This window comes from Papaver somniferum, chromosome 2 (genome assembly GCF_003573695.1).
Source record: "Papaver somniferum cultivar HN1 chromosome 2, ASM357369v1, whole genome shotgun sequence".
Lineage (NCBI taxonomy): Eukaryota > Viridiplantae > Streptophyta > Magnoliopsida > Ranunculales > Papaveraceae > Papaver > Papaver somniferum.
Window position 1 is genome coordinate 195,130,310 of NC_039359.1, and position 72,089 is coordinate 195,202,398.

Consider the following 72,089-nt stretch of genomic DNA (forward strand, 5'->3'; position numbering starts at 1 on the left):
GGTCCGTGCCTCTCCCATTATTTTCCTTATTTCTTGTTATTTCGTGAATTCACGAAAACTCCTTGGTTTTAGCAACTTTCCTTGTTTTTTCAAAACTCGTGAATTCTCTATAACTTGGTGGATTCACGAAATAATATTATAAAATAAGGAGAGGTGTGCGGGACTGGGCGACCTAGCCGGACGGCAATGCCTAAGCCATGGCCGGTCTCACACCTCACAATCCTTAACTTTTTATAATTATTATTATTCCCTAATCTCACGAAACTCTTCCGTTTCAACAAAATCTCATGGATTCTCCATAACTTCAAGGATTCATGAAAAATAAATATTATAAATTAGGGAAAGGTGTGCGGGACCGGGCAACCTAGCCGGCAGGCCATGGCCGGTAACACACCTTGCAATCCCTAATTTTTCATAATTATTATTTTCCTCAATTCATGAAACTCCCGGGTTTGAGCAAAATTCATAATTTCTCCATATTTTCTCAAATATTGCTCAAATCACGAAAAACGAAAAGCCAACATAGACACACGACTGGCTAGCCTCTCACGGAAATTTCAAATATTAAAACACTTTTATTTTAATATTTTCAAAATATTGATGAATTGAGCATACATACTCATTCCAACAAAAATCAAGAATTCTCAGTCGAGATGAAACTCTTCTGAAAATTCACTATGTTGCTTGAATGCGCATCAGAAAATACTGAAACTCTCAGTATGGAAACACGGACTCCATGGAAACACGTGCATGCCTCCATGACCGACCAGAATCATTCCTAGGGCTTGCACAAGGACGGTCCCACACGTTCTCATAATTCTAACCTAATTTGCTCGATTGCTCATATTGGGCCCGAACTCTCTCCAACCAACTGGAGGATTCTCCAAATGACCAACAACCAGTCCCGTGACCACCAAGAGACGGTCCCATGCCCTCTTGGTTGGTCCTCAACTCTCACACCTAGGTTTAATCACCTAATGTTGAACCCGGCAATATTTCAAAAAATGGTGAAACCGACATTGAATCATCGTTCTTTCACCAACTCTCAAACTGAGAACCCTGGTGCATGCTCACTCGAGCACCGAGAATCACATGGACGCTCATCATCCCATGTGGTCGGTCCCTCTTCACTCATGACCAATTTTCAGCAATTCACCAATTGTTGAAGGATGGATCAAAAATTAGGGTTTCGAACAAATGCTTCACGAATCACCATTATGAGCAAGTTCAAACACAAAATTATGTTGATTCAGTAATCAACATCCAAATTAATAATATTCGGTAATTCACTAATATTTTTGATTAATATTTTATTGGGTCACGGCACCACCAGTAAATAATTCGTTGAATTGATCAATACTTGCTCAGTTGCTCGAATATTGATCCAACCATCAATATTCGGTAACTCGTCAGTAGTTTGTCGAATTGAGCAACACTTGATCAATTGCACGTCAAATTATCAATATTCAGTGTTTTGGTGAATCGAGCAACACTTGCTCAGTTGCACACCAAAATTATCAAATTCGTCGAATTGAGCAATACTTGCTCAGTTGCTCGACAAACTCTCAATATTCGGCAATTCGTCGAGTTGAGCAATACTTGCTCAGTCTCTAGTCAGTAATTCATTGACATCTCAGAAAACTACATGTTCAAATACATGAATCGTCGAGCATTCACCACTTATGATCGATTCAACAAAATTAGACTCACAGTTTAAATCAGTCAACAACTGACCAACTAATACACGTCTGCCTTGCAGACTCCACGATTCGTGAAATCTCAATCACGTCACAAATGGGGGATATCACTTAGGGTTTTGCTCTGGCGGTCTACGACACGTGGATTCATCCACAATGAGAAATGTGCGTAAGTCGTGTAAACGGTTGAAGGAGTTAGCAAAGTAGTGGGTACACAATCAGTCAAGTCTCCGCACGACATGGAACTGACTTTACCACGATCTCCCACTTTCCCACTCTTTCACTCAAGAAACCGTCACACTTACAGGGATCAGTAGTACATCATTCTTGCAATAAAAATAAGTCTAAATTGAAGACATCAGGATATCATCAATCATCGATTATCATCATTATCCGTCAACAACTCGATATAAACTTATTCACAGAACTCAACTTCAGCAGTTCAACAATATTGCAGAAACCTTCAACACACCCACAATCCTTGATCATCACTGATCCCACACAACTCTCAGCTTCCCTCCTACAGATCAACCCATCTCCCTTTTTGCGACCGAATTGACTCTGGAACGACCATTGTCTTGGTTTAGGCTGGAGTCATACAGATTGATTTCCCGAATCTATGCACCCCCTTTGCAGCGGTGCATCTGTGTGAGGTTCAACAGTTCGCTCGGTTGAGGAGTCTCGACAGCACGCTCGACTCTCCACTTTCCTAGAAAACCAGCAAACCATTTTTTCCCATCTACAAATAGTTTAGCAAACCAAAAATTAACTAAGCACTTTAGTTCCTTTGCTAAACCGATTGTACAAATATAATCGCTTGTTCGATAAGACCAAAATATAGAATTAACTCTATTTTTCTCATCAGGTTATTCAAATAATAACTTAGACCTTTCACTTTTAAACAAGACAAATACTAGGTTAGTTAACTACCGTTTCTTGTTAAGGCATTCGATTAGAATTGAATAACTAAAACCTCCACTTTGATAAGTCTAACTAAGATCAGAATTAACTTAGTTTTTCTTATCCGGAATTGAATTGGACTAAACAATCCATCCCGAAAACTCTTTTGTTAAGCCATAAACAATTCATACAAACCAAATAAATCAACTTTCATAATTATTTACCTCAATTAGAAGCAATTCAAACAAACATAGATATTATATGTAGTACCGCAAATGCACCAAAATTTCGTAAGCCTAAACAATTGATACCAAACACTAAAGCAAGATAACAATAGTTTTTCTTAACCGGAAACAATTGAATCACACACATATCCATACACAAATAATGGAATAAACATCAATTGTACGGAAAATTTGTTAAGCAAAAGCAATAAATATATGTAATAAAATCAGGCTTTTCTTAAACAGGAAAACGATTAACTAAAAAATTCGTTACCTCAAGCTCCACATCCTCTTCTCCCCTTAAGATGTGTCATGAAGCGCAAGTTCACATAGAAATCTTCCCCATTGTGTTGTCATCCTCTCGCAAAACAAAAGAACAACAACAAGGACCAACCTTTACCAGTTAAAGGTTGAAAACCGGTTTTAACTAATGCGATGCAAAAGTTGAAACCCCGAAACACATATGCTTTTATGCTAAACCAAATGATTCAACATATTGTGACTTTTTCACATATTTGTTTCAATCGGAACCCCTTATGATCCTTTGGTAAAGCCTACCAACATGGGCTAGAACTTAATCTTGCTAAACCAGAAAGTCACCCAAACCATAAGGGTTCACACAATATGAGATCGAATATTAAGGTCATGAAAACCGAAATAAAACATTTCATAAACATACATAGTAATAAAATTAAGCATTCAAGCACAGGCTATGTAATCGAAAACTATCACAAAAAAATTATAAACTAGTAATTTTATTCATAAAAAGATAGTTTTATTCATATTAGACTTTATTGAAATAATCAAAAACTAATGTCTATTTTTTTCTTTTTCTTTTGAAGACAAATATTAATCTTCATTTGTTTTCTCTTCGGATTCTTCTTTAGAGTCTTGATCTTTTTCACCTCTCAGAAACTCATTATTGATCTCTAGAATTCCTTTTTTAAGAGTTTCCGGATCATTACGAGAGGAAAATGCTAATTGTTTCTGAATACAGTCTAACTGTCTTCCAAGACGTAAAATATGAAACAAGAGATCTCCATTGCTATAGATTTCATCATTTGAGATACGGGTTCCCTTTCCTGTTTTAGTCTTGCTCATTTGATTGATAATTTTTTGAGAAAAAGTTTTGGTGACTTTCTCATCTTTGAAATTATTCCTCATTGTCTGTTTACACAAGCTGGTGATGAGACAAGGATATCCAAGATTTCTATGGAATGATGTGGTATTGATAGATTCGATGATCTTAATCATTTGATTGATGATTATTCCACATATGTCAATTTGCTTTTTCCCTTCTAGAATAAAGTATACAAGCTCGGCAAATTCCTTATACCATAGTGATGAATCTTTTATAACAAAAAGAGTTGCTATAGCGAGCTTACCAAAAATCCTGAAGAAGAAGGGTACTTCTTTGGTTATCATCTTTCCCTTTCTCCAGTCAACAGTTTTTCCAGTGATAAGTTTTGAAATGTTATCGTGCTCAATTTCAGAACCGGTAATCATATGATTTCCCTTCACTTTGTAATTGATGATCTTTGATATCATATTTCTGTCGACATGATGAAAAATGCTTCCAACCAAAGTGCTAAAAGTAAGTTTTTCATGTCAATATTATGAATATTAGCATTAAAAATTCTTACTATTTCTGGTGAATATTCTTCAAATCGGAACATATTTCCCCAAATTCGGTCTTGAACAAACTTCACATACTTGGTTTCTGAAACATCTGGATCGAATCTCGTTTCTTCAGTGAAGCTTACTCCCTTTAAGGCTTGATATATTTCAAACCATGTGTTATCTACAAAATTTGTAAGATCATGTTTTCCTTTGATCAAGTGAGGATACTTGATTTTTTTGATATTTCCATGAGGAATGAATGGATTTAAATCCAGTTTATTTGTTTCAGAGTTTTCTTCTCTTTATTTCCTCTTTCTCATATTTGAAAAAATATGAAAAACCCTAGTTACGGTTTCGATCAATCTTCCCCAATATGTTTGTAAACATAGCAAGAGGTTATATTTTATAGGAAGAATATATATCAAAAACCGGAAATAACTAGTTTTAGGAAACACTATCAAAATAGGAAACCGAGACTTGTGGGGAGATAATTCCGATTTAATATCTAGGTCTTTCTTTTGGAAAACCGGTTTTCATGGTGTGGATCTTTATCTCGGATTGATTCCATGTTTTTGTCCAAAAATCTGTTTACTCTTTTATTATCAGAATTTGATAACATCATTTGAAATTCACTCAAGAATTTTCCGTTAGAGTATGCAGAGATAAATTTGAACAAATTATGATATTTTTTAAAAATATCATTAGAATCATAAACCCTGTAATATTTCAAAAGATCACTTTCTTCATTAAAACAGTTGTGAGGTGTATGAAGCAATCCATTGTTAATAGAATTATTAACTGAAAATTCGTTCCTTGTAAGGTTACACGATTTCCAAAGTCGCATCCTAGGTAGCAATACATTGACAGTCTTCGATCTGAAAATGTACATATATATAATTTGATAGGTCATCTAAAATATATTTAAGATTCCATATTTTTCAAGAACATAGTATCCATGGTTCATATAATAATGAATTTTTTTTGAGAGGAATCTTATGCATTTTCAAGATATATCCTGTCTCATAGAGAATTGTATCATTGTAGCAGTTAGTATCAAACACAATGATATACAATCCTATTGGATCCAAAGGATCATGTACGTTATCTAAGACATACATATATATAATTCCAATTCCTATAACATTTAGGAATAAGAGTATTACATACTTCATTAGTGTGTTCCACCACGAGTTTTTGAAGTAGTCAAATCCTGTCGTTACGTTAACTGAATCAAACATTAGATTCAATTTCTTATAGGTTGGATCGCACCAAACACAAATTGTTAGATCTTTTCGTGTTTTCCTGCTCTGATACCAATTCAAAAGACGAGGGTACCCAAATATACCTCAATCTAAAACTTTTCCACCTATAAGTCCTTTATCCGAAAGTGATTGTCTATGGACTGAGTCGAGACAATATAACTAATCGGTTCACACTTCGTGTGATCGTCTATGGGTACGAGATCGAGACAATACGACAACAAGATAACTTGTGTGACTGACTATGGATACAAGATCGAGACAATACAACAACAAAGTATGTTTACTTGATAATAAGTTCGGACTTAACCAAACACAATAGGATTGCTATCAAGTAAATAGGAATTAATGTTTGTGTATTTTACTTCTAATTATAAAAAAAACAATTATAATTGCGGAAATAGAAAAGTAAAAGACACAACAAGATTTTGTTAACGAGGAAACTGCAAATGCATAAAAACCCCGGGACCTTGTCCATAATTGAATACTCTCAGGATTAAGCCGCTATACAAAATCTAAACCAACTTCGTATAGTTGAGACCAAGCAACTAAACCTATAGTTCACCTAGTCCCGTCTGTATCCCTGCGCCTCCAACTTGTAATAAGTCACAAACTTGGAACAATTCCTTTGGTTTGTATTCCAAACCGTAAAGGAACAACAAATCTGTTCGGTAACAACTCTTTTCAAACAAGTGATATGAGTTTGACAAAATGCTCTTCAGTTTATCCCAATAAACTCCTTTGTCAGGTTCTTAGATCTATCCAATAACAATTACCAAAGTAATTGTCAAGATTTTGCAATCAATATTTCTTAGTCACAAAGCCGATCTACTTAACTAATCAATCAAGGTTATCACAAAGATAAACAGATTATAGTTGGATCCCCAGCCGATCGAGTTTTGTGCACACCAAAGATTATGAACCCAAATCAGAAATCTTCTTTATCTTCAAATCTTCTTAGATCTTCAATAAACACCTGCAGACAATCAACATGAATCTCTTGTGATCAATCACAGACAAAATGGAGTCTGTTAACAATGGAACGTCTTTATATCTACAAACAGTCTAAAGATCCCCGTTGAAACTTCGATCTAGTTTGGGTGAATCTTATATCAAAAGAGAAGATTCTCAAGCATAAACAAACTAGGTGCAATCAATGTTCAACAACCATTAGTCAATCAAATCAATCTAAAACTAATAATAAACTGCAATTATCTAGTTTCCCACCAACGATACTCGTAGAGCTTCCCAATCCAAAAATAAGTCTTTAAAACGAGCGGTCGTAAGAGATTTCGCCTAATTAAGGAACTTTCCTCTCCGACGGCTCCACCAGTAACAACACAACTAGGTAGTTTTGATGCTCCGAGTATTAGTTTGCTAGAAATTAAAACTTCAAAATTTATAGCCGAAGAAAGTTTGGACACCAAAGAATTTGCAAAACCGAATATTCTCAAAGATATGCAATAAAGCCAAAATCGGTTTTCATAATTCCTGGAAATGCACTGTCCAAATAATGACCAAAATCTTAGTAGAAAATCTCCAACTAGTAAATGCACATTACTAATTTTTATTTTCTAAAGATATGCATTTTAATTGCTGGAAATTAAGAGCATATAAAACTAAAACCCTTAACTAAAAGATTCTCAATTTATTTCGATCCGGGATTCTTTCCTTTATCTATTAAGGAATATTTTTGAACAATAAAAGGTAAGAGTTGCCGCACATGTTCAAAGTATGTCGACATATTTACTTTGTAAATCCTTTTTATATTTGCAATCTTGGAACCGATTCGCCACACTTCCAAACGAGTTTAGAATTGGTTCATCTGATTTCCAAGAACTATGTGATTGATCAAAAAACATTCAATCACCATTCATGGGTTTAACGGTTCTACCAAAACAAGTTTCGGATCTACCTCCATGTGGGTACTAGGATCGGTCACACTAGTTACCAAAAGTTAGTTGACTAGGTACTAGGATCGGTTACCACATATATATGGTATAAACTTGTATTCGGTTGCACAAGTTATAGGATCGGTCACACCAATTAGTAAAACTTGTTAACCTACTACAAGGATCGATTACACATCTTGTGATTAGTCCCAACCAAGTTCTAGGATCGGTTACCCAATGACTAGGAATGGTCACACCAATTACAAATATCGATCATACCATCTCAGGTGATTACTTAAGATCGGTTTCACTAATAAAAGTCATACCAATATAAAAGTCAGTCCTTGTGAATAGTTTTACCAAGATACATAAACAAGTTATGAGCGGTTATAATAAACACACATATTGGTAATCCAAAGATTTGCAATGAATAACAATACCAATAAGCCTAAAAATTTCCCTTTCGATTCATAAAACAAGTTTATGAATTGTACTTTCTTTAAACGAATGTAAAACATTGTTTCCTAGGACGAAATCTTCACCCATACCCATACATAATCACAATAGCATTCATATGATTATGTCGATGTCTTATATACGAAGTTCAAAAGATAGACGTTATACTTCATATTGTAATTCCTTAATACTATGTATAACTAGAGTATAATCATTCACAGCTTCGCAGTTATGTTTTCAATATGCACAACTTAAAAGGCTCGGGATGGATTTAGGAGTCTTTGTTCGAGACGTATGCACGTTAGGAATGAAACAGTTCAAGTCAAATATTACTAACTTCAAGTGGAAGGATGATGTCGTCGTTATAGCTCTTTACTTCTTCATATTCTTCAAGTCTTCACGTAATACTTCTAAGTATTGTTAGAGCACTGCTCGGTCGAACTCGCATGCGTTGCTATCTCAAGCATGTTTGTCAATGTTAGTGATCAAAACTATAAGTCTTGATTTCTTTCCTATTTATAGATGTCTCGGACTAGGACATAGTTTGTGTAGTTGAGCTTAAACTTCATGGCGTTTATCACTTGAAGACGAAAAACTACTAAGGAGAGCTTGTGGAACTTCATCGACAAAAGGTATGTGGAGACTTAAACTCATCTATCACTTGGAAAGTCTATTTCTACTCAATATCCTATATTGAGACATAATAGTTTTCTCTATACACATTTGAGATTTCGAGGTGAGCATATCTCGCTTACTTATTTCTCGAAATATGTGTTGGTAAGATTTCGCTTCGACCAAGTTCATCTTATATCATGAGAAAATTGCCGAGTAACATCTTACATGGTTTGTGTGATACACCATTTGGTGTAAGACTTGGAACGTTTCGATAATGATTATTTCAATATCTTGAAAATTGCTATGATGCTAATAATGTGTGAAAACGGCTATTGTCATTATAGAAGAATGTTTCAATGATTGAAATAAAGAGTTTAGAATCTTGTAACCATCTTTGGATATAAGCATAGTGTGTTCGCACATTAGTGTATAAGTCCAAAACCGGGAGCCTAAAGTATGCATACTTGTGTGTATACAAAAAGGTTGTAGGAGACTGGGTAAGTAGGCGTACCCATACGCATACTGGCGGAAGTTCACGTCCGTGAATTTCTGCTAAGTTTGAAAACCAAAAACCAAACTCATTCGGTTACCTAAAGTACGCGTACTCATACGCATACTGGCGGAAAGTTCACGTCCGTGAATTTCTGTTGAGTTTGAAAACTAAAACAAACTCAAATTTGGTTACTTAAGTACGCATACCCGTACACATACTTAAGTAGGTTACTTTCTAAAATCAGTTTTACATGAACCTAAAACATTTATCAATAAGGAATGCAATCTTTGCAAACCGTGACTATAATGTTCATGTATTGATTCGAGTGAATCAAACCGATTTTGCTTCAATTGTGTTCTTGTATAAATCCATAAGAATATAGCAATTGAACAACTCTTTAACTAGTTTCATTTGAGTCATTTGAACTAGTTATGGTTAAGATGAATAAGGTTGATATGAGAGTAATCATATGGCTAACCTCGGTTAACTGTTTGTGAACCAACATGGTGTACACGTTTAGGTACGGTTACATAAACCTAAATGAGGGTACATTTCATTTGTGTATAACAAGCTAAGTTCGATCTAACGGTTGAAAGATATTATCTTGGTTGAATCAGGTTTTTCATCTAACGGTGAATATTGAATGCTTTGTTACCAAGGTAACTTGGATTTCAAACCCTGATTTGAAAACTATATAAAGGAGAACTCTAGCAACTGGGAAAACTAATCCCCACACCTTCTGTGTGTTACTAGTTGCATAACTAGAGTCGATTCTATTTTAACCTTAGGTTTCTTCTCGATACCCTGTAGGTTAACGAATTGAAGACTTCATTGGAATTGTGAAGCCAGACCCAACTATTTTCTTTGTAGTTCCGTGATCTGATCTTGCTGTTTCTATAGTGATTGAGTGCAATTGTAAAATTGTCTTGAGATTTATATCTCCTATAGGCAAGATATAAAAGTAGTCACAAACACCTTTGTCTCATCGTTTGTGATTCCGCAATAACTTGTTTCGCTAGTCGATTAAGTTTATTGTGAGGTGATTGATAATACTAGGCTGTTCTTTAGGAATATAAGTTCGGTTTATCAATTAGTTCCTGTTCACCTTGATTTATCAAAAGACGGAACAAAAACTGTTGGGTATTTCTGTGGGAGACAGATTTATTCAATCCTATAGACTTTTCTGTGTGACACAGATTTGTTTATCAAGTCTTCGACTTTGGGTGGGTGAGATCAGCTAAGGGAATCAAGTGCGTAGTATCCTGCTGGGATCAGGGACGTAAGGAGCACAACTATACCTTGAATCAGTGTGAGATTGATTAGGGTTCAACTACAGTCTAGTCCGAGGTTAATTGGTAGTAGGCTAGTGTCTGTAGCGGCTTAATACATTGTGGTGTTCAATTTGAACTAGGTCTCGGGGTTTTTATGCATTTGGGGTTCCTCGTTAACAAAATTCTGGCGTCTGTGTTATTTCTTTTCCGCATTATATTTTGTTATATAATTGAAATATCACAGGTTGTGCGTTAAGATCAAACAATTAGAATATCCAACCTTTGGTTGTTGATTTACATTGATTGACACTTGAACGTTGGTCTTTGGTACAGTTCAAGTAATTTTCTTATATTCAATCGGTCTCACAGATTTTTATTTGCTAATTGCGGATTGAATTAAGAGTTAGAGATATTAAACTCTTTGATATACTTTATTCTAGATTGAGTCTGACTTTCTAGTTGATTCTCTAGAAAGTGTATTGGAGTAATTCCTCTAAGATTGCCAAACGAATTGTTGGGTGTGGTTGTTAGACCCCCCCATTTTCAAGTCTCATATCCTAGTAACTTTCTAGCTAACCTATACGAAGTTGACTCTAGTAAATAATCAAACTACTCTTTAAATGAGTTTTGATTCACTAAAATATGACAACCAAACTTGACATACCAACGCTTGGTGGGTTCAACCGAGCTATGCTCTAACATCCTTGACTCCTAGTGCACATCCTCGACGAGATACTACTGGTCACGTAGGTTTTGTGGAGCGTAAAACGTCCCCAGTAGACTTATGAACTAGAACAACCACAATTCCAGCATGTCTTCGCGAGATGGATTTGATTGTGATGCCATGATTCCTAGTATACATCCTCGACGAGATACTGCTGGTCATGTAGGATCTGTAGATGAGTAAAAATGTCCCTGGCGGACTTATGACCCAGAGCGGAGATATGCGTGTCTTCTGTAAGAACGAATCACCCTATTTGAGATCAATGACTGATTTCTAGTACATCATCGCGAGATACACTGGTCATGTCTGCTCTAGGATCTGACTCGACTTACTGAGGTTTCTAAATAATTCCTAGGACATCCTCGCGAGATACGCTAGTTATTCTGCCTCTAGGACCTTTCGACATACTCCTAAAATATCCTTTCGAGATACACTGATCTTGTTGGCCCCATCATATGGACAGATAGTTGATTCATAGAACATCTTTGCAAGATAAATTGGTCAAAGACAAGTGAGCCAAAGTCTTGCAAGGCATTAATCGGGCACGCAAAGCTTTTTCTCTCTATACAGGACGATTCCCAGCTGACCACATAGAGATTCGGATCCGTTAATAAAATCTTTGTAGAGATTTTGATCCGTCCAAAAAATCTCCGAGAGATTCAAATCTCTCTGCAAATCTCGGAGAGATTCAAATCTCTCTGCAAAATCTCGGAGAGATTCAAATCTCTCGGGAAATCTCAGTCAAAGCTGAATATTCCTCATGGTAGGTACGAGCCTCATGAAGGAACCGAGTCTCCTTTTCAGACTCTCCACACGAATTCTGAGGCATCCCATGCCTTTTCACGTGACTCATCCTAGTCATTCTTACAAATCGGAGAATATCTCTCTATCTTGGCCAAATCGGCTAAAGAGAATATTTCTTTTTCAACACATCATCACAAAGGCTGACTCATCTTCACACAAATGGGGGGATAAAAATTAGGGTTTTGGTTTGGTGGTCTACATCACGTGTAGAAATACCCGTCTTATTTCTCACCGCAGAAGAGAGTAAAGGCGGTGGAATAATGAGATAAACTCAACCTAGTTTATCTCTATTCCTGAAGAGACGGGAGAATTGCTCCGCACGGCACGGAAAGCATCCTTATCTTCACCGACCTGAGATTCGAGAATTCAGCTATAAATAGGTCATGTATTTCTCCAACCTACGATCATCTTTCTCATAACCTCTCAGAGAATTTCTTCTTCAAACCATAGAATTCTCTGATCTCTCTCTTCATCTGCTTCCTTCCCTAACCTCTCATATGACTGAAGCAGCCCTTGAACGGCCACTGTGCATGGTTTAGGCAAAGACTGTTGGTTTTTAACCTCCTGTAACTCACTTTCAGAAACCCTAGAATCCCACTTCTAACCTCTCTCAGATTTTAGGTAACTACAGTCTCAGACTCTTGTGATTCCGCAGTAACTTCTTTTGTTAATTAGTTAGGTTATTATGAGGTGGGCTAATATTTCTAGGCTGCTCTTCGGGAGTATAAGACCGGGTTATTAGTTGATTTTCATGTTCACCTTGATTTATCTAAAGACGGAAACAAAACCAGAATAGACTTATCTGTGGGAGATATATTTGTTTATAAGTCTTCGACTTTGGGTCGTAGAAACTCTTAGTTGTGGGTGAGATCATCTAAGGGAACCAAGTGCGCATAGTCCTGCTGAAATTCAAGAGGCGTAAGGAATGCGACTACACCTTAATCGGTGTGATACTTGGTTAGGTCTCAACTACATTCCAATCCGAAGTTAACTTGTAGTAGGCTAGAGTTTGTAACGGCTTAATACAGTGTGGTGTTCAAATCTGGACTAGGTCTTGGGATTTTTCTGCATTTGCGATTTCCTCGTTAACAAAAGTTATGGTGTCTGTGTTATTTCTTTTCCATTATATTTGTTTATATAATTGAAATATCACAGGTTGTGCATAGTTCAATCACATTTGATAAATCCAACCTTGTTTGTTCGATAGAACTTGATTGACACTCGGACATTGGTCTTTGGTACCATCCGAGTTATTTTCATATCAATCAGTCTCACGGATTTCTATCTAGTTGATTTACTGATTGTATTGAGAAAGAGATAAATCTCTTTGAGATCTTTCTTGATTGGGTCTCACTTTTAAGTTGGTGCTCTCGGAATTATATTGGAGTTTAGTCCATAGAGATTTCCGAACGAAATATTGGGTGTGGTTGTTATACCCCCGCGTTTTCACATGTTTTCAATTGTTTTGACGTCTTTTGACATATTTCTTCGCCATTTTGGGCGAATTTTCTTCGCCATTTGGGACGATTGTTTCTTCTCTTTGCGAGCGATTTCTTCAAATATTCATGGTTGAATCGTGACTTTCTATTCTCAATTCAAAAACATCAAACATTCAACACAGTATCGCTTTGAATCTATTCTTAATCTAAGAGATTTAGGGCATTCGGGTTCGTCTGGGTATACAAGATTACGGGAAAAGTAATCCTTTCTTTTAGGAGCATCTCTTATCCAAATCATATCAAATGGTCGGAATTGATTCCGGATAATACCATCATTCTTCCCTACTACATAAACAAAAATTGGGTATCTTTACAGTTTATGGCTCTTTTTCTTTGCGATATACTTGTAATTGATATCTTGAATTATATTAGGGTTTAATTATCTTGTATTTTGATGTTTTTGTTATTCTGGTAAGCGATCATGTAATCAGTATTTTGATTTGAATAAAATAGAAATATGATGATTGAAAAAAAAAGGACAAAACTAAAAATGAAAAGGTCATCTATTTAGGGACGAAGAGAGTATAAGTTTAATGTTTGGTATTGTTATGTTTTTTATTAAAATAAAAAAAAAATCTTTTTTCTGTTGTATGTTAATGTATTGTGTTTTGTAAAAAGAGAGTTGAAATTTTGGTAAAATATAAACAACAATAAAGGATAAGAAAAGAACGCGCAATTGGGGGATATCAAAACTAATTGGGGGATAGAGGAAAAAGACAAAAGCTGGATCCAAATATCAAATCAGGGTCACCCCTTATCTAATTATTTATATAATTCCTAATATACTCCTCACTAATTAGGTTTAATGGTTAATTAAAATTAGTAAAAATCTTAAGTATTTGGGGGATAGATTAGTGTGTATTTTTTGTGTTTGGGTGAGTGAGGTGAGAGTAGGAGGGAAAAAAATATTTGAGAGGGAATTTTTTTTGTGAAAATGGAAGATGATTGTGAAGAGAGAATTGCTGCTAAGAGGTAAAAAATTTGGTTTTTTTTCTTTGAATCCACCATTTTTGCAGCTGAAAAAGCTCGGTGTCGGCATAGTATTCAACCTTGAACCGGTCAGGTCGTGGGGGTCTAGGGGGCAACGCCCCCTAGCAGAATCTGAGACAGCGTCTCGTAGCATTTTTTCTGGTTTTGAAATTCAAAACCTATTCCTTTTTGAATTTTTTTTCTGGTTTTCAGTTCACTGCCGGCACAGTTTCATAATTATCGAGCATGCCAGTACTGCTACCGGCATGGTATGATGCTTAAATTTCTATGCTGGCACATGATGTTAAGTATCCAGAAACTTGTTTTTTTTTTCACTTGAATACCGACATTGATAGATTTCTATCGAGCATGTCGGCATTAAGTTACGGCGCCGAATGTTAGTTACCAAGCATGCCGACAACATTTTCCGGCATGATCTTCATCACTTCCGGCAATGTAAAAATTTTTATTTCCGGCATGGTATTCATCATTACCGGCATGATCTTCTTCACTTCTGACATGATATTCATCACTTCCGGCATGGTCTTCATTACTTCCGGCATGGTCTTCATCACTTCCGAATGTTAAAAAAATAAAATCGTTTTCAAAGTTAGGAGCTGGCAGAGAAGGAGAAGAGAATTTGAAAGGGAGTGGGGGAATATTTAGGTTTCAAATCCCTAACCCTAAAAGAGATTAATAAGAGGTGAAGATGGAAATGGAGGATATGTTTTTGTTTTTTGATTTTAACTTTTTTAATTTTTATTTTGAGGGAAGGATGTTTTAGTATTTTTGCCCCAAAAAACACCCCTTGGAAGACATCTTTGGTTGGGGGAAATAATTCATATCCCCCAATTAATTTCGATATCCCCCAATTGTGGGTCCTAAGAAAACTAATCAAATTGTATTTGTTAAAACATCAGGTAACTATTGTTATTGTAGCAAATGACAAAAACAGACATTTGTGAAGATAGTTTTATTATAGTTTATAAAGTTTAAACAAAATTATATATATAGTTCGTAAAATTATATTAACTATTTTAAACATATAAAATTAACTAAAAATAATACTCCCTCCGTTTTTGAAAAAATGTTACTTTTACTTTTTCAATTTGGCCTATTTTTAGACTAAAATGAAAAAGTGAAAGCATCTGTTTTTCAAAAATGGAGGTAGTAATTATTATTGTCGTTAAAAAGTATTATTTTGAATAACCATTTGTATCATACACATAATTTCAAGATAAATACTCAAACTAAAATTAAACAAAAAAGAACTTTTCGTGAACTGATGTGAGTGATTCGAAAAGAGGAGGCTGACTGACTGCACACTACTGCAAGATCTAACAAAATCCATCGGGCTAGGTATCATTTTGACAAAATAAAACAAAATCGGTCCTAAAATTAGGATTCGAGTAAGAAATTTCATAATTTTAGTAAACTTAAAATAGATTCCAGAGATCATAAGGATATAATTCTATAAAGTACTTAAAAATAATCCCTTCTCTTTTTTGCTTTAAGAATTATGAACTTAAACTAGGTTATCTATTTAGGGAAGGAAATATTACTATTTTTTTTACAAAAATAAAAATAAAAAATACTATCACTTCTCAATTTGGTCTAAAATTTCTTTTTGCAAAAATAGAAAGAAAAAAGGAGCATGTACTTTGTGTTTTGTTCCATCTATGTGCACCCTTGTTAACCAGGGGTGCATGTTCCTCCCTTTGTTATATGAGTATCTATTTAACCGAGGATTTTCATTTATTTAGTTATTGATTTTTGGAACTCGTCCATAATAATAAAGGAATAAAATGGGCACAAAAGTCAAAACCTCATCTTACCACTTTTCCCGGTGGTTTCTTCTTCTCTTCAAAATACTTTCTTCTCATCAAATAAAACAGTCTCTTTTAGTAATTTGGAATTTTCATTGAATCCAAATTATTTGATATCCTTAATTTTATTATGAAATCAAACGAATTTCTCTCTTTTTATGTGAAAAACCGATCATGGTAGGATAATTAAATTAACATAATACTTATATGGGATAGGCATATTATGATTGATCGATTCACGTTTTGTAGCTATAGCTGGAAGAAGGTATATATGACCTTTCTGATCTTATAACATCAAATTTGATTTCTATTCTGGTATAGCAATAAGGATAGTTTTAATCAAAAAAATTCTGCTTCCTTGATATGAATTTTTAGATTTGATTCAATTTATAATTTACTGATACAAAAAGTATGAAGGATTTGGACCATTAAAACCGAGGTAGTACTAGCCTGATGGAAATTGCAACTAAGTAGAATTTTGTGATGGCTTAAAAGGTATGAAAATTTCGGAAAGTGTCTCTTTTTTTTCTTTTCTATTTTGTTGTTGATAGATCAGGTTGAGAAAATAAATGCAGTGAAGAGAAAAAAATAAATACTCCAATAATTTTAGGGGTTGGAGCCCAGATTGTTGTTAGGATTGCAACGAGTTTCATTATTTATTTTTTTGGTAAACAACAGACTTTAAACAGCAAACTAAACAGCTCTGACAAGCCGGGCCAGAGCCATCCCCGTAGCATCTTTATACAGATTCTGCAAAATACAAGGAGGAGGGAAAACAGTCCACTCCTGAAAGACTTTTGGATCCAAAGCTTCCTTAGAAAGATTGTCAGCTACCATATTACATTCACGGAAGTTATGAACAAACTGGATTACTTGAAAAGACTTTGAGAGATGCCAGATTTCATGAAGTAGTCCCTTCAAGTACCAGGGAGGAGAGACTGCTTGAGAACATAAAGAAATAGTGGAAGAAGAGTCATTATCCACAATGAGATGAGTGATATTCATCTTGATAGCAAGTCGAAGTCCGTCACGAATAGCCCAAATCTCAGCAGTTTTAGACGAATTGGAACATAAGTGATGAGCAAAAGAAGCAACAAAAAGTACGTAACAATCTCGAATTACACCACCTGCACATGCCAAGGAGAATTGGAAAGATGAAGCCCCATCACAATTGAGTTTATAAAAAGGAGAAGGAGCAGGCTTCCAGTTTAAATAAACAAGTTGTTTAGAAATCAAATTCCTATACTTAGGTAGTTCAACAAAGAACCAATGCTCATATGCCTGTTAATAATCCAAGTGAAGGACCTTGTCAACATCAAAAGGAATATTATTGAAAACAACATTATTCCTGGCAAGCCAAATACTCCACAAAATGAAAGGGTAAAAGACAAACCAAGGAATATGAACATCTAACCCAGAGAAAGACAGAGTTTGTATAAGACCAGTTAAAGATATATGCATACAGGGCAAAATCAAATTCCAGGAATCCTGAAGTTTCATCCAAACTTGAGCTGTCAAAGGACACTCAACAAACAGATGTTCTAAAGTTTCATCATGTAAAAGACAAAGGGGACAAACTGGGATTATATCTAAGCCAATTTTTGATAGATGATCTCTAACTAAGAGCTTCTGATGTGATAAAATCCATAAGAAAAGTTCCAACTTCTGAGAACAATGAGAATGCCAAAGTTTCTGCCATTTAGGGTCTAACAAGGAGTCATCAGCTACTAGGGTTGTGTAAACAGATTTTACATTAGGTAAACCAGTCTTAGAAGTATGATAAACCATTGTATCAGGAAAGGAAGAACAATGCAACACATGAACTGACTTAATAAGTGATAGTATGTAAGAAGGGAGAATACCATCCACACAAGAGAGGTTCCACTGACCAATATTATGATTAATAAGATCACTTACCTTTAAAGTCGAATCAAAAGAAGCATCGTGACTCAAAAAATAGCAAGGGGAAGGTCTTGAATCCAAATGTCATGCCAAAAATTCAAAGACAAACTATTACCAATTTGCCATCTAAGACCGTCTCTAACTAAATCTCTACCTTTAAGAATACTAGACCAGAAATACGATCGTCTATCTTTTGCAGTACAATACCAAAAGGAAGTAGAACGAAAATACTTTTCTTGAACTAACTTACCTAAGGAGCTATCCAGATTAGAGTAAATGCGCCATTCCAATTTAGCAAGAAAAGATAAGTTATTGGAAGATAAATTTCTAATACCAAGACCCCCCATACAATAAGGATGACAAATAGTATTCCAAGCTACGGAATGTAGTTTCTGATGACCATTATTATCTTCCCAAAGGAAATCTCTACACAACTGTTAAGTTTTTAGCTTAGTGTTAAAATCGTAAAACCGCACAACTGACATGACGTCACTATGACCATTAGCACATTTATTGAATTGATCAGCATGCCTACATAAGAATTACCAAGGTACCTTTTTTCATGTGTCATGTTCCACGGAAGAACCCTGAACATTGGACGACATCATCTATGCCAAACCCTAATTCTCATGCTACCGCGCCAAGGCATGCCAACCATGCCCGCCGCACCACTGTGCCAATGGCAAACCATGCCAGCCACATCTCCGCGCCAAGGCATGCCAACCATGCCAGCTGTACCACTGTGCCAATGGAAAACCATGGAAGCCACGTCTACCGCGCCAAGGCATGCAAACCATGCTAGCCGCACCATACGCCAATGGCATGCCAAACTCTTGGCCCCACCATGCCAAGCCAACCGCACCTTGCCTTGGACCCAACCATGCTAGCCGCACCATGCGCCAATGGAATGCCAAATCCTTGGCCCCACCATGCCAAGCCAACCACACCTTGCCTTGGACCCACCATGCCAAGCCGTCCGTACCAAACCAAACCATTGGCCCCACTATGCCAAGCCATCCGCGCCATTGGCCTTGGCCCCACCATGCCGGCCTTCCCCATGCGGCTACCAAAACGAAGGCTTGCGACGATCAACGGCCACCCTTCCATCCTAGGTGCAAATCCTAGCCATCCAAGGTCGCCAAACAACGCATGGTCACCTTTGGCCCAAAACCCTAGTTTTGGCCACGCCAAACCGCGCCAAAGAATGCCATGCCACATGTTCCAATGGCATGCCAACCACCTTGCCACGCCATACCATGCCGGCCTTCCCCATGCGGCTACCAAAACGAAGGCGTGCGACGATCAACGGCCACCCTTCCATCCTAGATGCAAATCCTAGCCGTCCAAGATCGCAAAACAGCGCATGGTAACCTTTAGCCTGAAACCCTAGTTTTTGCCACGCCAAACCGCGCCAAGGCATGTTATGCCACATGTTCCAATGGCATGCCAACCACCTTGCCGCGCCATACCATGCCGGCCTTCTCCATGCGACTACCAAAACAAAGGCGTGCGACAATTGACGGCCACCCTTCCATCCTAGATGCAAATCCTAGCCGTCCAAGGTCGCCAAACAAAGCATGGTAACCTTTTTCAAAAAACCCTAGTTTTGGCCACGCCAAACTGCGCCAAGGCATGGCATGCCAACCACCTTGCCGCGCCATATCATGCCGGCCTTCCCTATGCGGCTACCAAAACGAAGACGTGCGACAATCAATGGCCACCCTTCCATCCTATATGACAATCCTAGCCGTCCAAGGTCTCCAAACAACGCATGGTAACCTTTGTCCCAAAACCCTAGTTTTGGCCACGCAAAACCGCGCCAAGGCATGGCATGCCATGCCACATGTGCCAATAGCATGCCAACCACCTTGCCGCGCCATACCATACCGACCTTCCCCATGTGGCTACCAAAACGAAGGCGTGCGACGATCAACGGCCACCCTTTCATCCTGGATGCAAATGTTATCCGTCCAAGGTCGCCAAACAACGCATGGTAACCTTTGGCCCAAAACCCTAGTTCTGGCCACGCCAAACGGCGCCAAGGCATTCTATGCCACATGTGCCAATGGCATGCCAACCACCTTACCACGCCATACCATGCCGGCCTTCTCCATGCGGCTACCAAAACGAAGGCGTGCGACGATCAACGACCACCCTTCCATACTAGATGCAAATCCTAACCGTCCAAGGTCGCCAAACAACGCATGGTAACCTTTGGCCCCAAACCCTAGGTTTGGCCACGCCAAACCGTGCCCAGGTATGCCTTGCCACATGTGCCAATGGCATGCCAACCACCTTGCCGTGCCATACCATGCCGGCCTTCCTTATGCGGCTACCAAAACGAAGGCCTGCAACAATCAACGACCACTTTTTCATCTAAGATGCAAATCTTAGCCGTCCAAGGTTACCAGCTAACACATGGAAACCTTTGGCATTAGTTTGGTCGCGCCTAAACAAAGCCAAAACCCTAACTTTGGCCGCGCCTAAACTGGGCCATATTAAAGCCATACTGATCATACTTTCATGCCACTGGCTATGAAACGAAAGGTTGTAATAATCAACGGCTACCTTCCTCTTAAGACGCAAAATCTCGATCGTTGAAGGTCACCACCAAGCCGACAATTCTCCCAAGATCAACTTGCCAGACAACAAAATGATACATGTTTTCCACGAAAACACTCGAGACATCAACACATGTAACAAACTGGGGATGCTCATTGGGTATTGGTTTGGCGGTTTACAGCGTGCGGCGTACACTACGCTCGTTATAAGAAAGTGTCATAAGGATGAGGCGGTTAGTAAATACAGGGAGTAATGATGAAACACTTTCTTTTATGGAACATCAATTCCAAGCGTTACCGGTTACCACCTCCTCCCATTTACTCACCCGTTTTCCATTTCTTAATGAGACCAGAGTACGTTTCACTCAGACTTGTATAAATAGGCATTACCTATTTCCACCAAACAACAAGTTCAGGTCAGGAGGATACAACACTCAAAAAACATTTGCTAGCTTTCCATCTGTTAGCTTCCCACTTTCTGATACAAGTCGTGAAACAACTACTCTTCCAGAATCAACTATTCTGGTCTCAACACTTTCTTTACTTCCCTCCTCAAAACCAACCCTTCTCCTTCACTTTGTGACGGAAACAAGTCTGGAATTGCCATTTCTTGATTTAGGCCGGATTTGTACAGATTGATCTCTCGAATCTAAAGTACTCCCTTGCAGTACATTGTTTAGGGTTTAAATTCGTTTCTCACTCACACACCCGAAACTACCAAAATCAACAGAAACCGTTTTCACCCTCAAACAACAACTTATCAATAGCTTTAAGAACACCTAAAGGAATCCTAATGGTAGTCATTAGGTGGTTATCAATAGGGTCAATAAAGGCTTTAAATAGCGTATTACGACCTGCAAAATTTAAAGACCTCTTTTTCCATCCCGAAAACGTTGAGCAATCTTGTAAAGGACATCCTTGAAAGTCTGAATACCAATTCTATTCCAAAGACTGGGAGTACCTAAATACTTACCTGGGTTTGAAGAAACCTTTGACATTTAAAATTGGAGCTAAAGATTTAGCAACATGAGTGGAAACATTAGAAGAGAGAATGATATTGGATTTTTGGAAATTTATTTTTTGACCAGACCAATCACGAAAAAGAGAGACAAGAGAAGAAAGATGAGTAAAATTAGTATGAGTGGCTTTCAAACAGATGATGTTATCATCTGTATAGAAACTGTGAGTAATCAAAGGAGCACCCCTACAAGATTTAAAACCAATTAAAGATTTAGTAGAAATTGCAGTATCAAGAAGTAAGGAAAGAAATTCCAAACAAATAATAAATAAAGGAGAAAGGGGATCACCTTGTCGGAGACCCCTAGTGGAAGAAAAAGAAACATAAGGAGAACCATTCACAAGAATTTGGAAAGAAACAGAAGTCACACAAGACATGACCCAAGAAATCCAGATAGGACTAAAATTTAAAGCATGAAGAGCAAGGCGCAAAAAATCCTATCTAATCCTATCATAAGCTTTTTTAAAATCAAGTTTTAAAGAAAACCAACCCGATTTTCCTTTCTTATGTTTGAAAGAGTGAAACAACTCATTAGTAATCAAAACATAATCAAAAATAGACCTGTTCTTTATAAACGCAGACTGAGAATGAGAAATAAGAGAGTCCAAGAAAGGAGACAATCAAGAAAGGAGACAATCAAGACGTCAAAATCTTGGTAATCATTTTGTAACAGAAGTTACATAAACTAGTAGGGCGAAAATGATTAGCTGAAGTTGGATTTTCTAACTTAGGAATTAAATCCAAATAAGTCTTATTAAGGTCAGGAAAGACTTAATAAGGTTAGAAACATCCAAACCTACAATATGCCAATATTGAGCAAAAAACTTTCCCTGAAGGCCATCAGGGCCGGGCGCTTTCAAAGGTCCCATACTATGAAGGTCAGTAGTAATTTCTAGGTCAGTCACCGGAGCAATAAGAACTTCATTTGTCTTATCAGAAATTGAATGAGTAACTAAGGATTTAAGAGAGGATAAAGTACAAGTAGAAGGCACAGAAGATCGAAAAAGGGAGGAAAAGAAATCAAAAAGAACAGAAGAAACATCCTCTTGACCAATGGCCCAAGAATTATCCGGTCTTTTAAGCCTAACAATCTGATTCCTATGCCTATGAACCAAGGTAGAAATATGGAAAAAATGAGTATCCAAATTTCCAGATTTTAACCACTTAACACGAGATTTTTGATGCCAAAAAACTTCTTCAAGATGCAAAGCAGACATATAAGATTCAAGGCAAGCATCAACATCAACTTTATTACAAATAGAAGGAACTGAGTTAAAAAATTATTGAGCAAGACACAGTTCAGTTTTTGCATTTGCAATATTTTTCTTTAGTTGACCAAATACAGTCTTATTCCAAATTATAGCATATTTTTTGAGAGACGAAAATTTATCAGATGGAAGGACTTGTAAGAGAAGTATATAACTCATTCCAACATTGAGAAACAACATGCTCAAACCTAGGATCCTCAAGCCACATTGCCTCCAAACGAAAAGGTCTAGGAACATACTTATTCTTTGAGGGACAAAAATCAACCAAAATGGCACGATGGTCAGAGTTATAGTAAAAAAGATTAGTTACCTGAACATTAGGGAATTGCACCTGAAAAGAAGCATTGACAACAACACGATCTAGAATTTCTCTAATATTGTGACACCCAGTTTGATGATTGTTCCAAGTGAAACGATGACCAGACGACGCCAAATCAATGAGTCCAGAACGATTGAAAACATTTGAAAGCTCTTGAGACTGAGAAAGAGTAACAGGGTTCCCTCCAACTTTGTCTGTATGGTGCAAAAACGAGTTAAAATCACCCAAGGCCAACCAAATACAACCAGAAAGTGATGAAACAAATTCTAACTCAGCTCACAGGCGTTGTCGAATAACTGAATTAGGACTCCCATAAATTGTTGAAAGTAACCAGGGTTGAGAAAGTGGAGAGTTAACTAAAGAAACTATGGCATAAAAAGACCAACGAGAGGTAGAAGTACAAGAAATATCAATAATAGAAGGATTCCACAACAACCACACACCACCAGAAAAACCAACAGGGTCAACTACAAAAGCCTTACTAAACCCTAACTTATTTACAATTTGAGCAGCTCTATCCTCAAAAGCCCTAGTCTCAACAACAGCAAAAATGATAGGTTTATGTTCTCTAATAATATCTCGAGCTACTCTAACAAAATATGGCCTACAAGTACCCCTATTATTCCAAAAAACGATCATCATATGGAGATTTGGGACATGGAATAAACTAGGATAACATGGGTTAGACAAGTGATCCAACAACTTGTGTTGAATCAGTATTTGCTTCTGTTCCTGAACCAACGGAGGATCCTGAAAGAGGGGAAGTAAATGGCAGCGGAAAAACCGATGGTCGAACATGTCCATGTCCCAACGAGCTATGATTTCCAACTGAAACAGTAGCATCGAAGGTGGAATATCAATCAGAGTCGGTGTCCCCACAAGAGGAGGAATGAACGTCTCGATTATCTTGTTGTCTTGCCAGTTCCTTGAGTCGCATTTTGGTGCGGGATTCTTCTCCAAAAGGATTAGAGTAAGGAGTTCTTGGAGGGAGAGAGACTGAGAGATTGGTTGAAACACGAGAAAAGGGTCTTCTGGAAGTTGAACTATTTGTTCTAGCACTAATGGAGGTACAAGATAGAGTGCGTTTCTGCAAAGAAGACGATGATGAAGAAAGAAAATCTCCTCTCTGAGTTGACGAAGCATTTCCAGTTGATTGCGAGCCACAAGAAGATGCTGCTCCATTACATCCTCCCCCATAAATAAATCTCGTCTTTGATTGTTGAATGAGTGATTGAGTTCCTTCACCATCCATGAATCTAGATAAGGTAGATTCGAGTCTCCTGAAAAGAGGTTGGGTAGAGGATGAAGATTGGCCATTGAAAGTTTCAAGAGGAAAAAGAGGGGGGGAAAGAAAAAGAGGGAGACGTGGAAGAAGAAGTAAAAGAAATTAAAGAAGATAGAGATGAAGAAGTGGAGACAGGAGGAAAAAGACAAGGAAGAAGAATTAGAGGGAATATTAGATTGAGTTGCAGGAACAGAAGACGAAGAGAAAGAAGAGAGCCTCGTAGGAGGCAACATGCAACTCTGCATGGAAGAATGAGTGCCACCTGTACCTAAGAGAGAGGGGAGTTTCGAAGAGACAAGATGACCAGGCTGAGAAGAATAAGACACACGTCCAGAAGAAGATGAGGTGGAAGACCTAGTTGGCATAAAACCTGAATTACCCTTAGGAGGATAAGGATTACAAGTTAAAATATTTTTACCTAAAGAGTCAAAATGGGGAAAACGAGTCAGGGCTGAGTTTGTAGAGGAAAAAGGAACCGATTTTTTCAAACCAGATTGAGAACGTGAAGAACTATGGCTAGAAGAGTTAGAAACAAATTTTTTCTTTGGCTGAACAAGAGTCCAACGACCAAGCCCAGAACCTAAACTAGCAACATAAATAGTGGAATTAACCACAGAAGAAGTAGAAGGTAAAAGATTAGAAGAAGAATAATTATGAAGAAGCGGACAAGCAGCTTGAGTATGAGAAAGAAGGCCACAATGAAAGCAGAGAGAATCAATACCTTCGTATTCAACGGATTGAACAAGACGACCAACGTGTATAAGAGGGAGGAGAGGTTTATGGAGATCAAGTTCAAGACAAATTCTAGCATACTTGCCACGAACAATTTGTTCAGTGGTAAGATCAATTTTCAACGTTTTCCCAATCAAATTACCAATGCCAAACAGGGTTTCATGATCAAAATATTCAATAGGAAGATCAGGAAGTCGAGCCCAGATGACAGCATGATTTATTTTGTCTGCAGAAGGTTTAAAATCCGGCCTCCAACGCTGATTAGAGAGAAAATGTCCAAGGATAAACCAAGGACCTTCAAAGAGAACTTTCTTAAAATCAGGAAGGAGAGAAAAACGAAAAAGGAAATAATCAAAACCTAAGTCAAGCATTTGGACAGAGCCAGATAATTTCCATAGTTGGTTAACTTTCTCCTGAAGGAAAGTAAAACCAATTCTTTTCTCAAAAATTTTTCCAATTAGCGCACGTTTGTAGGGTTCAGCAAGCCTGCGACGAAGAGCAGAGGAGATGGGAAAAGAAGGAATAGAATAAAAAGAGGGATCGACAGAGACATCAAGAGAAGCAAGGTTAGCATCCAACTGATTAAGAAAATCATCATCATCCAAGAGAGACCAGTCACGGGTACCACCAGTGAGTGAATCTTTAAAAGAACGAGAAGGAACAGAAGATTCAGTCATAATCGAATCAAAAACAAGAAGAGGGATTTGGTTAGCATCAAGAAGGCGAGAGTCAGAATCAAGAAGAACAGGGGGATCAGCAGCTAAAACGCCAGAGCTAGACATAGGAAAGAGAAACTCGGAATTGCGGTACATATCAGTCGACAGCCCTAACTCTAACTACATATGTCAGCAGATATACATGGCAATGATTACTGTTTGAGAACGAGTTTCATTCGGTCGTCTCTTGTTGTCGATGATTTTGAATAGTGATTTAGTTTCTTCATTTTAGATAATAAAAAAAATTACAATAAATATTTTTTTGGTTTAGATTTTGGTTTCTCCAATTCCCAATGTACTAGATTTATTACAGCTATTAAATCAAAAAAATTATGATAACCAGGGTTAGCTGCTTGGCCAATAATCAAGGGATGAACGTGCACCCCTAATAGGGTGCACATAGATGGACTCCTTCGTTCGAAATAAAGACTCCCATTATGTGACACCTGGTACATGCACCAGTATGAGTCATATTCCACGAGGCGCTCTGGTCTGGTGTTCAACCATACAACCAAACAGTTTACGAGTTTATTGTAGTCTTAGTTTAGAGCTTCTCCGATAGGATGTGTGTGAGAAAAAAAGTCTTAATACACGTAGCATACACATCCAAAAATCCAAAAATCTTTCTCCAACTGTAACCTCTATGATCAATATCTAGCTGACATGGCATAGTTATGGGAAGACATCCTCTTGCTCAACCTCTTGTTTTAGAGGTTCACATAGACATAGAGGATGTCCACCAATCCTAGTCAGCTATTTTTCAATAAATAACAATTTTAATTAAATTAGAATTACAACATTTTTGTTCTTTCGTTTCTTCCAGAAATATTTATCGTCACCTTCCACGAGCCACCGAGGGTTACAAAATCGAAATCATACAAGCATACAACTAATTTGAATCAATCAAATTTGATCTATATATAATTTTCGGGACTAATTTTAGTCGCGTCTTTGGTTGTTCGATCCTATACTAACATTTTTATTGATGATATTTCATCAAGTGCTGCATAATGAAAACAGTGCAAAAGAGATGATGATATTTCATCACGTGCTGCATAATGAATACAGTACAGAAGAGATTAGAGGAGCTTTATGAATTTTTGGGTTGCAGCAAGAGTAAGCTAGGGAAATATGTTTCTCCATGATAATTCCTAGAAGTACAACCTAGAAATAAAACTAGAGACATAATTACTGTATAAATTAAAATCTTATTTTGTTGAATTAGTTTGAACAATTGTAGTTTCTAGGTAGATTCAGAATCATACATGACAAGATTTACGGAAGGAATTAGATGGTAATTATAACTATAATCAAAAGAAACTTAATGAATAACTGTAATCATAACTACACAGCTTGCTTATCGTCATCCGTTCACGCCCTTGAATCAATTGAATGGTGATGCAATAGTTCTCCAACTCCAACGTTTTTCAATCATTTGCTTATATTTTTTTTTATCGTTTTCCTTTTATGCTCTTTTGATCAATTTTATCGTGGAGAAAACCCAATAAAATCTTAATATTAAGTTAATTTCGTTTTTTTACAAGTTAACAACCAGGCAACCACGACGTCAAAGAATAGTAGAGTTGGAAATGGATATTCTTTTTCCCTAACTTTTCGGAGAATTAAGTGCCAAACAGGAAGGAGGATGTCTTGTTTGTAATGCCATGTAAAAAAGACACGCAACTTCAATGGGAGAAGCTCTTAGTTGTAATTCAGCAGAACATATCTTCTTCGTATTATCTATCGCTACACATTAAACTGAAAGTGAAAAAAAAAAACTGAAAGTTAAAATTGCTTATAAAGTAGGTCCCACATTTAGAAAATAATTCCCTCCCAACTCCCAAGGACCCCGAGGTCCCAAACGGCCAAACCCAAACAAATGCGAGACAAAAGTCAATAATTAATAGCCGTTATATTCTTTTTAGTAGTTTAGAGATATGACCGTTGAGAAATAAAATCCATACGTTACTATCTTTCTAGTTCTTTTGAAAAGTTTGGAAACAACTCTTCCGTTTTGACCTTTAATTCCTCTCGAAATTGATTGTGATTAAGTGGGAAGAGAAGAAAATCAAATCCTTGAAAACCCATTTTATTTCTCACAAAATGGTTGCCAAATCTCCACTAAAACTGAAGAAAATGGCAAATCCACCACTCAATTCTAATCTATTGAGAGAAACAGTCAAGAAGGTGGATCGATGTATGGCTCGATTACAAGAGCTTCAGTATACAGTTGCAGGTGGAAATAAGGTTATTTCTGGTGTTAGTCTTAGTCCACGGAGTACAAGAGCTTATTTGAAAACTAGTATTCGCTGCAAACAAGAATCTCTGAGGTAAAAAATCCATTTCATGTAGATTAGTAAGTATACTCCTCTGTTTAATTTTCAGTCTTTGATCTCTGTTTTAAATTGGGGTTTTTGTTTAACCTGTATGAAGGATGAAGAACTCAACCGCATCTCGAAAGTCTCCAGTTGGAAAATTTCAAGGTTCCTTACAGAGTAAAGGCGGTATGAACTGATAATTAAGCTTTAATTGTGTTCAATTTGATGTTTGTCATATCTGTTTGATTATGTTCACATTAGGTGAGATATAATGATTTCTGATTTATTTGCTGAATAATATTATTGATGGGCTTCGTTGCCCCAACCGATTCCTATATGAACTCTTCGTGGGAAACGTCGTTGATCTGATCTTCCTTGTGTACTAATTAATGGAAGCTTAGAAACTGTTCTTCTTCTGTAAAGCACTGGCTAAGTGGAATGGTCACAATGCAGAATTAGCATAGGCGTATAGCCCCGCCGCTTGATTTTAGGATTTATGATTTGAAGACATTTTGTGTGTGTTTTTTTTTTTTTGTTCTATGATGATGGTCTAATTTTGCAATTACTACCATTAAAACAGGGGAATGGCGTCGTATGTCATTGCCTGAGATGCTGGTTGTAGAAACAGTAGGAGAGATTCTTCAAGCCAGTCAATTTGCAAGGGAAGTAGTTGAAGCTGTTGTTGTGAAGACAAAGAAACCTGCGGCAGAAGATCCCAAAACTCCTACGAGTCGAGTGAGGATTTCAAAGTCACAGCCTGAATGCACGGAAATGAAAGCAAGAAGAAAAAGAGAGAAACAAGTTGCAATGCAGTCGATTCGATCAGAATTGGATCCACCACGTCTTCAGAGGGCACGATCACGTATCAATTTCAAGCTCTCTCCTAACAAAAGAGAATTCGGAAAAGAAAATTGGTACACTGCCAATCGTGTATCCCCCAAGAATAAACCTTGGGCTAAGAAGACTGTTCTGTTTCCTAACCCATTGTTCCTTTCATCATCATCCAATCACCAACAAAAATTCTGTAAGATACGATCTCCGATAAGTGCAAGACCCCGACCAACAACTCCCCATAAATTCTTGATTAAATCTCCCACTTCGAATTCAAAATTTCAGGTGAAGATCAAGACTACTCAAGTTTCTTTGTCTCCCACAAGATCCACCTCGGCTTTGAGCAAAAAATCCCCAAAGGTTTCCACAGCTTCCAAGATAAGAAGATCATTTTCACCCTCAAAACTGGCAAACAGATTGGTTTCACCGCTAAGGAACAAATCATCAGCGCAACAAAAGGGTGGTGGAATGATGAGTGGATTGAAACAGCGACCGTTTTCAACTCCTGTGAGATCATCCTCTTCCAACTGGAGAGTTTGAAGGGGTTCCTCCGTATTTTTCCAGCTAAGCTGCTGATTTGTTTGAATTTGGTTCAGATATTTCCTCGATGTCAATATTGGTTGTGTGGTATTAATTTAATTTTTATATCTATACATTTGTGAAGTTGTTTCAATAAACAAATTTGTTTTCCTTGTAAATTTGGTTATATAAAGTCGCCCATTTCCTTGAAGGATGTTTTGCTGAATTCCACTCCGAAGCTTATTTTTGCTTTCGGTTCTGAAGTTTTCACTACTGAAGAAAGGGGTATGTAAATCCGAACAATCCATTATAATTCGTAGAGCTTCATCCAGGATTGGATTGATTACCATCTTGTCTCTGGCTGAAAGCTTTTTTGACAGGCTTAGGTTCCTCTTTAGAGCGCAATCGGCAAATACAGTGTAATGCAACTCTAATTCCCTTTGGGTATCTGTCGCCAGCGCCGCTGCATAGTTAACTTGGCTATTCTTTCTGCTGGTTCTCTGTCTTCTTTGTCTTATTTCCTTCCTGCCAGTTTCTTAGACATGATTGTAGCTAGTCCACCAAGCTAATGTCATGGCTGACACATGAAGGCCCATGGCTTGTATTGTACGTATTGTGTATAACAATTCCTCTAAGCCTCTGGTCATTTTCAAAAAGATTAAAATGTAAATACTTTTATCTTTTAATGTGTCTTTGTATGGGCTGTCCCAGCCAACTTGTCAAATCTATCAATGTTGTTCCTGATTCGACCACATTATAGTGCAGGTTTACTATCTTAGCAAAAGGTGAACTAGTCCTTGGTCAAGCATCTCTGTTGAAAGGCCTGGAGTCCTGGACCAAATGCAGGGGGTAGGTAAAGGCCTGGACAGCATGTTGGTGCAAGTCAGACCTAACGGCCTGGACAACGTGTTGGTGCCCTAAATTTTGTCCTTGGATGATTTTTGACATGTGCAATCTTCTTAAATGAGCTGAAATATTAAGGAGTCTAACCCAAAGTCAAAATCTAGCAATCTTCCCTTTGAAGTCAATTGTTGCTACAATTGAGTTTTTGTCTCATGCGTTATCCACGTAATGTTTCTCATTTTCCTATTTTGTTTTTAACACTTTGTACTGTGTAGCATATAGATCATTGCTTATTATTCTGTGCCGATTCTACAAAATAGAAAGTAGAGGCCTAAATCAGAAATGTAACGACTCGATTTTAATGATTAACTATCCTCTACACAAGTCAAAATGAACATGTATAATAATAAAGATGATTCACATTGTCTACTATCTTTTTTGTTGCAGGAACTTTGTTATTTTTTATTTCAAATTCTCTGTTCTATCTTTCAACAACGTATGAAATGAATATGTACCAGGGATATACTCTGCGTACATAGGTTTTCAAAGGCCATAACGTAGACAGCAAACAAGAAAATGATAATGTAGTTTTAAATTCCCTTATGAAAACAATAAATATTTACAAGTAATTTTTCAACTCCTAATTAAAGAATATGTTTTTTGGTCACTCAATCTAGTCCAGTAGCCAAAAGAAAATTATTCACTTTGTCTTAGATTGATCGTTCTCACTGGCCTTTTCATTCCTTCTTGACGTAACCTTCCCCCATTTGGGTAAAGATATTGTAGTTCTTTCGACCATAATTGCGTGCATGTGAAACAAAATCAAACCAAATTGTAATAGGATATAGAACCATCGACCCATAAGTTTGAGCTTGGAAGTAAAACTTACCTGGTATATCAATATCATGAATTTTACAGTGTTATGAACATGCAATTCTAGTTCTTTGTTTCACCGATGAAAAAAAGAAATCAAAGTTGCATTTCCAGATAGTGATTAAAGTGACCGATATAAGCTTGACATGTATACTAGTCATAATTAACTTGGTCAAAAGCTAAGGGCCGGAAGAGTGCATATTAAGTACATTATGTTTGTATAAACCATGAATTTATGATGCTCTATCCATTTATTTGAAATGAAAGATAAAGTGAAAGTGATCAAAGATTAGTTGTAGCTAGCTAGGACAACTTTAGGTCTAGCATCATTTAAGGCCAAGATGAAGAAAATAGTACTAGTGTTGGGTTTAGTTTGCAAGAGAGATTCTTTCTTTTCCCCTTGCATTGGTTAAGCAAAAACAAAAGACGAACTTTGTGCCAAGATATGATGCTGCTTTTCTTTTTGATAAGAAGTTTTGTCAAGATATTCTCGTTACCCATAATACCAAAGGGGCGGTACGACTAGCATTCTTCTTAGGAAAAGAACCGAAAGAACCAAGGCGATTGAATCTTAATTGGTGGAACTATCAAAAGAATTCCAATTAAGGCCTTTGCTTTAAAAATGCAGGACCACATGTGAAATTAACCTTCTTTGTTTAGATGCCTTAACCGTGTGTACTTCAAATATGAGATGATATATACCTTGTACTTTGAACTTGTCACGACTGCATCACATTTACCTTTCAAATAAGAATCAGCTTTGATCTTGATTCTTTGATTCTTTCGCGTAATGAAAGAAAATATTTTTTTTACTCAATTTTCCAAATTTACTCAATTTGACTAAGTCCTATGGGTTAGATTTGGCTGCTAGATTGGCAAAAAGGTGTTGAAAAGAAAAGTGTTGCGCTGAACTAGTAGTGAGATAGTTGCGCTGAATGGTTCAGCGCAATCAAAATCACCTTTTCGCGGAATGGTTTATATTTTTGATCTGACGGCTGAGATGGTTCAGCGCAACTTAAATCTACTTTTTGCTGATTGATTCAGCGTTGCTTTCTAAATCTACTTTTCGCTGAATCATTCAGCACATCTAGCTAGTATGTTAGATTATAACTTCCATAGGACTTAGGAGATTGTCCTAGGTGACGTGTACTTCCAATCTAGATGCTGGATTAGAAGACCATATGACTAAGCCTTAGTCTCCATAGAAAGGCTCAACAAGCGAAAAGAAAAGAAATAAATACAAATGTATAATAGAGGAGAGATATAAATCAGTATGTAGCATGGTGGATTTGATCCTTTAGGTACGAGGTATGTGAGGACTGAAAATGTCCTAAAGATCATGTAAAGACTAGTCTTCGACCATGTATGTACACCTTTCATCATCAACCACGTGTACAGAAAGAGACACGTGGAAGGAATGCAAACACAAGATATCAAAACATGATAGCAAGCATCTCATCAGAAGATGCCACCGGTCAGCAGATCTGACGGTCAGGGAAAGGATCACAGAGGTATGATGGCTCAGAGGAGCACCAGATAATACCCCTTGGGTGTTAATACACCCAATCCCAAGGAAGATCCCAGATCAACGGCTGAGAGGAAGTTTGACTGACACAGATGTGACCATACAAAGAGACACTTGCCTGACACGAGCAGACATCCATCTACCCGCATTAAATACCAAAGAGATATACACATGTCAATCAGCTCGTGGAAGAGGCGAGGATAACCCTTCGTATTCAAGCTCAGGCCTCAGCCTATGCCGAAGACCTCTGCGTAATGGGCACAAAGTACAATAAGATCCCAGATCGACGGCTGAGAGGAAGTTTGACTGACACAGATGTGACCAGACAAAGAGACACTTGTCTGACACGAGCAAACATCCATCTACCCGCATTAAATACCAAAGAGATATACACGTATCAATCAGCTCGTGGAAGAAGCGAGGATAATCCTTCGTATTCAAGCTCAGGCCGCAACATATGCCGAAGACCTCTGCGTAATGGTCACAAAGCACAAGAAGATAAGATTGCAACAACACCCCAGAAGTAGGACCCACGTTCCAACCCTATAAATACCCCCCTCCACTAAGAGAGAAGGGGTCGACCAATTCAAAGAAATTATAGGAGAATATAGGAGAGAGAAATAGGAAGAGTAAGTAATCCCCCTACTTCCGCATACCTATGTATACTCTAAAGTCATTCGACTATCTTTGTAATCATTCAATACATAGTGAAACACCAGCCCCGCGGATGTAGGCCTTAGTGCCGAACCACGTAAATCTTCGTGTTATTTACATTTCATCACCTTATATTCAGCGTTGAAATTCATGTGCTTTACATTTATACTTGATTCTCTGTCTATTCCTTTATACGAACATTATTTATGATAATATTCGACAAGACAATGACAAGCTCGAAGGCTTCGAGTCGATGAATCGATATAATCATTCCCCTTACACATACAACGTACAATTCTAGAATTAGACAGTATGCGAATATTGTTTGTGAACACGTGGATGGCTTCGTGATTCCTGTGTTCACAATCTGGCGCTAGAAACAGGGACTTTGTCCCGGTAAAAGATTTATCTTATCCTGTGATTTCACCTTAAACGCGCATTATGGTTGTGCCCTATTCTGGGTTCAGCGTGCTTTCAAAACCTTTTTTTTCTGGGTTCAGCGTGCTTTCAAAACCTTTTTTTTCTGGGTTCAGCGTGCTTTCAAAACCTTTTTTTTCTGGGTTAATGGTCTTCATTTTCACAAACAACATTTCAAAGCAGACAAATCCACGGCTATCTATCACAGATTTGCACGTCAGGCGTTTTTTTTAAAACTAAGACTTAATAATCCAGATTCATGAGTTCTCGCGACGGATCTGCCTTTTCAAGAGTTTTCTTTTTCAAAAATAGTCTGAAAACAAGGTCTATGATTGTTTATTAGAGGATTTGTATTGCGAAAACTAGACCGATGGAGTCTTTACGTTTCTCTTTTATTAAGGCCCTTGGGCAGCTCATTTCATTCTATTCCGATAATTTTGCGGATACGAATGGAACTAACCCGATCCTCGTGGATATCTTTGGTTCTATCTATTTATTCCCCTATGCAGAAAAAGATTAAAAATGGAAAAGATACTAGAGGCAGGAAAAACCAAAGCCTCATCAAAGGAGACACCGAGGATTACCCCGGTCATGACCCGAAGCAAGCAGAAAGGAGACAAAGCTAAAACAGCTACTCAGAGGCAGGATGCTGCGGAAATCACCTCACCTACGAACACTAACTCCATTGCAGCCGCGGCTCTCAAAGCAGCAACCACAAAGAACAACGCAACTGTTGCGGCCCTCCAGGCTACAGAAGATAACAAGACTTTGGTTTCAAACCAAATCCATCAACAAAGAGAAGGGGTGGAAGAATCTATGACACACCAGCCCGCACATCCACCAGTCTCCGGAATGCCGTCAACCAACGGTCAGAATCAAACCATACCAGTGGTTTTAGTACCGCGGGTGGAAGCTCAACCGAGGGGACCAAACTTGGAGATACCAACAATTGAAGCTGATCCTCTACCACCCTTAATAAACACAGTAGACGAAGGGGGGAACTATGGCCGTAGGGGTACAAGCCGGAACTCCCAATCAGGGATCAAACCAGTCCCACCGACTGATGGTAGAGCTCGAAGAATTGAAAAAGAGCCAGCAGGTCTACGCAGATGCCGTAGCTCTTCTGTCCAGGGAGAACCAAGACTTGAAAGATAGGATTGCCCAAAGCACGAAGACTAGCCAACAACTGGACGAAGCAAATTCTAAAGCACCAGAGCCTAATCGAGACCGAAGAATCATCCTAGCAAACGCCGCTAGGGGAAGCAGTGCATCCGATCCGTAATATGCCGCCGAAGACTTAGACTATTATGACAGTGAAGTTCGAAGAAAGAAACGCTCAACTGAGCATGAGAACGTGGGATATTACCGCGCAATAGAGGAGCTGCGTTATGAGATGATGGCTAAGATCAGGTAGTTAAAAGCCAGACAAGGCGGAGGAAGGATTGAAGAGGTGATGAAAGAAGCTAACTCCAATCCCCTAACTCATCGCCTGGCAAATACCCCCATTCCGTTAAAGTGACCTGTCCCAACTTTTGAATGCTATGACGGATCCAGTGATCCCGCGGCACATCCGGTATTATAATCGTATTTTAGCCCGATGGAGTCAAAACGACGCCGTCCTCTGTAGGTATTTCCCATCAAGTCTGAAGGGATCGGCTTTGTCTTGGTTTGACAACCTGCCACCTGATTCCATCAACTCCTACGATCAACTCGCAGAGAAATTCTTGAGAACCTACATGTACAACAAAGCTGTCAACACCGGAATGGATAAACTTTTTTCTCTGGCAATTGGTTACAAGGAGAACACGAGGGAATACACCAACAGATGGCACAAGATCTGCCAAGCCATAGGGAGTGTGGATCCCGTAGTAAGCATCAACTGCTACAAGTGTGGATTAGACCAAATGAGTCCACTATTTGTTGAGATCCACGGAAGCGTACCTAAAACAGAAGGAGATCTTCGAATAATTATTGAGAAGTATGCTCGTCTTGAAGAAATCCAGCGTGAGAACATGATTAAAGATTTTTTTTGATTGTTGTTATAGATAGTGATAAAAGGGTTCGTTTCAGACTTGTGAAGGAAATGGAATTTTATATTTAATAAAAATATATATACAAAAATATTAACAATGGTGAGAGGAACTGGGACTAATGATTCGGCCAATCTTCATAAAATAGGGCTCAATGAATTATTCTCGACAATAATCGCTCAAAACATAAGTTATATGGACTCTTTTTTTGCCAAAGTAGATTCTCAAAAAATTTATTGTAAATGTTAAGCATGAAACATCAAATCACCTAAGCTAAGCATGACCCATCTAATCAAATAACACCCAATTTAATCAAATCATATTTCAATTAATTTTTAATGCAAAAGTCTTAAAAAGAATTAATTAAATTACCCATGTATGAAGCTCGGCCTCCTCCGTCGTCCCAGTGTTGGGGTTTAACTCATCATAGTAAAAATGATCTCAAAATAATTATTTATGGCTCAAAAATGGTTCACAGTGATGAAATAAAGAGAAAATGATGAAAATCGAGTGTTTGCAACGTTTATAATTGTTGCAAACACCGTTACAAAGAACGATAAAAGAATACTGTTGTTGTCTGCGCAGCTGACTATGACCCACAGGAACTGGTCGTTGTCACTGTTGAAGAACGACGGTTTTTGGCTGTCTGTTCTTCGTGTTCTTCATCTTCATCAATGGCAGCAGCAGCAACAGAGAAAAATGGTGGATTCTTCCTCTGCAGCGCTCTCCTCTCTACTCCCAACTCTCGACCTCCAACTCTCCACCCCCTTCTATGAGACCCTAGGATGCTATTTATACACAACATGAGCAACGAATCACTCAAAATAACTCCACATAATTCTCATTTACTCGGAAAATATTTTTTTTTTTATTTTCTTCACTGTCAGCCGAGATACGATCTTTTCCACCTCTTCTGCCTGCGTAAATGAGCTGTAATACTTCCATAAGTCACATACAAACTTTATAAGAGAAGATATCTTCCCCTGTTTGTCCACAAACTTTCCAAAATCGGCTCACAGTGCACCCGATAATATCTTCCCCTGTTTAACTTTGATTTCCTCCCATGGCTTATCTGGCCCATTTTGATCGATCAAATTGCTTACAATAGCCCTGTTTAGCTCTATCAAATTAAGCCCAACTGATTCTTGGTATTGAATCTCTTTAGAAATCTTCCAAAATCAAATCGAAAATTCAACAACGTCTGCATGCATGTTTCCTGCCATTTTGAATTTTCAAATCGTGAAGAAGGGTGTCCCACTAACCACTGTTGGGTGTCCCCTTAGAAACTGGGGTGGAAACATTCTTTTTTGGGTGTAAATATCCACGGGGTTCCCTTATCCAACCAAGGGGTGCCTTTAGCAATTTTTCTGGGATATTTTCCGCACTTTTTCGGGGTTCCTCCGGGACATTTCCGGGGTACTTCCGGCACATTTCTGGGGCGCTTCCGGTATACCGTCAACGGAGATCCAAACGCCGTATTTTTAACCAATTTCGCCGCAAAACCTTATTTTTCCAAAAACACCTATAAATAAATAAAACACCATAATAAGTACAAAAACGGGCACTAACAGTATAGACAAATGAGATATATTAGACACATAAATGGGTCTATCAAATACCCCCAAACTTATTATTTGCTAGTCCCGATCAAATCAAAACTACAAAATAAAATCCTAACTCACTTTCGCAGGCATCGTCGATTGCATTTAGCGTATGCAATAAGCCTTTAAACCCCTAGGTGGCCCTAGCGGCCGAGTTATAGTCTCGGGAGGGCTTACCAGAGATATACCCACAAAATCATTACTCCAGACCCTAACTATCTACGCTAAATCTTGGAAAGCACTAAAGAACCTCCTTGGTTGGCATACTTATTAATTACAGGAGGAAGTACCCTGACACGAAATTCCAATTGTTGTATACGAGTTTTCACTCAAGCATACTAAAATTCATAAAAGTGACAGAGCTCTACTAAGATAGTTTCACGATGGACATCATACTCGGAGTCAGACTAATCATATGGATAGATTAAGAGATGGATATAGAAAAAATATAGATGGTTTTGATGTTAACTAGGTGAACGATGTTTCTCATATCTGTCTGAAGGCCACTGCCAAAATAAACCTATCCTAAATGACTGAGATAGTCTGACTAATATAAAATCACTGGCATATACAAGGGAACCAGTGTTCGATAATCCTAACTCTAGGTCAACACAACTGGCATATACAAGGGTTCCAGTGGTCGACTTTATTGAATTTTATTCCATTTGGTCAAATGGTCTGGTCTAAAACTTTTTTTTTTCAATACTCAGTCACTCTATTTTACCCTAGCAGTGGTAACAACTTGAATCGTGAGACCCACCTAATCACCTAGAGAAACATAGTTTAAAAATAAAAATAGAAACAGAAATGAAAAGGACTCAACGAGATATGGCGAAACTATCATGTTATTTCTAACACCTGAGCTCTGTGCTTTTATGAATAGACTCTTTAGATGTTTCCATCTAGTCAGATTGGTCCCTCAACTCCTAAAACCAAAATGCTTCCATCCACTTAGATTGGTTAGTGCCATCCTAAATAAGCATAAATATCTAGGCTCTGGAGTTTATTTATTATGCAACTAAAAAGTTTCTCCCATACCCCCAAACTTAAACCTAACATTGTCCTCAATGTTCTAAAGATAAAATTAAAAAAATGAACAAGGAGAAACTGTTATCAATGAAGCAAAAGAGATAAGGAAAGATATTACCGTGTCGCATGAATATTGGGTTACCTCCCAAGAAGTGCTAAGTTTAAAGTCTTCAGCCAGACTAAGCAGGGATTAGTCACCACGTAGAATCATGTAGTAACAGTCGAAATAACTGTGGGTCTTCAAAACTAAACAGAGCTGACCAAAGTAAACTGCAATGAACCAAGAAAGTGAACAAGACTAGCATGCCCTTACTTAGTTTCCTGATTAAGAAATTTATATCTAATTGTGGTTCAGGTTCAGGTTCCATGAAATGGTCTAAATAAAAAAATTTCATTGGCTGCGTTTCTTCATAGGTGGGATACGAATCATTAGGTCCTAGAGTCTGGAAAAACTCAAATATGATCTTAGAAACGCATAATAATAACCTAAATAACTGAGGATCCTCTAAGTCAATAAGATTTGGCTTACATAATTGACCACAATGAGAGTAGTGGTCATTCTTAAGAAAATGTGTTGATTCTAATTTCCTAAAGTATTTAGGTTTAGTCTCACAACTTAATATTCGACACATTTGGAATATAAACGTTCCCACAGTTGGAAGAAAACTATTTGGTGGGAAAACAAAGTCAATCTGGGGATCATAGCCTGGGCAAACCACATTAACCAGAGGATGGGTTTCTAACAACTGAGCTTCTTTCTGGACATCATTAGGTTCGGGAAAACGTGTATGAAGATAATCTTGTAAGATGGTTGAGGCACAAATGTCAAGTCCCACAGGAGGGTACTTTCTAAGAGTTAAAGCACACGGAGAATGATAATCACCCCCAAACTTAGAGTTTTCTGTGTCTCTAGAAAGACTAGTCACAACTTCCCTAATTTCTAGGTCATCAGATTCCTGGAAATGGTCAATAGACTCTTCTAAGTTGGGTTCATCCTCACTCATTTCTACGAGTTTATCATCTTCTAAGACTGGTGTTTCTAAATCGCTAGATTCTAAAATAGTATTCTCAGGGTAAACTCTTTCCTCTAAACCATCATCACAATCATATAAAGGATTATCAGAGAAAGTTTCATATAAAGGCTCATCAACTAATGTTTTAATCATAGTTACCTCCTCCGATTCACTGATAGGCACATCAAATAATGGATTATCCAACATACTGCAGGCTAAAGGATCATGAACTACATCGTCTAAAACGGTGGTATCTCTAGTCAAATCGACATCCTTTTGAATAGGTGAATAATTATAAAAATTATTTGGATTTGAACTAGAAATAATATAATCATTATAAAGCTCAATTGGATTAATAGATTTCTGATCACTATGCATACATATCTCAGATTCTTCATTACTACTATCCTCATCACCATAATAGTACAAAGATGATTGAACCTTATCTAAATAAGTAGTGTCTTTTATTCTAGCCTCGTCCTCTAAATTAGGCAAATATTCACTATTGATATCAAGGGTAGAATTAGAAACCCTATTTTGGAAATTTAGATTATTTCGAGCAGCATTAGCCAACTGTTCATTTTCTGCCTCTAGACGTGCCTGAATTTCACTGAGCATAACACTTATACGTTCACCACTCTAGTTTATCATCTCAGAATATCGTGTACACTCTTCTTTTGAACTATTCATTGCAACTAAACGTTTATACGTCCTTTCAATCCGTTGTTGGGTCTCTTCCAGAGATGGAACAGGTTCAAAAATATCATAATCAGGACTAGTTTCCAAAAACGAGTAACCAGTACTACAGTGTTCCTGATTTTATTGCTCGTAAGACCAATTCGCGTGTGGATAGTAATTGGGCTCACCATGGTATGAACCATAACTTTGAAAAGGTTGGCGTTCCCAACTATTATTCCCACCATGGTCATAAAACTGATGATGTCCATATTCAAATTCAGGTCGATACTCATTGTATTGGATTCTATCATACCAGTTCGACATTCTTAATTGCAAGGGAATTCTACACAACCACAAACAAGGCCGACTCGACTCTACCAAAACAAACCTAAAGATTTCTAGCAAACAAAAAGCATGGTGGCTTCACTTAGATTGTTTCTAGACTAGCTTCTATTCCTTTGAAAAGGAATTCGTTACAATTTGAGCACACCCCTCTGGAAACAATCCGAGCTAATGTAAGTTGAATCGAGGCGAGGGAAGCTTAGTAGAGCTTTGATACCCAAGGCCTCACCGCATTAGAAGGCGGCGCAGTCACGCATTCAACTCACAGAAACCATCATGAACTTTGAAGTGTGCTTAAAGAGCAACCAATATTTTTCGAACGAGTTTCCTATTAAGCTCGTTACCCTATCGGTCTCGTTCTATTCAAAATTTTAAAGCTTGGGTTCGCGTTAGGTTTCGTTTTCATAAGGCGGGCAAGAAGGGAGCGGTGATGAAATCCGAACCCTTATCTTGTATTGGACAGGCCTTTCCCTTTACTAGGAATTTAAAAACAATCCAAATTCGTCCTCAATCAATGAATCACCTTAAGAAATACAGTAACTCGCTTATAGGAGATTCGCGAGTGTTTTGATGGACTTAACTCCCGTACCAGACGGGGGATGAACCGTTGTAGTCGACTCGGGCCACGACTCCTATGTCATGTACGAACCCGAGGGGCCGAGACGATATAGGAATCGTCGTCCTTCCCTGCAAACAGTTTATATATATATATTTTTTATATATAACCCTTCCGTAGGGTTTAGAAAAAAAAAGAAAAATAATGTCCCGATTGTCCAGTCCAAAGAAAATAAAATAAAAATAAATAATAATAATAATAATAATTACAAAAAATGGAAAGTCTCTTAAAAAAATAATTCTCTCTTTTTTTTCTTTTTCTCTCTTTTTTCTTTTTTTTTTGCTTTGTCTTTTTTCCTTCTCTTTTAGCTTTAAGCTTCGATTCCAAGGTCTTTAGTATCCAACTTCAAACCTGTAATACAAAGACACAACCAAAGAGACGTAAAAAGAACAAATGGAATAATAAAAAATAATAAAAACCTAGAAATTCTACCTAAACACAAATCCGCGTCGGCGGCGCCAATTTGATTAAAGATTTTTTTTTATTGTTGTTATAGATAGTGATAAAATGGTTCGTTTCAGACTTGTGAAGGAAATGGAATTTTTAGATTTAATAAAAATATATATACAAAAATATTAACAATGGTGAGAGGAACTGGGACTAATGATTCGGCCAATCTTCATAAAATAGGGCTCAATGACTTATTCTCGACAATAATCGCTCAAAACATAAGTTATATGGACTCATATTTTTCCAAAGTAGATTCTCAAAAAATTGATTGTAAATGTTAAGCATGAAACATCAAATCACCTAAGCTAAGCATGACCCATCTAATCAAATAACACCCAATTTAATCAAATCATATTTCAATTAATTTTTAATGCAAAAGTCTTAAAAAGAATTAATTAAATTACCCATGTATGAAGCTCGGCCTCCTCCGTCGTCCCAGTGTTGGGATTTAACTCATTATAGTAAAAATGCTCTCAAAATAATTATTTATGGCTCAAAAATGGTTCACAGTGATGAAATAAAGAGAAAATGATGAAAATCGGGTGTTTGGAACGTTTATAATTGTTGCAAACACCGTTACAAAGAATGATAAAAGAATACTGCTGTTGTCTGCGTAGCTGACTACGACCCACAGGAACTGGTCGTTGTCACTGTTGAAGAACGACGGTTTTTGGCTGTCTGTTCTTCGTGTTCTTCATCTTCATCAATGGCAGCAGCAGCAACAGAGAAAAATGGTGGATTCTTCCTCTGCAGCGCTCTCCTCTCTAGTCCCAACTCTCGACCTCCAACTCTCCACCCCCTTCTATGAGACCCTAGGATGATATTTATACACAACAGGAGCAACGAATCACTCAAAATAACTCCACATAATTCTCATTTACTCGGAAAATATTTTTTTTATTTTCTTCACTGTCAGCCGAGATACGATATTTTCCACCTCTTCTGCCTGCGCAAATAAGCTGTAATACTTCCATAAGTCACATACAAACTTTATAAGAGAAGATATCTTCCCCTGTTTGTCCACAAACTTTCCAAAATCGGCTCACAGTGCACCCGATAATATCTTCCCCTGTTTAACTTTGATTTCCTCCCACGGCTTTTCTGGCCCATTTTGATCGATCAAATTGCTTACAATAGCCCTGTTTAGCTCTATCAAGTTAAGCCCAACTGATTCTTGGTATTAAATCTCTTTAGAAATCTTCCAAAATCAAATCGAAAATTCAACAGCGTCTGCATGCATGTTTCCCGCCATTTTGAATTTTCAAATTGTGAAGAAGGGTGTCCCCCTAACCACTGTTGGGTGTCCCCTTAGCAATTTGGGTGGAAACATCCTTTTTGGGGTGTAAATATCCATGGGGTGCCCTTATCCAACCAAGGGGTGTCTTTAGCAATTCTTCTGGGATATTTTCCTCACTTTCTCGGGGTTCCTCCGGGACATTTCTGGGGTACTTCCGGCACACTTCTGGGGCGCTTCCGGTATACCGTCAACGGAGCTCCAAACGCCGCATTTTTAACCAATTTCGCCGCAAAACCTTATTTTTCCAAAAACACCTATAAATAAATAAAACACGATAATAAGTACAAAAACGGGTACTAACAGTATATACAAATGAGATATATTAGACACATAAATGGGTCTATCAGAACCCGAGGGCACAAACGCAGAGGTCTCACCGTACCAATTCCGCAGAACAAACCAGCGGGGCCAAAAGAAATAGCTCAGTGGAACGACCTCACGAAGTTAGGAAGGAACGAAGAGATGAACGACGAAAAGACGATCAAAAATTCGAAGATCAGGTTTACACGAAGCTCAATGCTAGCTACGCTCGGATCTTGCGAGAGATCAAAGGAAGGGAAAATTTGGAGTGGTCGTGGTCTAAGGGAAAACAACCCCCAAGAACCGAGAAGTCTAAAGATTACTGTGAGTATCATTGCTTCAATGGACACCAGACCGAGAAATACAAAAACCTCAAAATAATGATCCAAAAATTGATTGATGCTGGCGAACTCAAGCAATACATACGAAAGGAGGTCACCGAGGACAGATCCAAACGAACCAAGCAAGTCCAACTTCCAGAGGGAAACCGCACAATCAACACCATATCGTGTTCCGAAGCCGCAGGGCCCTCACTTACAACGCATATAGGAAAGAGGCTACGAAAGCAATTCGAAGACCACTGCGAATTATATAAGATTGATGGAGAAGAGGTGGACGAGCACGAAGAGTGGATGGACGCACCTATCATCTTCAATACTGAAGATATCGAAGAAGATATGGAAGACCATAACGATCCCTTGGTCCTCACATTACCAGTGGCCGGATGTAACCTCAAAAAGATCCTCATCGACGGGGGAATCTCAGTGAACGTTCTATTCTACGACACCTTCAAACGGATGGAGCTCCATGATGAATAGCCGATGACCTCTTATTACACCATCTACAGGTTCAACGGAGCGCCCACAAAGCCATTGGGAGACATCGTGTTGCAGGTGAACGCCGGGCCCATGAAAGTAGAAACACAATTCAGCGTGGTAGATGCCCCATCCCCCTATAACGCCATTATTGGACGAAAGTGGGTACATAAACTCAAGGGAGTGGCAACAACTTACTACCAATATCTCAGGTTCCCTACACCCGAGGGAGTGATGGAAATCAAGGGAGATCGGGTCTCTGCAAAAGAGTGCCAGACCACTCAGGATCGTATCAATAACGAACAGGAAGAGCAGCGAAAAACCCGAAGGATCAAAAATAAAGAACCTGCGAAAGAAAAGGCCATAGACCTGTTCCTCAAGGAAACCACAGGGAAGGGTTTGACAAAGGATGATAATGTCCTTAACACAGAGGCAAGTACTTCAGCAGCCAACGAAGGACAGAAACATACTAACTAGCAATTAAAGAACGTCCCAGTCCTTGGGGACTCGAAGCCGGTGTTCACACCAGTGGTGCCCGTAAAAGAAATCAACATAGGAACGGAAGAAAACCCGAAGATGATCAAAGTAGAGACCATAATGGGCGAAAAAAGAGAAGATTCCTTAACCAAATTACTTAAAGAGTACGCGGATGTATTCGCCTGGAAGTTAGGAGACATGCCGGGGATTAATCCGAAAATAATCCAACACGAGCTGCGCATCAAACCATGCACGCCACCTTTCAGGCAGAAAATAAGAAAAGTTGCACCAGAGTATCATAAGGCAGTAGAAAAAGAACTTCGGAAACTACTAGAAGAAGGCTTCATCAAGGAAGTCAAATACCCTACATGGATCTCCAACATGGTCGTCGTTCCTAAGAAAAATGGAGGGGTTAGGATATGCATCGACTTTACTAACCTCAAGGCATGTCCAAAAAGCTATCCCCTACCGAGCATAGATCAACTGGTTGAAGCAGTGGAAGGGTACGAAGAGCTGTCATTCATGGACGGATATTCTGGTTACAACCAAGTAGCCCTGGCAGAAGAAGATCAACTACACACACATTCTACACCCCGCATGGCCTTTATTGCTACACTAGAATGCCCTTTGGACTTCGAAACGCAGGGGCAACGTACCAAGAATGGTCGATGCTATCTTCAGGCCATGGATTGGTAGTACCCTAGAAGTCTACGTTGATGACATGCTCGTCAAAAGTAGGCTGCAAAGATCACCACCAGGACCTGAGAGATATTTTCGAAGCAATGAGGAAACATCACATGAAAGTAAATCCAGAAAAATGCACTTTCGGTGTCACCTCAGGGAAATTCCTCGGATATCTGGTAACAAAAAGGGGTATTGAGGTAGACCCCGCGAAGATTCAGGCCATAGTGGAAATGCCATCTCCGAAGAATTTAAAAGAAGTGCAAAAGCTCAATGGGTCCTTAGCAGCCTTGGGCAGATTTATTGCCCGATCCTCGGACAAATGCAAACATTTTTTCAATATTCTCAAAAAAGGGAGTAAGTTTGAATGGACCGCAGAATGCGAAGAAGCCTTCCAAAGAATCAAGGAACACCTGGCTTCAATTCCAATCCTGCAGAAGCCTGATCCTGATGAGGTTTTGGCATTGTACATAGCAGCGACAGAAGACGCAGTTAGCGCAGTGTTGGTCAAAACCAATACGAAGATAGAACAACCTATCTATTATGTCAGCAAGACCCTCAATTCTGCGGAAAGGAATTACACGAAGATCGAACAACTCATCCTGGCATTAGTATGGGCTACTCAAAAGCTGAGAACCTATTTCCTAACTCACTTCATCCGCGTCCCATGCAAAGCACCACTGGAAGCAGTCCTCAAAAGCGCGGGAAAAGTAGGTAGAATAGCCAAGTGGAACACCCACCTGGACCAATTCAACATCATTCATGAAATTCAACATTCCCAAAAATCCCAAGTTTTGGCGGATTTCTTAGCAGACCTCCCCCTGGACAACGATGAAGAGATTAGGGGAATACCAGAAGCCGACGAGGAAAGCAAGGATCCAGTTGATGTCCTCGAACCCGCGAGTCAAAGACAATGGGAAGTCTTCGTTGATGGTTCCAAAAATAAGGAAGGGGCAGGAATAGGCATTGTCATCACCACCCCAACTGGAGAAAGGATCGTACAGGCACTCAGGTTAGAATTCAAAGAGCATACTAACAACATCGTCGAATACGAGGCAGTCGTACATGCCCTCCGCTTAATAATAGAGATGGGGGTAACTGATGTAAGACTGACAAGTGATTCGCAGCTTGTCATACGAAATAGGGCTCGAATACAATGTGTACGACGACACCCTCTCAGCTTACATGGCCTTGGTCCAAACATTGGCATCACAAATTCCGAACATCAAGTTCCGGCACTTATGCAGAAGGGATCTCAGGCACGCGGATGCCCTAGCATATATATCATCCATGCTGAAGGACAAGAGTATCGAAGCTATCAAAATAACAAGGGTATACGAGCCTTCGATTGCATCACAATTTTCCTTTGCTACAAATCAAGATACAGTGAAAGAAAATATCGAAGATCAGGTGGGAGAAGACATCCGTGACGATTTTGACGAAGAAGATATCCTGTCAAGAGCAAATCAAAACGAAGATGATTGGAGAATGATGATCCATGCGTTTCTCAAAGATAGAACCTTACCCGCGGATCACAAACAAACCAGGAAAATACTCTCCAAAGTAGGAAGATATGATCTTCGGGATGGGATCTTGTATAAGAAATCTTTCCTCGGACCGTTACTACGTTGCTTATCCAGGAAAGAGGGCATCGAATTCTAAACGACATCCATTATGGTGACGCAGGGAATCATAGCGGCATGAGATCACTAGCCGACAAAGCAAAAATGCAAGGATATTACTGGCCCACAATGATACAAGATGCTGCAAGAATGTCCCGACGATGTGAAGAATGTCAGCGTTTCGCCAAAAAGATACACGCACCAGCAACAACGTTGAATTCTGTGGATAGTCCGTGGCCATTTGCAAAATGGGGCATAGATATCGTTGGGCCTTTCATCGAAGGATCAGGGAAAGACGATTTTTGATAGTAGCCACGGACTACTTCAGTAAATGGGTGGAAGCCAAAGCCTTAGCCAGGATCAGAGACGTGGACGTGTTTACTTTCATATTCCAAAACATTATTTGCAGGTTCGGCATACCAGCGGAAATCGTGTCCGATAATGGTAAACAATTACAGGGGAAAAACATAGACATGCTCTTCGACACTTTCAAAATAAGGAAAAACAAGTCCACCCCCATATACCCTCAAAGCAACGGACAAGCGGAAGCTACTAACAAGACCCTCGCCCTTATCCTCAAAAAGCAATTAGACGAACACAAGGGGCGATGGTGTGAACAGCTACACAATGTATTATGGGCATACAGGACAACACGAAGATCTGCCACTGGGGAGTCCCCATTTCTCCTCACTTATGGAGCTGAAGCAGTCATCCCAACAGAGATCCTCATGCCAACCACAAAGACCGAAGCATGGGAGAAAAATCTCACAACAGACATGATGTTAGAGAGACTGGACGACCTGGAAGAAGGAGGGAAGCAGCATTGCAAAAGATGGAAAATTATCAACGGAGACTAGCGAGAGAGTACAACAAAAAGGTTAAGCTTCGAAATTTTGTAGAAGGGCAGTATGTGCTAAGAACAATCCCGCAGTATCAACGAGAGAAGAAATGGGGAAAGTTAGCACCTACATGGGGAGGACCTTTTATAATACACACACATTGCGGGAAACGGTTCCTACTATCTTCGCAATCTGAAAGGCGAGGTCCTCCGGCACCCTTGGAATGCTAAATGGCTCAAACCGTACTACCCATAGGAGCAGCGCAGCTTTGCATCTGCGTGAAGAATACCAGAAGAAGAAGGCAGCGTAACCGCTTTACATGTTTCTATCTCTGGACGAGGAGTAGCAGGCCTCAACCTATCAATCAAACAAACTTTTTGGGAAATCTTCAAGCAAACGAAATGGTCAAAAGGCCCGCTGGGAACGCATGTACATTACATAATAAATTAACAATATTGGGGAAAGTAGTTAATCTACAATCTCTCAGGGCTCCCCTATCAGTGTCTATGAGTGTAAGACCAGGGGGAAGGCACCCAGCAGAAAGAGATACCCAACCAATTTTAAGGCAGCGGGTCGACGGAATGGGTGCATGTAAATATTTCAAATAAGCATTCCATATCCTAGAACGCTGCCTCGGCCCCCACCGTTTGGGAATCCTCTGGCCCAGGATTCGCCAGCGGGGTGACAGGTCTCAAGACGATCACGAAGGTATTTACCTTCGGTGTCGCACCCAAACACTCTCAACTTTTTACAAAAAGTTATTTCTAGTTTAACACTTCACAATACTTAAAATAAAAGATGAATTGATAACGCAGGTATGCCAAAAGGATGATCCATTTCATAAAGAGTTGATTACAAGATTCAGCAAATAAGATAAAGCAGGAAACACATCAAAAAATGATCCGAAATTATATAATCAACAAGGATCAACTTTCTATGACTAATAAAAAAATCTACTTGGACGATACAGCTCCATCAACAGGGTTGTCTCTGCGAGATGAAGGTACGCTACCACCTGAAGAAGGCCCAGAAGAACCAGGCAAGGGCGCGGGAAGGGGACGACGCGGATAATTCTTGACAAGACCATGTTCGACTTTAAGATCAAGTTCAATCTTATCTAGGACTTTGTTGGTCTCTTCAGCCAACTGACATCGAGCTTTATAAGTGATAACAGCGGTCCGCTGGTTGGCCTGAGACAGCAATGCAGATAGGCGTTCCGCCTCTTTGGAGGCAATCTCCGCTGCTTCCTCACGAGACGCGGCCAACCCTTTGAAATAGTTGGCTTGTCCTTCCTGCTGCACTAAGGCAGATTGAGTTTTTTAAGCTCATCATTTGCTGCGTGAAGCTGTCCCTCGAGTGCTGAAAACAAGAAATACCAAGGGGTTAAAACGAAGAAATAACAGAATCACACTCGATAAAACGAGGTTATACCTTCGACATTAGCCGAAGCCTCTTCATACTCATTACAACTGCGTCCCGAGCCTCATCAAGAAAGTCATATTCGGATAGTTTCTTATAATCCGTTTGAAGGTTCGTAAGAGCAAATTGACTCGCGTCTAAGTCTACCTGCTTCATTGAATCCAAGTGACGAAGATGGTTGACTTCGTCATTCATCTCCCCCATCCTTTTATGGAGTCGATACACATTCATTTCAAGATCTCTTTCAGATTCCACTTGGAGAGAAACATCAGCTCGAGACGCTGCTAGGGCTTTACTAAGAGCACCAACCTCAGCCCTAGCATTATCTCTTTACTCGGAAAGACGCAGCATACTATCCCTGGCCCCGGGGCCTAAGAAAGAACAAGCATGTTGTAACTCTCCCTCCAAAAAGCGCACTCTAGCCTCTAAGTCCGAAGCATTCCTCGAGCATCACGCAGGTTGTCACGCGTCCATAGAAGCATACCATTAAACAAACAACGGTCATGATTGTACTTATTTTTCATATCAACCATCAGTGTTCGCTTTTCACGCCACTCAGCTGTTAAGGCGTTGTGCTCATCAGCATGAGCATTCCACTTTACGGCTTCGCTTTTCAACTTACCCACCAATTCTGCAATGCGGGATTTCTGTCGTTCCCTTTCTTTCCGAAGCCATATGAGCTCGGGGACTCCACCCACTGAAGATAGGGTGGGGAGACTGAGACAGAACACCAAAGTACAAATAGGGAATCACGAGGAGTAAAAGACCAATAAAAAATACGAACCTGTGAGGGACGATACATTTCTGCGAGCTTGCTCCAATTCGTTGCGGACTATAGCAAGTTCCGAACGGAGACTCTCCTCGGAATTACCCAGCCGCTTCTTTTCCTTCAGGCGACCCTTCAGTTCAACTATTTCCATCTCGGCCGCAGATAGTTCTTCTTCTCTATGACGAAGCTTAGCCTCCAACTTTAAAGACTTTGCTTTAAAGAATTGGTATAGAACATGGTTACAATGTTCGCTCCTGATCATCTATGTCACAAACGAAAAACATTATTATACCCAAGGGATCGGATATCGCGAAGAATGCAATGTTCGTATATCATGAGAGAATCAGTACAAGGATTTACCTCTAAGACACGCTGCTGGGGAAAACCGTATTGATACCCATCAGCTATGGCCATCATATCAGCAACAGAGGAGGGAGGGTCAACCACTAGGTTAGCTTCTGAAGCTCTCAGATTCTTCTCCCACATCTCAGCAACGCGGACTTCAGAAGACACTTGCATCATCTGACGAGTATAAGCGTAAGAATTCTTCTCACCAGGGACCACTGGGGAAGGGTTGGGGACGAACATCAGACTTTTCTTCTTAAGCCAAGCCAAAATGGCATCTTCGCCTTCAGGCATTAGCGAGTAAGGGAAATCCTCTGAAGGAGATTCAACCGCAGACTTCCCTTTGGCTGTTCACCCCTCACTCGCGCAAGTCTCGACATCACCAGCCTCAGTATGACCACCGGCGTTTTCAGCCTGCTGACCGGTGGCATCTTATTTACCAATATCCCCAAGCACATCCCAATCATCATTTGGGAAAGACAATGAGAATTCTTCGGCAAGACCCATGGCATCATTCACATCAAAAGATTCCCCCGCGGAATATATCCTACCGAAAGAAAATTCAGGGGAAATAACATGCAGAGTACCCACGGTATTATCGCCAACATGGGAATATCCACCCCCGCCAGTACCACCAACGGTAATATAGCCCTCAGACTCACCATCACCACCCGCGAAAACTTCTTCTTCACCATTACCACCTTCGTCATCAGGGTGAGAAGTGTCGGTACGCTCTTCTCCATCGGACATTTCTTCATCCTTAGCATACCCTTCGTTTACAGAACTCGTAACCTCCTCATAGACCTCAGCCTCACCGGTAACCACAGTAGAAGATTGTTTGGGTCCAAGTTTCTTATTCTTCGACACCTACAAACCAGTACACATCCCAACAAAGGCTCATTTTTTCCCTCACTTCAAATATGAAAATTATTTCAAGCAAGGAAAAAGGGGCAAATAGAATACAGAATATAAGAAGAAACTATACCTTGGCAGCAGCAGCACTCTCCGGTGGATGGGTAGCACCAGAACCCTCCTCCTCATCTCCATCAACGACATCAAGAGCGTAAGGAAAATTCATGCCCGCGAAATTCGGACGCCAAGGACAGAAATCTCCATAACGAGCAGGAGGAGTTTCACGAGGCTTGCTGTTTTCAGAAGGACGCCAGCCGCGCAGACCAGGAATCCAACCATAAGCCCAAGGACCAACTACCTCAATAACAGTAGCATGCCATTCATAATCATGGTCACGCTTAATCCTTTCACGAGCAGGAAAGAGTTTCCTTTTAGCAGATCCCTCAGTACCAGGAACATACTTCAGCTTGGCATCACTCACCTCACTCAAAAGACGAATTTCACCATGGGGAGCAGCGATATTACGAAGACTAACACTCCACGGCTTACGGTTTCTACTGTTGACATAATCCCCAAAGGAACTGTTAAAATTCTGAGGAGTGTACCACTCTCTCTCAGCAGGATTTGGAACATAGCAGGTCATCATAGTCTCCCCCTTGCTTCGCAGGTAACATTCCTTCAGTGAACGAAGATAATTCCCAGATAGTTGTGACACAGAACGATTATGAGTGTTCGTGGAAGAGCCTTCGCGACTAGACAACACGTCATAATAAAAGGAGTCACCGACTTATATAGGGGCAACATGAGACCCGCCTCGAAGGATCCAACCGTAGTCAACAGATGAAACTCGTCAAAATGATACTTAGCAAGGAGCTCGTAAGTGATATCATCGTCAAGGGAATATAAGCGAACATCAAAAGCTTGAAGCTCATGTTTTTCCTTGAACATCTCAAGATCAATATGCTTGAAAGTGACCTTCTTCTTACCAACGGAAATGCTGCGTATCACGGGGACAGTTTCTTCTTCGTCTGCGGAATCAGAAGTAGGACTCAATTCCGAAGCTTTCCTTTTAGAAGGAAGATTTTTAAACGGATCAGCTCTCGACATAGTACCCTTGGAGTACTTCCCTTTGAAAGAAACCGTGGGAGGAGGCGGCAAAGATTTCTGCGGAGGCACTAAAGGAGGAGCCATTGAACGAAGGGGTGGAACATCCAGTGTTTCAGTACGAGGAGGAGGAGCCCGCGTACTCCTAGAGTCATCACGAGGATGAGCCTACGTACTCCTAGAATCTTCACGAGGACGAGAAGGGGCACGGTTAACAACATAACTAGATCCAGAAGGACCCTTCGGCACATCCCCTTTCTTAGTAGACACAACCTTCGCACCAGAGGAAGACGAAACCCTATGACCCCGAGGATCCGATTGCGAAGACTTGTAAGGACCTTCCCCAAGTGGAGATCTGTCAGAATCTCGACGCGGAGGGGATCTTGGAGGACTAGACGGCGGGGTTTGGTAAGGAGCCCGCGGAAGATCAGACATATCTACAAGGAAACACAAAAACAGTTTAGCGAAGAATACGAGGAGATCATGAAAGATAAAAAAAACCCATAATCGATGGTTCATCCGGATAAACATTAAAAACTCTAAGAACTAAAAATAACCAGAAATACTCCATCCAACTCCAGGGATAATACTTAGATACAGACTCACAGACTTTGTAACAAAGAATAGGGGAAAGCGTATATGCTTCGACATGTGTGTTCTTCATCACAAAGCCAAGAATACAGTAGCAGGAAACAAACGGGTAGATACATAGATTAATCAATGATGAGCAGCTAATGAAAAACCCCATACCTGCATAGAAGAGGACGACAAGCACCAACCACAGTCGAAGAAAGGAGGATCGGAGATATCAAAATTGAATGCTGATACAGGGGAAACAACAATCGAGGGTGAAAGAGACAGAAAATTGAATGCTGTTATCTTCCTCACAAGAATGACGATAATAAATGACTAAAGAACAAGAATAGAAAACAAGAAGAGGATGAACACTGACAAGAAGAGGATAAAAGTTTTTTTCAGATTCTCTTTCCTATTTATGAAGCTAGAGAAGACAATAACCGTTCCTCGTACCAAGGAGCAGTTATGGGGAAAGTTAATGCAAAGTGAGAAACGTGTATGACGACCTTTCTTCTTCTAAATTGCAAAATACGCCCAAGTCAGAAGAAGAGGGGAAAATTGTATGTACACCTTTCATCATCCACCACGTGTACAGAAAGAGACACGTGGAAGGCATGCAAAACAAGATATCAAAACATGATAGCAAGAATATCATCATAAGATGCCATCGACCAGCAGATCTGACGGTCAGGGACAGAGGATCACATAGGTATGATGGCTCAGAGGAGCACCAGATAATACCCCTTGGGTGTTAATACACCCAATCCCAAGGAAGATCCCAGATAAACGGCTGAGAGGAAGTTTGACTAACACAGATGTGACCAGACAAAGAGACACTTGCCTGACACGAGCACACATCCATCTACCCGCATTAAATACCAAATAGATATACACGTGTCAATCAGCTCGTGGAAGAGGCGAGGATAACCCTTCGTATCAAGCTCAGGCCGCAGCCTATGCCGAAGACCTCTGCGTAATGGGCACAAAGTACAAGAAGATCCCAGATCGACGGCTGAGAGGAAGTTTGACTGACACAGATGTGACCAGACAAAGAGACACTTGTATGACACGAGAAGACATCCATCTACCCGCATTAAATACCAAAGAGATATACACGTATCAATCAGCTCGTGGAAGAGGCGAGGATAATCCTTCGTATTCAAGCTCAGGCCGCAGCATATGCCGAAGACCTCTGCGTAATGGGCACAAAGCACAAGAAGTTAAGATTGCAACGGCACCCCAGAAGTAGGACCCACGTTTCAACCCTATAAATACCCCCCTCCACTAAGAGAGAAGGGGTCGACCAATTCAAAGAAATTATAGGAGAATATATGAGAGAGAAATAGGAAGATTAAGTAATCCCCCTACTTCCGCAGACATATGTATACTCTAAAGTCATTCGACTATCTTTGTAATCATTCAATACATAGTGAAACACCAGCCCCGTGGATGTAGGCCTTAGTGCCGAACCACGTAAATCTTCGTGTTATTTACATTTCAGCACCTTATATTCAGCGTTAAACTTCATGTGCTTTACATTTATACTTGATTCTCTGTCTATTCCTTTATACGAACATTATTTATGATAATATTCGACAAGACAATGACAAGCTCGAAGGTTTCGAGTCGATGAATCGATATAATCATTCCCCTTACACATACAGCGTACAATTCTAGAATTAGACAGTATGCGAATATTGTTTGTGAACACGTGGATGGCTTCGTGATTCCTGTGTTCACAGACCACAAAAAGAAAAAGATGAAGAGCTAGATATATCTGCGGGGGTATGAAAAAACTCAGACCTGTATGCTCTCCAAGCTTTTACGTACTTTGCTACTCCATGGTGTCCACAACTCCAGGCCTTTCAATTGGGAGGTTTTGGCAAACCATAGCGCTGGACTTTTGTCAAACCAATAAACCTGGACTAGAAATAGAAAAATGCACCTGAAAGTAGTTTCCACAATATGATACAGTACAACCAAAAAAAGTATGGGTGGACTTGGACCACTTGGTTAAAAAGAAACTTTTGGAGTTTCGCACTTGTAGAAAATGTTGTATTGTAATACTGAGAGCAAAAGAAGTATAAAGATAGATTTAGAAAATGTACGCAAGTATGCACTGTATGTATAAAGGTAGAAAGCGTAGCCTTCTCAAAGTTAAAGCTTACCCGACAGAGAAAAAGGGTGTTATTTAATTTAACCTGGCTTGATTGGGGTATTGATTAGTAATTTTTCGTGGGTTGTAGTAATGAGGTTCAAACTCTCGGACTTGTGAAGGATAATTTTTTATATTTAATAGAAAATAAATATATACAAAAAATATTAACAATATGGGCAAGAGTACTGGGACTAAAGATTCGGCCGGCTTTTTTCATTTTCAAATGGTTCAGAAATTAATTCTAGCAATTATAGTTCAAAAACAAAACAAATATTAACTCTAGTTTATTACCAAGATAGATTTTATAAAATATTACTTGTATTTCTTAAGCATGGCATATCAAAAATCCCTAGGACTAAGCATACTCCATCAAATGAAATCACAAGTAATTAATTTAAATCTTAATTCAATTAAAATTAGTGCAAAAAGTAAATAAAAGAATTAATGAAATTACCACATGGATGAAATTCGACCTCCTCCGCCGTCCCAGTGTTGGGTTTAACTCATCATGATGAAAACACGCTCAAAATATATTTTTATAGCTCAAATGGTGTTTACAATGGAGAGAAAAGGAGAAAATGGTGTAAAACTGTAATCTGCGACGCACAAAAAGCGTCACAGAATGAACGATAAAAGACAAGTGTTGCTGCTGTTTAGACTGCACTGCGACCCACGGCTGTGCGTCTTAGACACTGTTGATAAACGACTGTCCTTGCGAGCCCGTTCTTCGTGTTCTTGGTGTTCTTCATCATCAGCAGCAGCAGCAACAGAGTTTCATCAACTCTTGATTTCTGCTTCTCTGGACCTCCTCTCGACCCCAAACTCTCGACACCTCACTCACTTCAATTGTACGTGTATTTATAGTGAATTGAGGCCAAAAATCCGACCATTGATTGCGTATATACTCTCTTTAATTCGATTATTCCTCGCTGCCAAAAATAGAGAATAATTGCCATTTAAAGAATTTTCTCACGTCAACTTGCTTCCTGCACGCTCCCATTCGACTTATTCACGCCTCAACACTCTTTCAACGCCAGCAGAACTCCCCCATGCGCACAAGAACTTCAATTTTGCTCGTGTTACAGTACACGTGCTCTGTTTTGGGTGTGAATCATACCGAAAATTCCAGCCAAATTTGATCGATCATGTCACCCATACTATGTTCCTTAACCTATATCACATCTCTATACCAAATTTCAGCCATTGAGTCGACCCATAACCCCTTCATTTTGACGATCGAAATTCTGCCAGAATTGTTTAGAAATTTCCCGCCTTTTTCCAAAATTTGAATTATGAGAAGAAAAGGGTCCTCCCCCTAATCCTGTACGGGTGTCCCTTTAGCAATTGGGGTGGAAATAGTAATTTTGGGGTGGAAATAGTAATTTTTCTGGGTTCCTCCGGTAGATTTCTGGGACGCTTCCGGTGCATTTCTGAGGTGCCTCCGGTACATTATCCTGGGGTGTAAAACACTACTTTTCGAGCTCATTTCGCCGCAAAGGCTTATTTCTCTAAAAACATCTACAAAAACACAAAATAACACAATAAGTACTTAATCGAGTCTAACAATACAGAATATTGAGAAAAAAATAGACACATAAATACGTCTATCAGGTATACCAATGAGACAAAATCTGGTCATTATGAAGTAAAACCAAGGTACCCCTTAACCTTGTATTTCCTAAATGGCTAATATGCCCTTGTTTAATTAACACTAAAAATTCTGATTAGGTTAATTAATTGAATTTAGATTGATTGAATAGATTAAAACTTAGGAATTGAAGTTATGCAATTTTGTTTTTGATTGAACTTTTGTGGGATGATTTTTGATGAGAATTTTTTTTTTTTTGAAAATATCTCTTGCAAAGAAAATGAAGTACACAACCGAAACACTTCTAAAAGGTGATTGCAAATCTGTTGTATGAAATCATACTCAAAATCAAAGAAAAAATCCACACTTTCAGTTCTGAAAGTAAGAAAGGTCGGCAAGGTCGACTAATGAGGATCATGCCGACCATATGGTAGGCTCAAAAACCTACAATAATAATACTGCAAGTGCACAACGTCTAACTAGTAGACAATGGCAAGTACGGGTCGTTCCCACGAGGAGTGTGCAAATACTACTACTGGCTAATACCTAAAATCAAATAACCAAATTGACAATGTTTTAACGGTTTTCAAGAATTCAGAATAAAGTGAAATAATAAATAATTTTAACGATAAACAGAATGATAGAAGGTTGTTAGGATTTTCGGTTTCCACCAATTAATTATGCAAACTCTACTAATCTTTAAAAACCTATTACATGCATTTTCGAATATTGTTTCTCCGCTGTAATTTTCTTCGCTTCATGGGTAGTGATTCTAAAGCATTACTTATCAATCCTAAAGCATACCACGTCAAGAGGTTTAACCGAAGCACGAAATATCAATTGAAGAGCATAAGTAATCAAGAAAATCACATAAGCAATTAAATACCAAGCTATATGGAGAAAAACTACTAATCAATCAACTCATTATTAAGCATATAAATGTAGAGTTTTCATAATAAAATTGGTTTCTACCTAAACCCTAACATGGCTCTAGTTAGACATGACTTTCTCAAAATCCATAAACATACTCAAATCAAAGCTAGATAAGCAAGAACGAAAGATGGGAGAAGTTAATCTTCAAACCCTACTTCCAGCTTACGGCTGTGTAGCCGCTCTTTTGTCGTCTCCCAAAACGGCCTTCCTTTTCTGTCTGTATACAAGATGTTTATATCCTAGTAATGCGAGAACTTCCAATCGGGACTTAGGGGATTATTTGCAAGGCCCAGTCCAAATCCAGCACCCATGTCCAAACCCGAACCATCTCACCAATACAATTTCTAGGAATTACTGGCTAGTCCAGGAATGAGGGAATCGGTTACTGTCTAGTCCACTCCCAGAATTGATTTATCCTCTGGTCCAAAAACATGTTTTTGGACCAGAAATTTTATCCCCTAGTCCATCCACGTGCGGTTTACACAAGATCAGTTTTCAAATATTCCCAACATACCCTTCTGCAACTCAAAGTGACGAAACAAGTCAGTTTCTTTCCTCTTTTTTTCTTCTCAGATCGGTTTCTCTCAATTTCTGGTACTGTTTTTCAATCATCTTCATCTGAGCTTCGAATTAGGTTCTTCTGAGTTTCGAATTAGGTCATCTGAGCTTCGAACCAAGGTATTTATCCTTTCAATCATCCTCTTCTGCTGTTGTTCTAGAAATCTTGATGAATAATTAGGTTTATTCTGATCCGATTTCTATCAGGATAATTGTATATGATGTACATTGTTATCTTTTTATGATTTCGTTTTATGATTTCTGTTTTATGATGATTTACAATGTCAATTCAGTTTCGAAGTAATTTCCGTTCGTTTTTTAAGTAATTTTCGTGATTTTTGTGTGTTTCAATTAGGTATTTGAGCTTCGAATTAGGTTTATCTCAGATTCGAACAAGGTATGATTTCTTTTTATGATTTCTGTTCTGTTTTTTGTAATATGATTTTTTGTATTTTCTACGTTTTTCTGCTGCTGTTCTGTTTAGTTTTCATTAGAAAGATTGTGTAGTATGTATTACCAATACGTACTTCATATAGCGTGATCTCTTTTCATTCTGCAGTAGATGCCAATACAGATGAATATGAATCAGTACATGTCAATACGTCCTGCATATATCATGCTCTTTTTTCATCCTGCAGTAGATGCCAATACATATCAATATGAGTCAGTACATGTCAATACGTACTTCTTGTAGCATGTCAATACAAAGACTCTTTTTGTTTCATCTCAGTACATGTCATTTTTTACAGGGTTAACATGTCTGATGTTGCTCCCAAACCAGACTTCTCCATCTATTCTCATGTATACCATAAGCAATATCATTTTGCATATGAGGTTACATCGTTTTCAACTTTAGAGGATTTGAAATTTTGCATCTGTAATATGTGGAGCTGGTTGACTCCATCGACTATTCTGGTTAACTATTTCCAGAATCAAGCGATAGTTCCTATTCTTGCCGATGTAACACTCCAGGGCATCTCTGCATTACATTCTTCAAAGCAATCAGCTTTCTTTGATTTGCACGTGGATGTAATTTCAAATGGCGCATCTAGGCGTATGGAAGTTGACAGTTATGCAGACTTAGTTGTCAGTGCAAAGAATAGTTATTTGAAAGAAGGTAAAGAAGCCCCAAGAGTGTTTTTTTCAGATGGTTGGGATAAGATTTTTGATGATACATATCAATTATTCTATGGTGGTGTTGATGCCTTACGTATAGCATGCCAAAAATACTGCATGAGAACTGGATATGAGGTAATTAAGAAGAAGAATGACCTTGAGAGATTCACCGCCGTATGTAGTGTGAAAGGTTGTTCATGGAAGCTTCACGCAACTTCCATTGGTAGTTCTATTGATGTTTTTAAGATAAAGGAATATGTGGGAAGGCACACCTGTGGCGGTGGTTATATGTTGAAGAATCCAAGAGTTACAAAAAAACTCATGAACAGTCTAATTCATGAGATGGTCAGGCAAAACCCTCGCATAACACCAGCAGAGATCATAGATTATCTTAAAGTTGGTGGTGGCATTGAAATCCAGTATCACCACGCATATCATGCAATTGAGTTGTCGCATAAACAGATTTTTGGTAATGATGTGAAGTCGTACACTGATCTTGCTTGGTGGGTGAATCTGTTAGGGAAACAAACCCTGGGTCATTTATTGATTTCGATTTCAATGATGCTACAAAAAGATTCAATAGACTTTTTGTTTACTTTGGAGATTGTATAGAGGGATATAAACTATGTCGTCCCATGATTTTCTATGACTGTACATTTCTCACTGGAACTTTTAAAGGAGGTCTCATGGCAGAAACATGTCTTAATGGCAATCAAGGTAACTGGTTCTTTTTTTTTATGATATGTAGTGTCTGGTAGTTAGATCACTCATATTGACCTTACTTCACTATCTGACAATGAGTGTTGACCATACTACATACTACATATTGACCTTATTGAGTATGAGATAAACCATACTGCATGTGAAAATGTAGTGTCAATCAGTTGCTTAACATGTCATTATGTAGTGTCAGGTTTTCACATATCAACAAAGAGGTAAACCATACTGCATGTCAATATGTAGTGTCAATATTAGTTGCTTAACATAACTAGTAATTCCTTTTTGCAGGATTTTATTCGCTTGAGTTTGCTTTAGTACCCGGTGAAGACAATATCAGCTGGGAATGGTTTTTCAAGAAACTGAAGGAGGCTTTGAATGATAATCGCCCAATCACTTTTATGACTGACCGAGGTGAAGAGTTGGTTAAATATATTCCCAAAGAGTTCCCCGATTCTCATCAAAGATATTGTTACTTCCATTTGGAAAAAAACTTACCTATCGCAAAGGCTGACGAGAAGTATAAGGAAGTGACTGATGCTTTCCGAAAGGAGACATATGCTCTTTCTCCTGCAACATATGAGGAAGGTCTTCAAGAAATGGTTAATTTGGGAAGGCCTTGGGTTGCTGACTGCTGCCGCAACATTCCAAAAGAAAAGTGGTCCAGTGCTTTCTTCAAGGGTTGTAGTTATGGTTACACTTCATCTAGCGTTGCTGAATCGTTCAATAGCTGGATTAACAAAGAGAAGAAATTACCTGCGTGTGCGTTCGTTGACTCGATCAGGTTTGTCTCAGTTTCCTTAGTCACAGTACAAGCTTATATTAGTTTTCTTTTTGTAACAGTATTAGCATATATGTTCTGTTAATCTACGTATATTTTTAGTATATAAGACTTGTTATTCCCTTGTCGTGTAGGATACGTATGATGGAAATGATTCAGAACATCGTGAAGAGGTCTCTTGATGGACCCAGAACTGCTAACCTATACGTATCAGCCTTGATTGAACACACACTCCAAATTGGTCGTCCCTGGAAAGTTAGCCAGCAGATGCTAATCGTTATGAAGTGCATTCTCCAAGGTTAGCGTTTACCCCTAATCTCTATCATCTGAATGTTATTTACTTTCTCTTTTTTTTTTAAGTACCATGTTTCTGTGAGAACATATAAATATGTACTATGTATATTAGGCGTACTAAAAAGTAACACATGAATATGTACTGTGCAGATCTCATATGGTAGATCTAGAGAGAAAAACTTGTACTTGCCAACGATGGCGTGTTTATGGTTTTCCATGCTCGCACGCTACTGCAGCTATTACTAGATCTGGAGGAAGGATTCTTGATTACGTTGAAGATTATTTCAAAGTTACCACTTTTCGTAAGCTATATTCAATAGCTATTAGACCCGTTCCTAACCACGACAGGTATGTGTCTTTAATCAGTACATTTTCATATTTTGCGTACAACATGCAATGGTAGATACCACTTACACATGTAATAGCAATTGAAACTGTCAACATAAACCTACTTACATATGGATGTTACATACTGATATGTAATGGTAGATACCACTACATTTTTTGATATTTGTTTTTCAGGAACAATATACCATGTACATATTCATATGTAGTTGTGGTTCATTCCATTTTATATGATACTGTTTTTTTCTCACAGGCCCGATGAGTATCACGTAGACGATATCGTTCTCCCAGCAGAAGTAATTAGGTCTCCACCAGGCAGGAAAAAGGGGAAACATATTAAGTATTCATATGAGACTACTAGAAAATCTGTCAAGTGTTCAAACTATAATTTGAAGACTCATCACAACAAGGAAACATGCAATCTTATCCGACAGTATGAACTTTCTGAAGAATGATTTTGTGTCAGGTATGTATTTCAGTCAGATACATATTAATGTCTAATTAAGTAAGTATGATACAATACAATGTACTTTTAGCAAGTAGTATAGTGTGTTTGATTTCTCTTTTCTTTTATCACAGGCTTGAACGTGCAGCAGAATGTTATATCGATGATGTTGCCAGATTCCTTTTCCACATTCGTTCCTCTAGCCCTTGTTCTATTCTACCGTTTTTCTTTTTGATTTTGTCAGTACCAACTGAATTTGGTTAATAAGTATTTCATTTACAGTACATACATTACAAGTGTACTGAAAATACTGTTTTTGTTGTTTCTTAGAACATCTTTTGGTTTTTGAAACATTATAAGTCTATCAAATGTAGTTATGTAGTTATTTTCGAATAATGAAATATGTTGTTAAGTCTATCAAAATGTCAGTATCTATCACCAGTAGTGAAGTATTTACATCTGAAATTACATGTCAGTATTGTAGTGTTTAAACCATCTTCCACTAAGATATTTAGAACATATCATAATACAATTCCACAAAAACTTTTTGTGTTTCATTAGGTAGTACATATTAAAGAAAACAATCAGTACTTACTGATATGTAGTGGTTAGTTTAATTATGATATGTGGTTTTCTAGCTGATTCACCATCTTCACATGGGTCGAGGGGCAGCGCCCCCTCGTATCAACAACACAAAATCATGTTTAAGTAACACAATTGAAATATCACTACATTAAAGTTAAACCCAAATTCAAATTAAAGATCACTACATATTAGATATACCCAAAAAAAAACTGTTTGGAAAAGCTAAAAGTATGTTTTGAACATTCTTGAACTCATGAAATGAATGTAACCAAGAATAAAAGAAAGAAAATAGGTAAATAGTGATATGTAACTGTCAGATTTTTAGCAAGTAAGACTATTTTTATGTTATCTGGCCAACTGATTTCTGGTGGAGATGCTTTCAGCAATTTGCTGCTAACGGGACCCTTTGTTACGAATCTTCGCTTGCACTTCTTCATCTCCCAAAGGCACTCCCACATATTTTTGACTTCATCTTCATAAAATGCATCATAAACAGTAGACAGTCTGGCGATCCCCCTTGTTGAGGTGCTTCAACATTCATTCACTATTACATTCTTCTGTTACTTTTTCTTCTCCAGCAAGTACACGTTGATAGGTACGTACATGTAATCTGCCATTTACAGGCGTGTGGATAACAAATACCTCCCCATTCAGTCTTAGAAGAATTGTAGTGGTTGAACACCATTTTTTCGCACATACTCAAGAGCGTCCAATGAAGATTGTGGTGGCACATTGGTACAAGAATCTTCTTGATACTTTCATCCATCGCCAATATTGGTTTGTAAAAGAATCATGTGCGCGCCTTTGAGGTTATCTGAGAACTCGACATTGTACTGAAACATGGATGTACTTGAAATAGTTTATATCAATTTTGTTTTATGCAATATCGAATTGTAGTGTACCTACCCCTACATACTTTTTTAATTTTTGAATATGTGTTGTAGTAAATATGCAGTGTAAGATAACAACTTACCCAAGCGGACGGATCCAGATGCAACACAGCAAGTATTTTCCTGTATACTCGTGCATCGGTTGCTCATTCTGAAATTTGGTGTTAAGCTTGTATTGTGCGTAGTGAGAAGATGCATAATAAATCGGTCTGCACCAAGTCATCAACGGTAGGTTCCACTTACACAAAGACCACCTTCTCCCACTCTCCAAGCAATTGAGCTAGAAATAAACGACGTAAAGGTTAGTATTCTTTGTGTAACAGTACATACTGATATGTCTTCTCAGTATTTTTTATACAATAAATGTATTGTATTCAAAAGTACATACACAAACTAATAGTACTATAATATAAAAGTGTCAATTGAGAACTCACCTAAGATTTTTTCATTATTGATGTATGTGGAAAGAGTACTTTTTTGTTCATCGTTCATGTCATTATAGAATGGTGATTTAGTTAGTTTCCGGAAATACTTGCGCAATTTAAGCTTTCTCTTTTTGTTTAGTGGTATTGCTTCTGCTGCTGCAGCTTTCGGTCCTTTATATGATGGTGAGAACTTACTTCCACTCTCATATATATCATCTACCTTCTTTGCAGGATGGGAACGAGTAACAGGTCTGGTGGGTGTTGTTACCTGCTGCTTTTCGGGCTTTGTAGCGCGCTTTTTGTTCACTTTTACCATTTTTTGTTTCTGGCTTGGGCTAAACTGTTCCTGCATTTTTAATCAACATAAAAAAATATGTAAATATCTATATTGCATAAAACATAGTTACATCACCTAATCATTTTTGAAAGCATGTAGTGGTATATGATTGTATGGTATAGTGATTTCTAGTGCTACCATACTGATATACATATCAGTATGTAGTGATTTGTAGTGTAATATTAACTACACAAAATGAGATTTTTAGTACATATCATTCACCTGTGATGGAACCTCCAAAACATCTTGCGAGGGGACATCCAGAACATCTTGTGATGAAACATCCAAAGGATCTTGTGATGCAACCTCCAAATGACTTTTTGAACTGGTTGTAGGTATGTATTCTTGTTGCTTACCTGTAACTTCACCTGAATCTTTCGGTTCAATGGGTTCTTGTTGCTCAGTTGTTTCTTGTGGAATTTGTAAAGGCCGCAAATCTCTTCCAAACAGATTATCAAATTGTTCTCGTAAGTTAATACCAAAAAGACCATCGTTGTTATCTGGAAGGAGGTCTGCAAACTCTTCGACATAAACACCAATGCCAGAGTTTTCCATTTCTACAAAATCTGGCAAAGACAGCTTTTCAATGTGTTCCAAACTCGACATCATAGTAAACAAAGGTACATCCAGCAAATGAAACTCTTCCGCCGCCAATCCGGCGTTATAATCTGGAAATTTCTGCGAATTAACTACAACTGAAGACTTCGTTTCTAGCATAGTTGTAAGCAACTCCTTTGCTGCTTCCTGCCTAACTTCAAGTTGATCAACCTGCAAAAATCAATTGAAACTGTCAACAAAAACCTACTTAGCTTGAGTTTTTGCTATGTCTACCACCACAAGAATATACTGTTACATATAAATATGTTCCACTACAAGAATGTACTGTTACATATCAATATGTAATGGTAGATACCACTACATATTGATAAGTAACAGATAGATATTGATATGTAACAGATAGATAGTGGTATACAAGAATGTACTGTTACATATCAATATGTAATGGTAGATACCACTACATAGTGATATGTAACAGATAGATATTGATATGCTACTTAGACTACGTACTGATATGCTACTTACCTGTGTGTTTTCTTTTCCCTTTTTCTCTTGTATCTCTTTGATTTTTTGCTCCAAATTAGATTTAGCCCAATTTTTAACCTCCGAACGCGGAACTTCAACATCATGGAACTTCAATACTGAAGTTGTTGACAATTCAAACTCAGAGGTGGCATTAGCATGAGTTTGATCTTTCGGTGTTGACAAACCAACTTCAGGAATGTTGACATTAGCATCTGTTTGATCTTCCGGAGAACCTTGTATTTCGTTCTCAACTATTTGGTCCACATTCAACTCTTCATTTGGGTTTCTTGGAGTAGGTGTACATCCCAAGCTAACATAATCTTCTTGGATGGCTTCTCTCTGCAAAGGGAAAGCTTTCCGGTAAATATCATGCAACATGAACTCAAGCTTTAAAGCGTCAACCGGTTCTCCCTCTTGCTGCATTGTGTTGAATTCACTCCATTTGGCAGATATTGTATTCCTCAAATCATTGTATTTAATCTTCCAATCTTCTCCCCCGAATACTGAGTCCTCTTCTTCCATCTCTTCTTCCATCTCTTCTTCCTTCTCTTCTTCCTCTTCTTCCGATTCGGAATTGTCATCTAAACAAAAAGCATCATCATTTGCTTCCTGTTGAATCCTTCTTGAAATACGATTAAGGATTTGTCTTTCTTCGTGTGTGATCTCGTCTTTGAAATCAACATGGAACTGGTATAAATCAAATAAATGTAAAAAAGCAACTACATATTAGATATTACCAAAAAAAAAATGTCGTAGTTCTTTGTCTATTAGATACATAGGGAGAACTACATATTGATATGCTAATAACTACATATCAATATGTATCACCACAAATTGATATGCTAATAACTACTACATATTGATATGCTAATAACTACATATCAATATGTCGAACTACATGTACTTATAAATATATATTTTTATTATGACAAAATATGTATGGCAAGTTTACCTGATACTCAGAAAGATCAATATCCTTTAGGAACTCAGCACATATCTTTGTATGATTCCACCTAGCCACTCTTGGCACATACATTCCTGCAGGTTCTGTCACTATATCCTCGGGAGCCACCAAATGGGTATGCTCCGCAAACCATGGCTGCAAAATATTGATATGCAGTATTAGATATACTATCAAAATGTAGAAAACACATAAAAAAAATATTTTGAAGTAGAATAAACAAATAAATAGATTCTTACCAACAAATAAATAGCACAACCATTTGTGCGTTCTACGGATTCCACGTTTTCATTCAGCTCTTTCTCTAAATGAGAATGGATGAGGTCAGGCCATGAAATATTCTTAGACTTCTCAAGATCAAGAATGAAACCAATATATTTTTCAGTCAAAGCGTTTGCATCACTTGTAGCGAAAAATAATGAAGTGCACATATACAAACAGATAAGCCTAACAAGATCTTCGGCATCTTCCTTGTCTTCCTCGTCTTCTTCAGAATCTTCATTTGATTGATCACCCACACCTTGCAGAGACTCTTCATCAGACTTCTTCTTTTTCAGATTAATTGGTGTTCGTTTAAGGATTTTCAAGATTGCCTTCACAATCATTGGCCTAGTCACTTTATCACCAGCTTTCATATCAGTAGGAAAAGTCCTTTTGAAAAATTTTGTTTCACGCCATCCACTCTTTTTATTGACTTGTGTAAGCCTATAATCAAGATATTCCCTATTTGGAATTCTCGGCATCCCATAAATAAGTGCCATTTCTTCTGGTGTGGATACTAGCTCATTCGGTTGGCCATGACTTTTAAAGACAAATCTAAGATTGTTTGGATCTTGACCTCTAACGTAACAGCGTAACATTTTCGTCATTGCATCTTCAATCTTCAACCAATGTTCCAACTCAAATCTTGTGTACAAGAACATTAGGAACAGGTTATCGAATGATGCTTCAAAAATCATCTTCAGCTGCAACTCACTCAACTCAAGGTTTTCAGTGGACTTCGCAATAGCCTTCTTAGTGGTCCTAATAGTCTTCGCAAGCCCCCACAAGCCCCTGAAACCGCCACGGTATAAACTTCTTGGTTTTCCATCTCCTTTCTTACGCTTATTAGCACCTACACAATAACAAGAACCAAAAACTATTACAGTACATATCAATATGGTATATCAAATATGTAGTTACATCATCAATATGTAGTTGTAATATCTACCAAGTCTTGAAACTACATATTATTAACAGTACATATGAGAATATAAGTATCTACCTCTACATATTTATATGTAATATGTTATCAGAGTATAAGTATTTACCTCTACATATTGATATGTAAGATGTTATGAGAGTATAAGTATTTACCTCTACATATTGATATATAATAGTAGATACCACTACGTATTATTTTAACTACATATCGATTTGTAATAGTACGTATGGCATATGTATCTGCTTTGATACAGTAAAAATGTAAAAACACTTAATACCAAAAACAAGCACAACAATGCATCATTACATACTCATAAACATATGTTATTAAGGATACATATTATTCATACGCTTTGTTCTTATATGTAGTTGTACTACATACCTTCTACATTTGCTTTCCCCCCTTTTGCTTTTGGTGAAGGAGTAGCAGCTCTCAAGGCAAATGTTTTCTTCCCCTTCTCTTCCCCTACACCATATCAAATATGTAGTTAATGTATCTACCATGAACATGAAACAACTACATATCAAATACCACAACATACTGGTAATTTTATAACTACATATTGATAACTACATATGAACCACAATTTACAGGGGTCGAGGGGGCAGCGCCCCCTCGTTATTAAGAATTATCTTAACTTTTAACATTACAAACCTTGTTTCAGGAGCGCTTTTGCTTTCCCCCTTTTTGCTTTTCCCTTTCCTTTTGGAGAAGGAGTAGCAGCTCTCAGGACAAGTGCTTTATTCCCCTTTGCTGGTGGTGAAGGAGTAGCAGCCTTTGTCGCTGTTTTTCCTTTTGCTTTAGTAGTTGCCGCTGCTGTTTTTCTTTTGCTTTTTGCTTCAGGAGCAACATCTGCTTTCTTTCCTTTGGTTTTTGCTGTTTTTGTAAACAAAAAGTTTTGTACACATTACATATTACAGGCAGATAATAATATGTAACACACGTAGCAATTTGAGATGCTATCATTACATATCAATAAGTACAAATTGCAGACAACATATTGATATGTAGTACAGATATAAAACATATGAATCCCACACTGCATGTCAATATGTTGTGTCAAATTACATACACAACAGATGAAAAACATGTAAAACATATGACTCACAGAGATGTTGTGTTTCTATTGAACAAAAAACATATGAATCACACACTGCATGTCAATATGTTGTCTCAAATTACATATACAACATATGAAAACATGTATACCAGACACTACATACAAATATCTAGTGATTCCATTGAGCATAGAAATCAAAAAGAAAAACGACAACAACTTACCTATTTTCTGATCGATATGTTTCTTCCTCTTTGTTGGTGAAGGAGTAACAACTTTACTCCTACTTCTTGTTATTGGTGAAGGAGTAACATCAGAGGGGGTTTCTTCGGGGTTTGTTGTTGGTGAATCATCATCGTTTTTTCTTCTTCTTTTTGCTGGAGAAGGGTTTTCTTCTGTAATTTCTTCTGTAATTGTCCTCTTAATTTTTCTATTCAGTACCATTTTCTCTCTTCAATTGAATGAAATGAAAATTAGGTCTGAAAATTAGGTTTTCTGTAACTGTTGTTGATAGATTTTCGATTTCAAATTTCGGTAATTGTTGTTGATGACCTTTATCGATTTCGTTTTCCTGTAACTGATTTCAAATTTCAGTAACTGAATTTGAAAGAAGAGAGAGAACTGAGAGAGAAGAAACTGAAAACTGAGAAGAAGAAAAATGAAAAAGGAACTGACATAATCCCGTGTTATGGGTATAAAGGTAATTGCCGTTGTTTTTAAATATTTTTGGACCAACGGATAATTTGTTTATCCCGCTGGACTACACAGTAATCCCGGGTCGGGTTTTTGGACTAAAGAGGAAATTGCTCGTACAATTTTGTTGCCTATCTGTCCGTCTAACCACTGGCCACTTTCATGCCAAGTTCAGGTCACAGCAACAGGCTCCGTTCTTTCCAGCCTCCAATGGGTTTCACCTTCATTATCCTTCGATTACAAGGGGTATAAAACCTGCACCTCCAGTTGCTCCAACTGTATCTCCACTTCTTAATCTCTGTCTTGTAAACCTCTACGTGTAACGATCACCAACAGCTCAACCACCCCCAGCAAACTAACCCAGAACTTCTCATATAATGATATAGAAAATATCAGACCCTGAAACTCATTACAACACCCAGTCTTCACCATCTGCATCGTGCTTGCACCATGTCTTCTGCATGTTAACTTCTTAATCTCAACACCAACGAATCCATCGCCACAACAATTGTCTCCATATCCATCTTCTCTCGAATTCAACCATGGAAACCATGGCAGTACATCACCACCAGCGCCTTTATTGTTCTCCCTGAATTCCAGTTCAACTCCAACTGCAAAACATCACCGGCTATTAACCATCCAACTATCGCCATCGATCACCAGCAACACCAATACTACATTCACAGTTGTGCATTTCTTAAGTAACCCATCATTCTTCAATGTGTGTTATTTTCACGACACAAATTCAAGTCAAATACCAACTGAAGTTCTTAGTAACTCGAGATAATAATTCTATGTACTTCAGTTCACATCCATGACCAAGGCAACACGTTTAAGTCGTGGTCATCTAAACTTCTTTGCCGGCAGCAGCTAAACCATCTCTTCCATCACCTCCATACAACCATCATCGACCAAACCACGTTAATGTCGACGCTACCACCATAATCGCAATTTCAGAGAGATGCTACCTTCATGAGCAATGTAAGAATGGTGCTTAAAACCATTTGCTTTCATTTTTATTGCTATAAGAAATAAAATGTAGCGTCTTTATAACTCATGCAAAAATGAGTGGAGTAAGTGGTGACACGTCCTTTAGTTACCAGTGGACTTCACCAGCTTGGCAAAGAAAAACCTCGAACTCTTCACGTTATTTAACAAGGAATAAAGATTCTATGTTTCACCACTTTGTTTAGTGTCGTGAGTGCTTTAATAGTGAGAGAGAGGACGGTTCTTTATTCGGTTGACCTTTTCACTAGGAGAAGCTTGAGTGCACACATTTATGAACAACAAAAAAACCCAATTTAAGCTCCATATTTGTTTGCTGCCATGAGTAATTCGAGTGGTCCTAATAAGAGCTGCTGATATATAAAAATATCAGGCCAGTCAGCCACGTTTGGTCATTGTGGTTGCTGATACATGGAAATACCATTCCAACTCCATTACATCATTATGGTTGCTGATACATGGAAATACCAGGCCAACCCCATTTCATCATTGTGGTTGCTGATATATGGAAATATCAAGCCAACCCGGCTGCTGATACATGGAAATATCAGGCCATCATAGTAAGTGTTGCTGATATATAGAAATACCAGGCCAGCATAATAAGTGTTGCTGATACATGGAAATACCAGGCCAACATATTTGATCATCGTGGTTGCTGATACATGGAAATACCAGGCCAACATATTTGATCATCGTGGTTGCTGATACATGGAAATACCAGGCCAACCACATTTCATCATTGTCGTCGCAAACACCATTAAGTCTCACATTTTTCTGTTTATTCGTTGGATGATCGAATTCACTTGTACTTTCTACAAGAGCACTAATATAGTATTAGTAACTAAAATATTGTATCCTAGATAATATAAATATGGGTATAAAATGTAGCATTTACATGCTTATCACCATACTAGGCCGGCAAGGTAGACGAATGAAGAAATTGCCAACTTAGTGCGGCCGGTAAGGTATACGAATGAAGAAGATGCCGGTTGTAATATTTTTGACACACATGAGACTGTTATATGCGTAGGTAGTCGGCATGGTATTGATTTATTACCTTGTCGACTTTTTTCAGTCGACATTTATTAACTTTCTTACCTTGCCGGATGATGTGATTTGTAGATAGTGGTAAAAGTGGTTCGATTCTCGGACTTGTGAAGGATATTAATTAGACTTAAATTCTAATACTAAAATAGAAAACTCACTAAAAATTATAGTAAAACTCAATCAAAGATGATATCAATACTAAAAGAAACACTGAGGCTAAGATTCCACTATTTTCCAAATTCAAAGTGATTAAAGCAATACTTATATTTGTGCAATTTTCTTGTTTAATTTGATTCTAAAATATTGCAACAAGTAGATTTTCAAAAGTAATAATTGTAAATACCATGTATGAAACATTAAAAGTCTTAAAACTAAGCATACTCCATCAAAATAGACCACAATCACTCAAATAAACATCATATTCAATAATAGTTCAAGGCAAATAATCATATAATTATTGCAAATAAAAAGATAATATAAAATATACCACTTTTTATTGGAAAAATAGCTTCCTCTATCGCCTCAGCAATGGGGTTTAGCTCCTCATATTAATCATGATCTTAAAATATGTGTTTGTTGCTCAAAAGATGATTAAAAGAGTGAAAAGTAATAACACAGACTGTTTGCAACAGTGTATTGGTGTTGCAAAACAGCTGTTACAATGGAACTGTTACAGAAAAACTGTTGCTTTGTCGCTGATTTTAAGACCCTAGAATGAGACTGCCATGAACAGCTTAATGTTCTTCAGCTATTAAAGAACGACACTTTTCTGCGACTGTCTACCGGGCGTCAATGTTCTTCGCGTTTCTCTTCTTCAGCAGCAGCAGCAGCAGAAACAGAGTTTGGTAAAGCTCTGATTTCTTCTTCTCTGGCTCTCCTTAGGTTCCCAAACTCTCGACACCTCTTCTATATGACCCAAGACATCTATTTATATCAAAAATACCGATTAAATCTCTCCCAAATCTTCCAAAATCTCTTTGCT

General features: G+C 38.4%; 1 protein-coding gene across 1 annotated transcript; it reads left to right on the forward strand.

Moving 5' to 3' along the window:
* Window positions 1-28,031: 28,031 nt before the first annotated feature.
* Window positions 28,032-29,854, forward strand: LOC113354345 (probable microtubule-binding protein TANGLED). Its single transcript, XM_026597699.1, has 3 exons — window positions 28,032-28,380; window positions 28,484-28,554; window positions 28,949-29,854. The coding sequence occupies exons 1-3, from the start codon at window positions 28,154-28,156 to the stop codon at window positions 29,737-29,739; spliced, it is 1,089 nt and encodes a 362-aa protein (XP_026453484.1). The 5' UTR covers window positions 28,032-28,153; the 3' UTR covers window positions 29,740-29,854.
* Window positions 29,855-72,089: the final 42,235 nt, after the last annotated feature.

Bases quoted from the DNA above. Each gene is read 5' to 3' on its own strand.
- LOC113354345 (XM_026597699.1), top strand. From the start codon at position 28,154: ATGGTTGCCAAATCTCCACTAAAACTGAAGAAAATGGCAAATCCACCA. The intron at 28,381-28,483 runs GTAAAAAATCCA...ACCTGTATGAAG, and splicing joins TGCAAACAAGAATCTCTGAG to GATGAAGAACTCAACCGCAT. The intron at 28,555-28,948 runs GTATGAACTGAT...CCATTAAAACAG, and splicing joins TTCCTTACAGAGTAAAGGCG to GGGAATGGCGTCGTATGTCA.